The sequence below is a fragment of the Carcharodon carcharias genome, chromosome 10 (genome assembly GCF_017639515.1).
Source record: "Carcharodon carcharias isolate sCarCar2 chromosome 10, sCarCar2.pri, whole genome shotgun sequence".
Lineage (NCBI taxonomy): Eukaryota > Metazoa > Chordata > Chondrichthyes > Lamniformes > Lamnidae > Carcharodon > Carcharodon carcharias.
In genome coordinates this window covers 111,258,486-111,330,574 of record NC_054476.1, presented here as the reverse complement: position 1 = coordinate 111,330,574, position 72,089 = coordinate 111,258,486, and positions in this window count along the sequence as shown.

Genomic DNA, 72,089 nt, shown 5'->3' with positions numbered 1-72,089 from the left:
TGGAGGTAGTGGTGAGGGTGATGGAGAAAGAGGTGGGGGTGATGGAGGTAGTGATGAGGGTGATGGAGGTAGTGTTGAGGGTGATGGAGGTAGTGGTTAGGGTGATGGAGTTGGCAGTGAGGGTGATGGAGGTAGAGGTGGGGGCGATGGAGGTGGTGGTGAGGGTGATGGAGGTAGTGGTGAAGGTGATGGAGGTAGAGACGGGGTGATGGAGGTAGTGATGAGGGTGACGGAGGTGGTGGTGAGGCTGATGAAGGTAGTGGTGAGGGTGATGGAGGTGGTGGTGAGGCTGATGGAGGTAGTGGTGAGGGTGATGGAGGTAGAGGCAGGGTGACGGAGGTAGTAGTGAGGGTGATGGAGGTAGTGTTGAGGGTGATGAAGGTAGTGGTGAGGGTGATGGAGGTGGTGGTGAGGCTGATGGAGGTAGTGGTGAGGGTGATGGAGGTGGTGGTGAGGCTGATGGAGGTAGTGGTGAGGGTGATGGAGGTAGAGGCAGGGTGATGGAGGTAGTGGTGAGGGTGATGGAGGTAGTGGTGAGGGTGATGGAGGTAGAGGTAGGGTGATGGAGGTAGTGGTGAGGGTGATGGAGGTAGTGCTTAGGGTGATGGAGTTGGTGGTGAGGGTGATGGAGGTAGTGGTGAGGGTGATGGAGGTAGAGGCCGGGTGATGGAGGTAGTGTTGAGGGTGATAGAGGTGGTGATGAGGGTGATGGAGGTGGTGATGAGGGTGATGGAGGTAATGTTGAGGGTGATGGAGGTAGAGCCGAGGGTGATGGAGGTGGTGGTGAGGGTGATGGAGGTAGTGGTGAGGGTGATGGAGGTAGTGTTGAGGCTGATGGAGGTAGTGGTGAGGGTGATGGAGAAAGAGGTGGGGGTGATGGAGGTAGTGATGAGGGTGATGGAGGTAGTGTTGAGGGTGATGGAGGTAGTGGTTAGGGTGATGGAGTTGGCAGTGAGGGTGATGGAGGTAGAGGTGGGGGCGATGGAGGTGGTGGTGAGGGTGATGGAGGTAGTGGTGAAGGTGATGGAGGTAGAGACGGGGTGATGGAGGTAGTGATGAGGGTGATGGAGGTGGTGGTGAGGCTGATGAAGGTAGTGGTGAGGGTGATGGAGGTGGTGCTGAGGCTGATGGAGGTAGTGGTGAGGGTGATGGAGGTGGTGGTGAGGCTGATGGAGGTAGTGGTGAGGGTGATGGAGGTAGAGGCAGGGTGATGGAGGTAGTGGTGAGGGTGATAGAGGTGGTGGTGAGGGTGATGGAGGTAGTAGTGAGCGTGATGGAGGTAGTGGTGAGGGTAATGGAGGTAGAGGCAGGGTTGATGGAGTTAGTGGTGAGGGTGATGTAGGTGGCGGTGAGGGTGATGGAGGTAGAGGCAGGGTGATGGAGGTAGTGGTGAGGGTGATGAAGGTAGTGGTGAGGGTGATGGAGGTAGAGACGGGGTGATGGAGGTAGTGATGAGGGTGATGGAGGTGGTGGTGAGGCTGATGAAGGTAGTGGTGAGGGTGATGGAGGTGGTGCTGAGGCTGATGGAGGTAGTGGTGAGGGTGATGGAGGTGGTGGTGAGGCTGATGGAGGTAGTGGTGAGGGTGATGGAGGTAGAGGCAGGGTGATGGAGGTAGTGGTGAGGGTGATAGAGGTGGTGGTGAGGGTGATGGAGGTAGTAGTGAGCGTGATGGAGGTAGTGGTGAGGGTAATGGAGGTAGAGGCAGGGTTGATGGAGTTAGTGGTGAGGGTGATGTAGGTGGCGGTGAGGGTGATGGAGGTAGAGGCAGGGTGATGGAGGTAGAGGCAGGGTGATGGAGGTAGTGGTGAGGGTGATGAAGGTAGTGGTGAGGGTGATGGAGGTGGTGGTGAGGCTGATGGAGGTAGTGGTGAGGGTGATGGAGGTGGTGGTGAGGCTGATGGAGATAGTGGTGAGGGTGATGGAGGTAGAGGCAGGGTGATGGAGGTAGTGGTGAGGGTGATAGAGGTAGTGGTGAGGGTGATGGAGGTAGTAGTGAGCGTGATGGAGGTAGTGGTGAGGGTAATGGAGGTAGAGGCAGGGTTGATGGAGTTAGTGGTGAGGGTGATGTAGGTGGCGGTGAGGGTGATGGAGGTAGAGGCAGGGTGATGGAGGTAGAGGCAGGGTGATGGAGGTAGTGGTGAGGGTGATGGAAGTAGTGGTGAGGGTGATGGAGTTAGTGGTGGGAGAGCAGGAGCAGTGAGGGTTGGGGTAACAGTTGGGGAGGGGAAATGTTGGAGGTGCAGGTGTAGCTGTAGGGGAGCGTTAGCATAAAGGAAGGGGTAACAATGGAGGAGGGGATTTATTGGGGACATAACAGAGAGAGGAGACGGTACAGTGGGAGAATGGGAGTGGGCATCAGGCGACTGAAATGCATTCTTTTAATGTGGGTTTGGGAGGAAGGAGCCCCCCACCCTGCTCCATGATCAGGTGAATATATCTTAAATCCTTACCCTGCTGATTGTGACCAGTAGCGGTTACTGCCTGTGGGCCAGCTTTTTATAAATGTTAACAGCCCATCTGTGACAATTTCACTTTAAATTGACTGCCCTCCTTTAAATGTAACATCACTCCTAGCGAGCCCTGAAAAGACTGATGCTCACAAAAGGTTAGTATGCAGGTACAGCAAGTAACTAGGAAATCTAATAGAATGCTATTGTTTATTGTGAGTGGAATTGAATACAAAAGTAAGGAGGTTATGCTTCAGTTGTTCAGCGCACTGGTGAGACCACATCTGGAGTACTGTGTACAGTACTGGTCTCCTTATTTAAGGAAAGATGTAAATGTGTTGGAAACAGTTCAGAGAAGGTTTACCAGACTAATACCAGGAATGGGTGGGTTGTCTTATGAGGAAAGGTTGGACCTGCTAGGCTTGTATCTTGATTGAAACATATAAGATCCTGAGGGGTCTTAACAGGGTAGATGTGGTGAGCACTTTTCCTCTTGTGGGAGAATCTAGAACTAGGGGGTCGCTGTTTAAGAATAAGGGGTCACTCATTTAAAACAGAGATGAGGAGAAATTTTTTCTCTCAGAGGGTTGTGAGTCTTTGGAATGCTCTCCCTCAAAAGATGGTGGAAGCAGAGCCTCTGAATATTTTTTGAGGCAGAGCTAGGTAGATTCTTGATTAACAAGGGGACGAAAGGTTATCAGGGGTAGGCAGTAATGGGGGGTTGAAGTTACATTCAGATCAGTCATGATCTTATTGAATGGTGGAGCAGACTCAAAGGACCGAGTGGCCTCCTGCTCCATGTTCCATCTCGTATCAGTTATGGAATTAAGTTGGTTAAAGAGGTAATTACTCTTTATAAACTGTTGAGTCTGTGGATTGGATTGAACCTGCAGTAACTACTCCCAATCCCTCACTCCAGTGCCTAGGACTCTGTTACCCTCTGTTGTTGTCAAGCTGATCAGTGGGAGATTGGTGGGTAGCCCATCACTGGAAGCCACTACTTGCTTCCTGTAATGTCTGTGAGAGATTCACAAAAGTACTAAAATTCAGCATGAATCTTCATGGTTACTCCAGACAAAAGGAGTTCTTAATCTCAGCAGATCACCAAATGGAGATAAGGCTGTAGACATTTCTACAGAATTTCCCCCGATCACTTGTAAATTCACCTGGTGTTTGGCTGAAAGTTCAGAGAAAGGAAGAAAAGGCCGTTTACTAAATTTGTCTGGTTTTTTGCTGAAGTAATGGTGGAAAATTGGAAGAAATTTCAGGCTCAGTGGATAAGACTCTGGTTCATGGGCAGGGTTTTTACCTTGTCAGGTGGGCATGGTGGGCGGGTCAGGGAGCGGCCACAAAACCAACCAGCACACACGATCGGGCCCCGACCACGATCTCACACCGGCTGGCCAATTATCGAGCAGCCAGCGTGAATCGCGTGCTGAAACGCTCAGCGCTGCCTGGGTTAGGGGCGGAGGCGGGAGAAGGGCGAGCGCAGAAGTCAGCTCATGTGCGCGGGTGCGCTCAGTGAAAGCCCCCGAAGACACAGAGCTGCCTCAGGAAGCTGAAGATTGTTAACTTTACAAATAAAGACGCTAAACTTAAGGAAAACATATCTCCTCATGTGACTCTGTCACATCAACAGGGACATGTTAACAATGAGTCCTGCCCAGGGATGAGGGTTTGCAAAAAGCGCAAAGGCTGCTCTGCCTATTCGCTTGCCTGCCTACTGTAAGGTTGGATGGGCAGCAAAAAACTAAATTGAATTAATTGATTAAGGGCCTTAATAGGCCTCTTAATTGTCAGTGGGCGCACTGATGCTTGTCTCACACAACTGCCAACCGAAATATTGCGCCTTTAGAGGAAGCAAGTGCACAATGATGTGGAACGCTTGCCCGACGTTATTCCGCATTATTTTTCCCCTGTCGGGTCGGGCACGCACCCGCCCAACAAGGAAAAAATTCTGCCCTATGGGTTCAAGTCCCATTCAGAGATTTTTGTGCATAATCTAGGCTGAACTCCAGTGCAGCACTGAGGGAGTGCTGCACTAACAGACTTGCCATCTTTAAGATGTTAAACAGAGGCCTCTCAGGTGGACATAAAAGATCCTTTAGCTCTGTTTCAGAAAAGAGCAGAGGAGCTCTCACAGGGCAGAATTTTCTGCCTGTCGGGCGGGCGGAGCTAGATCGGGTCTGCGCCACCATTTTACACGGGCGGGCCAGTTAAGGCCTACCCAGCGCATTTCCAAAGCCCGTGAACAGTGGGAGTGTGCAGGCGGCAGCGGGCATGCACAGACCGCCAGGTCCAATGGCGACCCGGCTGTCTGTTTAAAGGAAGGCCTGGCAGCCTCCTGTAGGCTTCTCACAATGGCCACATCCAGGCCACATCGCATGGGGTCTGCTGAGCAGGGCATGCTGGAGGGAAGGGCAGAGGAGCAGGGCAGGCTGCAGAGTCTGCCACAGGAGCAAAGCAGGTTAGGCCAGCGGGGGGGCCAATCTGCCCCTCGCTTTTCTGATGACTGCCTTGTTTCCCTCCTCGAGGAGTTGGCAGCACGGCAGGAGGTTCTGGTCCCCCAGGATGAGAGGAGGAGGCCCCCCTCACATGACCAAATGTGCCTGGGAGCAAGTGGTGGAGGTGGTGAGCTCCCACGACGTGGTGCAGCGCACTTGGATCCAGTGCCGTAAGCGCTTCAACGATTTGTTGCATTCTGGAAGGGTGGGTATCATGTTGGCATTGGGCATTTAACCCAGCAGACTGGCTTGCCTTTGAGGCCCCGCAACCCCATGTCTTACTCTCGTGACTACATTGAATCATGTTGGGCATTTCCCGTACGCTGGCTGGGCAAGCAGAGAGTGCCCATGCTTAGATCAGCCTGAGTGGTTCATGAGGAGATGAGTTCTTCCCCACACCATGTGTTGCTCTTAGTCGCACATGACTAGTCTGGAGGCAACCTGCAGGAGATGCAGCTATGCAGATACTCAGAACTCCAACACATGTCCTATTCGCGGTGATGAGATTGTGGAAGGGGGACCTCAAGGTCTCATGGCCAAGAGCCATCTGCTGCCCTCGACACTGCACGTAGTTATGCCTCCTTGCTATGGGAGCTAAGACCATGTGTTTCCTAAAGTGATGGATGCAGAACGTGTCCAAGGTGGCTGTTGGGGGAGTTGGGAGCAGGCGTACTATCTTTGTGTGACTGAGCAGCAGTAGCAGGGAAAGGAGGTACTGGAGGCCTGAGATGGGCCACTGTGGTTGGGGGTGCAGCGTGCATGTGCAGAGTCCATGTGCGATTAGCCGCAATCTATGGTCTTCTCTGTTTTTCAGGAGAAGAATGCTCACAATGCCTGTGAGCATTCATGGACTGGAGGCAGCCAGGTCCAGCTGTTGATGTTAAGCTGCTTCGAGCAGGAGGCCCTGGAGTTTGAGAGGTGCCATGCGCCCAGGTCCACTGGTGTCAGTGAGGCTGGGGTGGAACAGCTGGGTATTTGAGGTCAACAGTGACATCCGCTCTGTCCTCCCACCATCCAAAGCACTGATGATTGTTTGATTTGTTATTGTTGCAACATTGCTCGGTCACAGACTGATAGAGTCAGAGGTGTGGGTCATAGAGAAAGGTCCCTCAGCCCTTCAAAGATGCGCATGTCATCCACCTTCCAAAGTTGCCTTATCCCATTTCCCAGCACTATCTCCATGGCCTTGTATGCCATGGCATCGCAACTGCACATCCAAATACTTATGTATATTGTGTTTAATTATATGTAGGGTGTGGGCATTAACTGGGGATTCATGAGTCCCTATAAATAGACATAGACTGAAACTGGTGGGTGGGGTTAATAGGTGCTTGTAATGTGTAACTGTACATAAATGATTATAAGTAGTGTGTAAAGATTGGCTACAGTTACATCTTTCATTAGTTGGCTTTCTGAAATGTGACACCCATAATTCCTTAATTTACTTAGCTCCCAAAAATCTATCAACCTCTGTTTTGAACATACTCAGGGATTGAGCATCAGGGTAGAGAATTCCAAAGATTGGGGCTAGAAATAGGAAGATAGTACAACTGAACACGTGGCTGAACAGATGATGTAGGAGGGAGGGTTGCCGATATCTGGATCAGTGGGATCTCTTCCGGGTCAGGTGGGACCTGTACAAGAAGGACAGGTTGCATCTAAACTGGAGGGGCACCAATATCCTGGCTGCGAGGTTTGCTAGTGTCACTTGGGAGGGTTTAAACTAGTATGGCAGGGGGTGGGAACCAGAGCAATAGGTCAGCAGGTGAAATAAACGATTGGGAACCAGAATATGGCCAGTAGGACGAAGAGGAAGGGCAGGCAAGGAGAAATTACTGAACACGGTGGGACTGGGGGTCTGAAATGCATTTGTTTCAATGCAAGAAGTATAACAGGCAAGGCAGATGAGCTTAGAGCTTGGATTAGTGCTTGGGACAATGATGTTATTGCTATTACAGAGACTTGGTTGAAGGATGGACAGGATTGGCAGATAAACGTTCCAGGATTTAGATGTTTCAGGCAGGATAGAGAGGGATGTAGAAGAAGTGGGGGAGATGCACTGCTGGTTAAGGGGAATATCACAGCTGTACGACAAGAGGACACCTCGGTGGGCTCATGCAGTGAGGCAATATGGGTAGAACTCCGGAATGGGAAGGTGCAGTCACAATGTTGGGGGTTTACTATAGGCCTCCCAATTGCCGGTGGGAGATTGAGGAACAGTTATGTAGGCAGATTTTGGAAAGATGTAAAAGCAATAGCGTTGCTGTGGGTGATTTTAACTTTCCCTATATTGACTGGGAATCACTTAGTGTTAAGGGTTTGGATGGTGCAGAATTTGTAAGGTGCATCCAAGAGGGCTTCCTGAGACAATATGTAGATAGTCCAACCAGGGAAGGGGCAATACTGGACCTGGTATTAGGGAATGAACCCAGCCAGGTGGTCGAATTTTCAGTAGGGGAGCATTTTGGGAAAAGTGACCATAATTCAGTAAGTTTCAAGGTACTGGTGGATAAGGATAACAGGAGTCCTCGGGTTAAGGTGCTTAATTGGGGGAAGGCTAATTATAACAATATTAGGCAGGAACTGAGGAATTTAGACTGGAGGCAGATGTTTGAGGGCAAATCAACAACTGACATCTGGGGGGCTTTCAAACATCAGTTGATAAGAATTCAGGACCAGCATGTCTCTGCTAGGATGAAGGATAAGCATGGCAAGTTTCAGGAACCTTGGATAACGAAGGATATTGTGAGATTAGTCAAAAAGAAAAGGGAAGCATTCATAAGGGCTAGAAGGCTGGGGAATGAAGCCTGTGGAGAATATAAAGAAAGTAGGAAGAAACTTAAGCAAGGAGTCAGGAGGGCTAAAAGGTGTCATGAAAAGTCACTGCAACCAATGGAGAGCTGTGACTAGTGGAGTTCCACAGGGATCAGTGCTGGGACCTTTCTTGTTTGTAGTATACATAAATGATTTGGAGGAAAATGTGACTGGGCTAATTATTAAGTTTGCAGATGACACTAAGATTGAAGGAGTCACAGATAGTGAAGAGGATTGTCAAAGGATACAATGGGATATAGATCGGTTGGAGACTTGGGGGGAGAAATGGCAGATGGAGTTTAATCCGGACAAATGAGAGGTAATGCATTTTGGAAGGTCTAATACAGGTAGGAATTATACAGTAAATGGCAGAACCCTTAAGTGCATCGACGGGCAGAGGGATCTGGGTGTACAGGTCCACAGGTCACTGAAAGTGGCAACACAGGTGGATAAGGTAGTCAGGAAGGCATATGACATGCTTGCCTTCATCGGCAGGGGTATTGAGTATAAAAGCTGGGAAGTCATGCTGCAGCTGTATAGAATCTTGGTTAGGCCACACTTAGAATATTGCGTGCAATTCTGTTTGCCACATTACCAGAAGGATATGGAGGCATTGGAGAGGGTGCAGAGGAGGTTTACCAGGATGCTGCCTGATCTGGAGGTTATTAGCTATGAGGAGAGGTTGGAGAAACTCGGATTGTTCTCACTAGAGCGACGGAGATTGAGGGGCAACTTGATAGAAGTTTACAAAATTATGTGTGGCATGGACAGAGTAAATAGTCAGAAGCTTTTTCCCAGGGTGGAAGAGTCAATTCCTAGGGGACATAGATTTAAGGTGAGAGGAAAAAACTTTAGAGGAGATGTGCGGGGCAAGTCTTTTTACGCAGAGGGTAGTGAGTGTCTGGAATTTGCTGCCAGAGGAGGTGGTGGAAGCGGGTACAATAGTGATGTTTAAGAGGCAGCTTGACGAATACATGAATAGGAGGGGAATAGAGGGATATGGACCCCGGAAGTGCAAAATGTTTTAGTTGACGGGCAATATGATCGGCACAGGCTTGGAGGGCCAAAGGGCCTGATCCTGTGCTGTACTTTTCTTTGTTCTTTGTTAGTACATGTTAGGAAGGTTTCTGCGTCCATCACCCTTTCAGGCAGTGCATTCCATTCCCAACACACTCTGTGTGCAAAAGTTGCTCATCACATCCCCTGTCAACCTCATGCCCCTTACCTTAAATCTATGCCCCCTGGTTACTGACCCCTCCGCCAAGGGGAAAAGTTCCTTTCTGTTGACCCTATCTATGCCCCTCATAAGTTTAAAAACCTCAGTCATGGGCCCCCTCAATCTCCAGTGCTCCAGGGGAAATAACCCTAGTCTATCCAATCTCTCCTCATAAGTCAAGCTCTCCAGCCCAGGCAGCGTTCTGGTAAATCTCCTCTGCACTCTCTCCACTCCAATCACATCCCTCCCGTGGAGCACATTTCAGAACTGCACGCAGAACTATTGCTGTGGCCTTGACAGCGTTCTCTGCACTTGCAACATGACCTCCCTCTTCCTATATTCTATTCCTCGGCTAATAAAGGCAAGTATGGCATTTACCTTTTTAAACACCTTATATACCTGTCCCGTTACCTTAAGGGACCAGTCGACTTGCATAGCAAGGTCCCTCTGATCCTCCCTACTTCCCAGGGTCCTACCATTCCTCGTGTATTCCCGTGCCTTGTTTGTCCTGCCCGAGTGCTTCACCTCACATTTATCCACATAACATTCCATTTGGCATTCATGAGCCCATCTGACCAGCCCGTCTATATCCACCTGTTTGCCACCCCACCAATGTTTGTGTCCATTGGTTTTGGAAGGTTGAGCTCATAATGAGTCAGGGGGACAGGGATGAAGCGTGTCAGTGTGCGCACGCTAACTGATCCACTTGTTGTTCATTTCAGCATCAGCAGAGCATGGCAGCCAGGAGGAATTTCAGATGCCCCCTCTCACACATGAGGGCCCTCAACTGTCACCTGCATCACACCATTTCTGCGAGGCAGGCACCAGCGCAGATACTAGCACTTTGGTGAGCATTGGAACATCAGCTTGTATCCCGGGGCACAGTGGAGAGGGCACTTCACAATCGCTGGAGGAGCTGGCAGCCCTCACAGCACCAGTGGCCACAGCTGGTCAGTGCTGGTGTGGGAGGTGGTGTGGGCTTCAAACTTCCCAGCCCGGTGCCCATCCATCGACGGTGAGCAGGGAGGTCCAGGACGACCTCATGTCAGTGCAGCAGCTGCCTGTTGTTTCTACAGACTCCTCTTAGGTTAGGGTGCTCCGGATGAGGGCATCAGCTCCTCTGCCCCTCTCCCAGTGACCGTATCATCCGGTGAGGCTACAATGACTGGGGAGATGCAGCTGTAGACCTGACAGCTCCCTCCCAGGCGGGGCCAGCACAGGGTCCACAGGCCAGAGGACGACCACCAAGGTCATCAAGGCCAACAGGACAGCAGATTCAGCAGGCTGTCTCAGATGCCACTCCGAGTGATGGGGCAGCACCAAGACGTAGCACCCGGAAACAAAAGCATAAGGCAGCTTAGGCACATCACAGGTTTATCACTGGTGCTTTTGTGTTGGCCCAAGATGAGGTACTTATATTTTTTTTCTGCTTGCTTAATGTTTTGTTTTGGATTTGTGAGAACTTCTGATGGTTAAAATAAAAATCAGATGTGTTACCATGGCTGAGGGTGGCTCCTTTGTTCTGCATTTGTCTGTTTAAAATTAATGTCATGAGTGTTTGTTTGGACATTCAATTTTATGTCCAAAGCCCTTAGTTGTAGCTGATGAAGTGGCAGATTTTGCACTTAGGTGCCGTGTATGGATGCACCAGGCAAGGCTGGTGCTCCTGATCCATTTGTATGGAGCTAGCTGAAGGTTCATTGGATTGAAATCTCCCGGGTGTCCCTGCCTCCTTGGTGTAGTCCCGGATCAGCGTCTAGCCCCTCATCATTCCCCTGTGCTTCCTCATCCTCAGAATCAGTGCTGGACTCATCGTGTGCAGCCACAGCCACTGTGTCAACGTCTTCATCGTCCACTGCATTCCCCTTTCCAGCGCAAGATTGTGGAGAGCGCAGCATGCAACCACTATCACTGAGACACGATCTTGGGGGGTATTGGAGTGCGCCCCCTGAGTGGTCCGGGCATTGGAAGCGCATCTTGGGAAGACCGATGGCTCTCTCCATGACAGACTTGATTGACAACCCTACTGAGCCCTCTTAACCCACCTGTGGATGAGGTTCATTAAAACATTAAGAGGCAGCTTGACAAATACATGAATAGGATGGGAATAGAGGGATACGGACCCCGGAAGTGTAAAATGTTTTAGTTTGACAGGCAATATGATCGGCGCAGGCTTGGAGGGCCAAAGGGCCTGTTCCTGTGCTGTACTTTTCTTTGTTCTTTGTCCTTTGTCTCTTACCCGCCTGCCCACACACCAACCAGAAGACCGCTCGGGCGCCTGAAAATCGCTGTCGATTGATGAATTAAGGACCTTAACTAGCCCGTTAATTAACGGGTGCATGTCAAACTTCATCTCGCGCCCGCCCAACGAAATATCGTGTTGGTGCGCAGTGACGCCGGGACACTCGGCTGACATCACCACGCGTCATTTTACGTGCTGACCTACCCCCCCACCCCCGCATGTGGAGTTCTGGCCAATATTGACCCCTTAAGTAACACCAGGAAGAACTGACCACATAGTCATTCTCTCAATAAAGTCCCCACCACTTACAGTGGGTACATTTGTGCATACACAATTTTCTCACGAAAGATGATGGAGGTAATAACATGGTAGCATTAATAGTTGAGCGGCTGCTGAGCAGAATTTGTATTTTGCAGTTTTATAGATTGCCATAGAGAGAGACAGTTAACATTCACACTGCAGCATGTGCTAAAGATAACTAAATCCTCAAATACAAGAGCAAAATACTGTAGATGCTGGAAATCTGAACTAAAATCAGATAATTTCAGAAATGCACAGCAGGTCTGGCAGCATCTGTGGAAGGAGAGGAACAAAGTTAACGTTTCAGGGCAATGTTCCTTAGTCAGAACTGAGAGCACTTTGAGAAATGACAGTTTCTAAGCTAGGCAGGGAAAAGGGGGACTGTGGGGCAAGGGCGCAAAGAGCAAGAGGGACTGTCTGTAACAAGGTTGCAGCAGGAGAGATTAAATGACAGACCAGATGATTGTGCAAGGCAAAAGGAGGTGTAAGTGAGACAAGTAAAGAAACAAAAGCTGGGTCTAGAGGAGATGTTAATAAGAATAGCAGAATCACCATCAACTGACGCCATCCAAAATCTAAAATATAAGGGCAGAGATTATGATGTCACAGTGTTGAGCTCAGATGGCTGTAAAGTGCCCAGTGGGAAGATAAGTTGTTGTTGCTCCAGTTTGGGTTGAGCTTCATTGGGACACTGTAGCAGGCCGAGGACAGAGAGGTCAGAGTGGGAGCAAGGTGGAGAATTAAAATGGCTGATGACCGCAGCTTAGGGTCAGGATTGTGGACTTAATGGAGATGCTACGTAAAGCAGTCACCCAAACCTGAGCTTGGTCTCCGTAATATAAAGCAAAGCCACATTGTGAGCAGCGAGTTGAGTACATTAAATTGAAAGAAGTGCAAGCAAATTGCTGTTTTACCTGGAAGGGGCATTTGGGGCCTTGAATAGTGGTAAAAGAGCAGATGTTGCAACTCCTGCACTTGCATGGAAAGGTGCCGAGGGAATGGGAGGGGGCTTTGGGGGTGACTAAGGATGTGATGGAGTTCAGAAGGCTGAAAGGGGAACATGGGAACGTAAGAACATAAGAAATAGGAACAGGAGCAGATCTGTCAGCTCCTTGAGCCTGCTCTGCCATTCAATACAATCATGGCTGATCTTCTCCCTGAGCCCCAATTTCCTGCCCACTTCCCAGGTCCCTTCACTCACCGAGAGATCAAAAATCTATCGATCGCAGTTTTGAATATAGTCAATAATGGGACAGCCTCAACTCTCTAGGGTAGACAATTCCCAAGATTAACAATCCTTTGAGCAAAGAAATTTCTCCTCATCTCAGCCCTAAATGATCAACCCCTTATCTTGCCCCTGTGTTCTAGATTCCCCAGCCAGGGGGAAACAAACTCCCAGTATCTACTCTGTCAGGTCCCTTCAGCATCTTGCATATAACAATCAGATCATCTTTTAAACTCCAGAGAGCTTTTAGTCATCTGGCTTAACATCTCCTAATGTGGTTGAGTGTCATATCTTGTTTTATAATGCTCCTGTGAAGAACCTTGGGACGTTTTATTACATTGAAAGTGTTACATAAATTTAAGTTGTTGTTGTTGAGTATAGGCCTAATAGCCTCTCATCATAGGATAACCCTCACCTCCTAGGGACCAACCTAGTGAACCTTCACTGTGCTGCCTCCAAGGTAAGTGTATACTTCCTTAGATATGGAGACCAAAACTGCGCAGTGTTCCAGGTGTGGTCTCACCAACAGCTGTAGCAAGACTTCCTTATTCTTATACTCCAATCCCCTTGCAATTAAGGCCAACATGCCAGGAGGGGAGGACAGGATGTGGTTGGTGATGGCATCAGACTGGAGGTGACAGAAATAGTGGAGGATAATCCGTTGTCTATGGAGGCTGGTGGGGCAGATGGTGAGGACAAGAAGGACACTATTGTGGTTCTAGGAGGGTGGAGAAAGGGTGAAAGCTGAAATGCAGAATGTGTAACGGACATGGATGAGGGTCCTGTCAGTCACAGTGGTTGAGGAAAAGGAAGACATATCTGAAGTGCTGCTATGGAAGGTTGCTTAGCCAGAACAGATGCAATGGAGACTAAGAAACCGAGGGCGGAATTTTCCATGCCCACTGGCATTGGGCATCATGGCGGGTGTGAGTGAACAATATGGCAGGAAGGCCAAAAATTGATTTTCACGCTGTTGTGAAAGCGTTTTGCAACTGTCCACTCCGCCTGTCAATGGTGGGCTGTGTTTCCCGCCACTGGGCACTGGGAACTTCATTGTAATGCATGTGCATATCATTATAAGCCCAGCCTGCCGGAATCATCCCCCCGACGCTGAATCATCCGAGCACATCGACTACAACAGCATTTATAAGGTGTATACCTGGTGAGCTGCCCTTAGAGGGGAACTCGGAAGTGATGCACAGTAGTGTTGTGCAGTGCTCGTCCGGGTCGCCTATTGTACCTCAAGGTTGAGGCACCGTGCATTCAGGCGAGGGCACAGGCAAGTCGCTCTTGCCCGGCTGGCTGACAGTATGGGGTAAGGGCTGCTCTGCGGTTGAGGTGAGTTGGGGGGGGGGCGCAAGGGCTGCTCTGCGGTTGATGGTAGTGCACATGCACTTGCTGGTGGGGGTCAGGCGAGGGAAGTGGCCACACATTAGGGAAACCTTGTATAAAGCTGATTCAGTTCAGGCACAGCCATATTGATCTGATTAGAGTCGCATTTCTAGCTTCTCTGCCCACTCAAGCAACACAGAGGCATCAAAGTGGCACCAAATGCTCCAGAGCTTTTCACCCCTCAGGCACAGACTGCAAACGAATAAGCATTTTAGTGGACTGCAGAACAATTGACACATGAGCACGTTGTACAATCTCCTTGCTAAAGCTGGCCATGCAGCTCAACATTCCTGGTTACAGGATTTTCAGACAAGATGGAAAGAGGGGGACAATAAAACAGGGAGAGAGTCATGATATTTGTTAAAGAAACAATCAACAACAGCTGGAGAGTGCGATTAGGCTGAAAAACCCTTCCTTGGCCAGCATGGACACGATAGGCCCAATAGCCTCCCTCTGTGCCATACAATTCTAGGACTTTGTGAATATAACAGAGACCACACTTCAAAGGTAATTCATTGACTATAAAGCACTTCAAGATATCCTGAGTCTGTGAAAGGCACTATATGAATGCAAATTTGTTTGGTGATTCTCAGGGAGAGAGAAGGTAGCATTAGGGAGAAAGGCAAAACAGGTTTCTCCTATGTACAAAGCAATAAAGAGCAAGGCCTGAAACTTCTGGTCGGCATGTGAGGGTAGGCCCCGCTCACCAGCACATAAAACGATGTGCGTATCGACGTCACCGCGCGTCATTCCGACCTTCAGTTCGGTGGGTTCGCACCAGAGTCGGCTATGCGCCCACCAAACTGTCAAAGCCCTAATAAGGCCATTTAACAGCTTGTTAAACTAATTGTCAGGACTGCCCGTCCAACCTTAAGGTTGGCAGGCAGGCGGCCTTCGCATTGATCAGGGAATCTCATCCATCGGCAGGATGAGGTTTCATGAAGGGTTTATAAATCAAATAAAATTTTTTATTAAAACTCTGACACTGTCGCATGAGGGGACATGTCCAAATAATTTTTTTAAATCCTTCTTTCAGATTTTCAGTGACATTAAATTCCCTGAGGCAGCCCCATGCCTCAGGGAGATTTCTGCTCTCTTCCGTGCACATGCGTGAAAGAGCTCAGGCCCCGACTCTTCCTCCTCTCCCCTCCCACACAGGGAGCGCTGAGCGCTTCCAGGTGCACGTCACTCTGGGCGGGCCTTAATTAGCCCGTCCACGTAAAATGGCGGCATGCAGCCAATCGTGGGCGCCGATCAGCAGCACGCCTGCCCGTGCCCACTCCCGCTCCCGCTCCCGCTCAGCCCCCCTGATGCAGAGAAAATTCTCCCCCAAGAGCTTTACAGTCAGTCAATCCCTATGTTCTTGGTCAGCAAGATATTTCTGGGAAGGTTAAAGGAACAGAAAAGGATAATAGAAATAACTCTTATCCATGGTCCCAATAAAGATTCTAAGCTTCAGCTGTCCTCCATTAAAACCAATTACAAACTACCATCCATTCTTAATTAGCACATTCATTTAGATAATATCACCACCTTCAACACCTCTGTGTTCTTTTGTTCTTTTGTTCTTTTGTCTGTGACATCCTTTGATTATCCGCTCCCATCACTGCTTGCTTGTCCCTACAACCACACCTCCCCCCCAACTTCTCTCCCCCCACCCCCACCTTAAACCAGCTTATATTTCACCCCTTTCCTAAGATTCACTCAGTTCTTTTGAAGGGTCATGAGGATTCGAAAAATCAACTCTTTTCTTCTCCACCGATGCTGCCAAACCTTCTGAGTTTTTCCAGGTAATTCTGTTTTCGTTTTGGTTTTCTAGCATCCGCAGTTTTTTGTTTTTATCTCTTTGTTTAATTGACTGCCACTCCTCTTCAAGGAATGCCTACCTTGAAGAAGTTCTGTTCCTCTCTGTGACAAGATTTCCGTATCTCTCTTTTGCCTTGTTCACCTTCATTGCTTTCCATTTCTCTCCTGGTGTTTGACAAGGTGTTTACTAAAACCTGCTTTCACAGCCATATCTCCTTTCTCAGTGACTGTCTCCGTCTCCGACTTACCCCATGTGGATTTCAACTGAAATTCCATCCCTCTTGTTTCGAACCCACCCAGGATTACAGGTATCTCTGGGACATAAAACGTTTCTCAGAATGCTGTTCCCGTCACATCCTGAGATCCACACTCAGTGCCATGCGCCGCCATATGAACACACTCGACCTCTCCCTCCAGCAGCACCGCCGCACCCTTTCTCAAAGCTGCGCGTGCCCCCAGTTTCATTTTATTCTTCGTCTCATCAGATGCCTCAACAAGAAACTTTTTCTCTTTCTCTCAAGTGCTAAGGAACGCAAGTTCCAACAACTCATCAACACCAACACCCATCTAGGACCCTCCACCCCTGCCTGTCCCTCCGTCCCCACCCCATCTTCCAATCCCAACCCCAGCCGTGTATTCACTATACCCCCTGACCTTCCTCTCTCCGACGCTGAACGTTCAGTGCTCAGCAAAGGACTTAGTTTCATACCCTTACTCCCTCATCTCAATGAATTTTGGGCTCGGCATGATGCTGAACTCTTCTTCCGCCGTCTTCGTCTCTGGGCTCACTTCTTTGGGCAGGAGTCCTCTCCCCGTTCAGTGGATCCTTTTACCCACCTCCAATATTCTCCCTCCACCTGGACCCCTCCCTCTGGATTCTTACCTTCTCTTGATCTTTTCATTGAGAATTGTCAGTGCGACATTAGTCATCTCAATTTCTCTGCTCCTCTAACCCATTCTAATCTGTCTCTCTCTGAACTTACTACACTCCGTTCTCTCAGGTCTAACCCCAACATTGTCATCAAACCCGCTGACAAGGGTGGTACTGTTGTTGTCTGGCGCACTGACCTCTACCTCGCGGAGGCTGAGCGTCAACTCGCAGACACTTCCTCCTACCTCTCCCTGGACCATGACCCCACCACTGAACATCAAGCCATTGTTTCCAGGACTGTCACTGACCTCATCTTGTCTGGAGATCTTCCTTCCACAGCTTCCAACCTGACAGTCACCCAACCTCGGACGGCCCACTTCTACCTCCTACCCAAAATACACAAACAGAACTGTCCCGGTAGACCGATCGTGTCAGCTTGCTCCTGCCCCACGGAACTCATTTCTCGTTATCTTGACTCCCTTCTCTCTCCCCTTGTCCAGTCCCTTCCCACCTACATCCGTGATTCTTCTGACACCTTACGTCACATCAACAATTTCCAGTTCCCTGGCCCCAACCGCTTCCTCTTCACCATGGACGTCCAATCCCTCTACACCTCCATCCCCCACCAGGATGGTCTGAGGGCCCTTAGCTTCTTCCTCGAACAGAGGCCCAAACAATCCCCATCCACCACAACTCTCCTCCGTCTGGCTGAACTTGTTCTCACACTGAACAATTTCTCCTTCAACTCCTCTCACTTCCTCCAAATAAAAGGTGTAGCTATGGGTACCCGCATGGGTCCCAGCTATGCCTGTCTCTTTATGGGGTATGTGGAACATTCCTTGTTCCAGTCCTACTCCGACCCCCTTCCACAACTCTTTCTCCGGTACATCGATGATTACTTTGGTACTGCTTCATGCTCTCATCGTGACTTGGAAAAATGTATTAATTTTGCTTCCAATCTCCATCCCTCCATCATTTTCACATTGTCCATCTCTGACACTTCCCTTCCCTTCCTTGACCTCTCTGTCTCAATCTCTGGTGATAGACTGTCCACCAATATCCACTACAAGCCTACCGACTCCCACAGCTACCTTAAATACAGCTCCTCACACCCCGCTTCCTGTAAGGACTCCATCCCATTCTCTCAGTTCCTTCGCCTCCGTCGCATCTGTTCCGATGATGCTACCTTCAAAAACAGTTCCTCTGACATGTCGTCCTTCTTCCTTAACCGAGGTTTTCCACCCACGGTCGTTGACAGGGCCCTCAACCGTGTCCAGCCCATCTCCCGTGCATCCACCCTCACATCTCCTCCTCCCTCCCAGAAACATGATAGGGTCCCCCTTGTCCTCACTTATCACCCAACCAGCCTCCGCATTCAAAGGATCATCCTCCGCCATTTCCGCCAACTCCAGCATGATGCCACCACCAAACACGTTTCCCTTCACCACCACCCCCCCCCCCCCCCCCCCCCCCCCCCCCGGCGGCATTCCATAGGGATTGTTCCCTCCGGGATACCCTGGTCCACTCCTCCATCATCCCCTACTCCTGAACCCCCACCTATGGCACCTCCCCACGCCCACGTAAAAGATGCAACACCTGCCCCTTCACTTCCTCTCTCCTCACCGTCCAAGGACCCAAACACTCCTTTCAAGTGAAGCAGCATTTCACTTGCATTTCCCCCAACTTAGTCTACTGCATTCGTTGCTCCCAATGTGGTCTCCTCTACATTGGAGAGACCAAACGTAAACTGGGCAACCGCTTTGCAGAACACCTGCGGTCTGTCCGCAAGAATGACCCAAACCTCCCTGTCGCTTGCCATTTTAACACTCCACCCTGCTCTCTTGCCCACATGTCTGTCCTTGGCTTGCTGCATTGTTCCAGTGAAGCCCAACGCAAACTGGAGGAACAACACCTCATCTTCCGACTAGGCACTTTACAGCCTTTCGGACTGAATATTGAATTCAACAACTTTAGGTCTTGAATTCCCTTCTCCATCCCCACCCCCTTTCTGTTTCTTCCCCCTTCCTTTTGTTTTTTCCAATAATTTATATAGATTTTTCTTTTCCCATTATTTTAATATCTTTTATGCCCTGCTAGCCTTTCCACCCCACCCCTACTAGAGCTGTACCTTGAGTGCCCTGCCATCCATTCTTAATTAGCACATTAGTTTAGATAATATCACCAACTTCAACACCTCTGTGTTCTTTTGTTCTTTTGTCTGTGACATCCTTTGATTATCTGCTCCCATCACTGCTTGCTTGTCCCTACAACCACACCTCCCCCCCCACTTCTCTGCCCCACCCCCACCTTAAACCAGCTTTTATTTCACCCCTTTCCTAAGATTCACTCAGTTCTGTTGAAGGGTCATGAGGATTCGAAACATCAACTCTTTTCTTCTCCGCTGATGCTGCCAGACCTGCTGAGGTTTTCCAGGTAATTCTGTTTTTGTTTTGGATTTCCAGCATCCGCAGTTTTTTGTTTTTATACAGTTTATGACTGGAATATAACACTGCTGTTTAATGCTACCATTTCTTTCTGCTTTTCAGAAAGTTAAAACTCGCCTCTGCTTGATAGAAAAAGATTTTTGTTTTCATTTTAAACGAAGTGTATCATGAAATCTTTATTTGGCCAGGATTTATGGTCTCTCCTATGTACACCTTTATGGCACTTGGCTAAATCAGATTGTTTGTAAACTGTATATAAATCACCACTAGATATTCAAACTAAACTAGATTGAGATAATACAAACCTGGCACTCTTGAACAAATATCGTTAATGGGTCTTTATTCAACACAAGAGATTCTTCTGTAATAGAAATTGGAGAGGATTCAGAGGGAGTACATCTGGTTGTAAGTGTAAGAGAAATGGTCTGTGGGGAGAGGTCAGCAAAGCTCAGTCTCTGGTGGATGAGGAGGAACCTCACCAGAATATATAAACTATTAATGGTACTTTAAATTAGACAGAATACAGGAGCAAATGATTTTCACCTGAATTAACAGTAAACCTGTAAATATCGAGTAGCTCACAGTGAGTCCAGAACAAGGGAGCATAGCTATCAGATAGTTGCTAACAGATCAAATCGAGAAGCAATTCCTCTACACAAAGGCTGGTGAGAATGTGGAACTCACTTGAGTCATTGAAGCAGATAGCATTGATGGGTTTAAGGGAATGGTTGATGCATACACAATAAAGTGTCATTCCATTGTTAGCATGACTTCTCCTTTGTTCCCTTCTTACATTGCTGTCATCTCCCACCTGACAGTTTCAATCTGGATGGTAGCCTGGATCACTAAAGATAGTAAAATAGAAAAGATAGCAAATATTTTACGGGTAGAATTTAGCCCATGTCGGGTGGGCTACCCAGCGTGAATACCCAGCTTGAAAATCGAGCAGCAGCGCTCAGCGCTGCCTGTGTGGGGGAGGGGGGGAGGAGGAGGGCGAGCGAGGCGAACATTAACTTGGCGCATGCACGCGAGTGAGCACTTGAAAATCTCCCCGGGGCACAGAGCTGCCTCAGGGAGATGAAGCGTTTTTTAAAAAAAATAAGGTTTTGAAAAATGTAACAAAACATGTCCCCTCATGAGACTCTGTCACGTGAGCAGGGACATGTTACTAATTAAATTTTAAACTTTTATTTTACTTTTATTTGCTTTTAGAAACCTCATCCCGCCCGTAGATGAGGTTTCCAAAAAAATTCAAAGGCTGCCTGGCCTTTTCGCCTGCCCACAGACCGTAAGGTTGGAGGAGCACCAAAAAATTTAAGTAATTGATTCTTTAATGGCCTTAACAGGCCTTTTATTTGTTGGCGGGCACGCTGTCAACTCCAGCACATGCCCACCGGCCGAATTATTGCGTGAGTGCACATTGCCGGCGGCATATTCATCCGGCGTCAACGCAAGTCATTTCACGCTCGAGCGGGTTGGGCACACGCCCACCTGCCAAGCTAAACATTTTGCCCTATGAATCTTTTCAGCCTCCTTATAACAGACACCCATATAAACCTCTTTCCTGGGGGCCCCTAACTACCAGGTATGAATTGGGAATTAAATATAAATCTGTTCCCAGTAAGTTTTTTTCAATTCTTTCATGGGATGTGGGCATTGCTGGTAAAGCCTACCTTTGTTGCCCATCCCTAATTACCCTTGAACTGAATATTTCAGAGGGTTGTTAAGCATTAGCCACATTGCTGGCATCTGGAGTCACATGGAGGACGGAAGATTTCTTCTCTAAAGGACACTAGTGAACCAGATGGGTTTTTACAACAATTAATGATAGTATCATGGTCACCATTACTGAGACTAGCTTTATATTCCAGATTGATTAACTGAATTCAATTTGGTGGAATTTGAATCCATGTCCCTAGAATGTTAGCCTAGGCCCCTGGATTGTTATGAAAGCAACAAAATGCTGTAGATGCTGGAAATCTGCAATAAAAATAACCTGAAATAAATAGCCCTCTAGATAATTAGTCTAGTGAAATTACCTTTGCACCACCACTATCTCCCCCTAAAGTGACTGTGAAACAGTCAGATTGACATAAAAAGCCAAGTGATTTGAAAGAGTAAAGGAAGGAATTACATTTATAGCCTTTCACCTCAGAATGTGCCAAAGCACTTTCCAGACAATTAAGCACTTCTGAAGTGCAGTCACTGATTTACTGAATCACTTGAAGGAAGCATTTCCGGGGGGTGGTGTAGAGTGAGGTGCGAGAGAATGATTTGGGAGATTGAGTGGGAGCACTGTCTTGTGCCCTCTCTCTCTCGTGCTCTCGCTCTCTCTCTCGCACTTTTTCTTTCTCATGTACTCTACCTCTCATGCTCTCTTGCTCTTGCTTGTTCTCTCTATGGCCTCTACTTCTCACTTCTCTCTCTCTCTCTCGCTCCCTGAATCCCAATTATCATCCCCTCTTCACCCACACCATGGCTCGGTGACATCATCTAACCATCACCACAGAAGCTGGGACCATTTGGCAAATATGCCAATCATGTTAATCAGACCATTTTCCTTAACAAAAGATTGCTGCTTGTCCTTTATGCTTCTCAAACAGAGAATTAATTTTGTCCTTGACACTGATATTTGATTGACTAGTCTGCCATTACCAGGTGTATTCCTCCCCCTTCACTTTTGTACAGAGGTGTAGCATTTCTAATTCTCCAGTCCTCTGACACCACCCGCAGTGCCAAGGAAGAGTGAAAGATTGTGGTCAGCACATTTGCTATCTCCACTCTGGCTTCCTTAGCAACCGAGGATGCCTCAAACCTGGACTAGGTAGCTGTTAACTTTGAAAGATGCCACCTATTAAGAGCTTCCTTTCTGTCTTACTTCATTGCATCCAGTATCTCTACTTCCTCACCTGCTTTCTCTATAACTTCATCCTCTTCTTTTGTGAAGACAATGCAAAGCCCTCATTCAGTACCTCAATCACACCTGTCACCTCCACAAAATTCCTTTATCTCCCCCTAATCAGTCCCATCATTCCTTTAACTATCTCTTACTTATATTTATAAAGGGCAGAATTTTCCATTCTGGAAGCTAAGTCCGGTAACAGAAGTGAAAGTTGGAGTGATTTCTGCTGGAGGGCGGGGCGGCTGAACACACAAGATCTTGCATTGTTCAGTTCATTAATTAGGCAGCCGCAAGGAGCACATCGAATCTTGTGGCAGGAGGGCAGGAAGTGGCCTATTCCGCGTCACCTCATCGGCTCCAACATCTGGGTGTCATATTTGAACAGCACTCGGATGCCGTTCATTCTTTCGCTCGGCTCCTTGACTCCTCCCGTGATGCTGACTCGGTCACAGCCCCCCTCCCCCACGCCATGCCCAGCCTTGGTGCAGTGCCTGTTACAGGCAGCTGATATCTCTCCGTGATGGTGTGAAAGGAAGGTGAAAGCAACGTCGACTGACCTCAAAGGCCAGGAAGAAGTGAAACAGAATCTTTTAAATTCCGGCTGATGGGGCACTAAATTCGGAGGAAGGGGGACAAAATTCTGGTAAGTTGGGCTTTTAATGAGCATTCATGAAATGCAAATGAGATTCCCAACATAGATCAGTGGGACACTCGAGCCACCTTTAAGCCCCCATGAAAGTCAGGAGAACAAGACTCCAAACTAATTTCCTGACACCAGGGAACAGGTTCCCCCCCCACCCAAACCTCCTCCCCCACCCGCCATGATCCCCCCTGCTGGCAGGAGTGGAAAATTCCTCCCAAAGACCTTTGGGTTCTGTTTCACATTGCATGCTAGTCTTTTCTTATACGTGCTCTTTTATTTCCTTTTTTAAAATTTCTCCTGTACTCTGCACTCTGCCTGGTTAGTAGCTGTATTCTGTACCTGACATTTGTCAGCAAACTTCTTTTATAGTTTTAATTTAATCCATTTCCTAGCATCCAGGGGACTCATGCTTTGGGTGCCGCAGCTTCCCTCCTAATGGTTTGTACTCGAAACACCTCAGCCTTTAATTTTGACCATTTCTCATTGGCTATTTCCCTGACCAATCTTTCTTTCCACTCCATCTGTTCTCATCCTTGCACAAATCATTGAAATTGGTTCTCTTCCAGTTGGATATTTTCACATTTGATTTTTCCTTGTCCTTTTTCAAAATGACTTTAAACCTTCCTGCCAGCCATGATCTTATTGAATGGCGGAGCAGGCTTGGGGGGCCGAATAGCCTACTCCTGCTCCTATTTCATATGTTTGTCATTATATCATGATCGCTGTTAGTTAAATGATCTCCCACAGCAACAGACTCCACTTCATTCCCCTGATCTAAACCCAGCTCTGCTTCCTACACTTTGTTGGTTCAGAGATACACTGAATATGGAAATTTCCCTGTTCCCATTTTAAAAATTCTCCACCTTCCTTACCCTATATTCTGTTTTTCTCTCAGTCTATATTAGGGTAATTGAAGCCCCCTCCTGTTACTGCTTGCTTATTTTCACATTTCTCTGAAATTTGTATGTGAATTTGCCCCCCTTTCTCTTATCCACTATTTGGGGATTTATAGAACATACCCAGTAATGTAACAGCTCTTTTTCTGTCTCTTAACTCAAAAAGATTCAGTCTGAATATCCAATGCTTCATCCCTCTGTAGAATTGTAATATTATCCTTTCTCTCTTCCCCATCCCTCATAGGTATATTGTAGCCAGAATGTTTAATTCCCATAGCTACCTATGTTTGGGCCAGCTCTCTGTTATAATGACTATCAAATTCCAGTGTAGCAACTTGCCTGCAACTTGTCAACCTTATTTTAACACACCTTGCAGTCTCTCTCTCACACACACACACACACACACACACACAGACACACACATACATTCCAACAGCGCGCTAGTCAGCTTTGTTTACTTCCTTCTCCATCTAATTGCTGTTCTTTGTCCTGTTGTTCTTTGACCCTCTAGTTTTCTATGCACTCTGTCTCTCCTCTCTATTGCTGTCTCCTTTTGCCCCTCCATAATTTTCCTTTCTGATAGATTATTTTCTTCTGCTGGTTTTCCGTCTGTCTCGCACCCATCCCCCTGCCCTCCCCAACCACCGCCCCCCCCCCACCATCACCAGCCCCCACCATCACCACCTGTCTTTTTGTAGTCACAAGAGAATCTGAAGCAAAGAGGAAGAGAGAGACAGTGAATGCTTGTGTGTGTGACAGAGTGCACTCAGAGTGAGCAGCTAAAAGGATGTCTGTTGCTTGATGAATGGCAGTGTGAGGGTGCAGAGGTTTGAGCAGCCTCTGGTGGCAGCAAAAGCCTACTGCACCTGGTATTCCCAGGCGGTCTCCCATCCAAGTACTAACCAGGCCTGAGTCTGCTTAACTTACGGATCATTTTATTTATTCTTTCACGGGATGTGGGCATCACTGGCATGACCAGCATTTGTTGCCCATCTCTAATTGCCCTTGTTGGTGGTGGTGATCTGCCTTCTTGAACCGCTGCAGTCCATTTTGTGCAGCTACACCCTGGAGAGGATTTTGACCCAGTGACAGTGAAGGAACGGTGATATAGTTCCAAATCAGGATGGTATATGGCGTGGAGGGGAACTTTCAGGTGGTGGTGTTCCCATGCCCTTGTCCTTCTAGATGGTAGCTGGCAAGGGTTTGGAAGGTGCTGTCGAAGGAGCCTTGTAGATGGTACACACTGCTGCTACTGTGCATCAGTGTTAGAGGTAGTGAATGTGTAAGTTGGATGGGGTGACAATAAAGAGAGCTGATTTGTCCTGGATAGTGTTGAGCTTCTTGAGTGTTGTGGGGGCTGCACTCATCCAGGCAAGTGGGGAGTATTCTATCCCACTTCTGACGTATGCCTTGCAAATGGTGGACAGTTTTTGAGCAGTCAGGAGGTAAGTTACTCTCCACAGGATTCCCAGCCTCTGACCTGCTCTTGTGGCCACAGTATTTATATGGCTGGTCCAGTTATGGTTCTGGTCAATGGTAACCCCCCGGGAAGTTGATAGTGGGGGATTCAGTGATGGTAACGCCTTTGAATGTCAAGGTTCGGTGTTAAATTGACTCTTGCTGGAGATGGTCATTGCCTACCACTTGTGTGGCACAAATGTTACTTTCCACTTGTCAACCTGGATATTGTCCAGGTCTTGCTGCATTTGGACACGGACTGCTTCAGTATCTGAGGAGCTGTGAATGGTGCTGAACATTGTGCAATCATCAGCGAACATCCCCATTTCTGACCTTATGATAGGGGAAAGTTCAGTGATGAAACAGCTGAAGATGATTGGGCCAAGGATGCAAAGCTCAGGTGCTTTAAAAAAAACTGGATTTACTTAATAATTTAATATTGAAAACATTTACAACATTGTGAACAGTCTATTTTACCACTCAATCCACCCAACCATATGTGAAAATGAAAAATAGTCATGACTGCAACATAAACAACCTCACCACCATTCCACCACAATGTAAACTGTCAGCCATATATATATAAATTTATTGCACTTTAAAAACTGGGCAAAAATGCCATCCTTAATATCCTTTCTGGATAATTGCCAAGCCTGTTTCCTAGGCAGGACTTTCGTTAGGGACAGTGACTTGCTTGCTCACCCATTCATGCACATCACTAATTAGATGACGAGGCATTTGGAACTTTTAAGAACATTCCTAAATGAATACTCTTTCCAAGCATTTATGTGGCTCGTCCACAAGGTCAAGTGCAGCAGACTGTCGTAGCCAAGGTGGGTGGAGTGGGAGTGGTGCGGGCGGGGAGGGGAGGTGCTGGGGTTAACTGGGGAATCTACAATAAAATGAGGAAGGAGGGCTATGATTTTGGTGTGTCAAATGAATTGGGGCCTCAAAATATCATCAAGTGTCAGAATTCACCCACATACAGGGATGAAACCACAGCTATGAATTGTTCAGTTCTTTCACAGTATTTATCATTTATCTACATCATCATCTGATGTTTGTAACTTATTAATTTGATCTTAAAACAATTAAACTACTCACATTTCTACTTAAGAAGTAACTCTAAAGATGCTATTAACAGCTGAACATTTGTTTACCATAATTACAATTCTACTAACTTCTCCCAAAACAAGAGTCCATGGCAACCTGTAGAATTTCCCATGTTGGCAGAAGCAGTAGGCTTGAGGACAGGTTGGCAAAAGCTTTGTTTCTTTTCATTGGAAGGAATTTTATAAAGGTGCTTTTGTTGATCCACTTACCCCTTGCTCTGATTACAAATCCAAATAATTCAATGGTTGTTCTTCCTGTCAAACGCTTGACTGCAGGTTCGAGTTCTTTTTTTGTTACACTTGCATTTTGACCCACACCTCCTCCAGGGACTTTCTGTTATCCTAATTTCTTACTGTTACATCGACTATAGCGAGGTTTTCTTTGTTTTGAGAAATTATATCTGGTTTTCATACATGGAACTTAGTTCAATGTAGAACGTCCAACAACATTCACTTAACTTGATTTTTCCAGTATCTCATTGTGTCTCCATCCTTAATTGTCTTCTTGTGTATGGACATACATGAGGACACGCAAAATTTTATCGATCTGATCCTTCCGAGTGAGAGTGTATAAAGGTTTGACTGCATGAGTAGGTGTTTACATAATGAGATTGTTTCTTAAATTGAATTACAAAAGTAGGGAGGTCATGTTGGAGTTGTATAGAACCTTGGTGAGGCCACAGCTGAAGTACTGTGTGCAGTTCTGGTCGCCACATTATAGGAAGGATGTAATTGCACTGGAGGGGGTGCAGAGGAGATTCACCAGGATGTTGCCTGGGATGAAATATTTAAGCTATGAAGAGAGGTTGGATAGACTTGGGTTGTTTTTGTTGGAGCAGAGAAGACTGAGGTGGGGTGTGGAGGGAAGGGTAAAACTCCAAGAAGTATGACTAATGGGAAACAAAGCAGCAGGTTAGCGTTTGGGAGGGATGGATTCAACTTCATGGAAAATTAGGAAAAAATTGAAAAGAAAGGAGAGCACAGGAGAGGTTATTAAAGTCTCCAGAACACAAAATAGGACAGAGTGTTTGGAAAAGGCTAGGAATCTAACTTCAAGCACATCAGATAAAGGGACTACAATGAGTAAGGGGACAGGAAATACAGGACTGAAGGTGTTGTATCTGAATGCACGCAGTATACGAAATAAGGTAAATGAGCTTGTGACATAGATTGAAATTGGCAGGTATCATGTGGTGGGCATTACAGAGACATGGCTGCAAGGGGATCAGGACTGGGAGCTAAATATCCAAGGATATACATCCTATCGAAAAGATAGGCAGATTGGCAGAGGGGGTGGGGTTGCTTTGTTAATAAGAAATGAAATTAAATCGTTAGCAAGAAATGATGTAGGGTCAGATGATGTAGAATCTGTGTGGATAGAGTTGAGTAACCGCAAAGGTAAAAATACCATAATGGGAGTTATGTACAGACCTCTGAACAGTAGTCAGGATGTGGGGCACAAGATACACCAGGAGTTAGAAAAGGTGTGTAAGAAAGGCAAAGTTACAGTGATCATGGGGGATTTCAATATGCAGGTAGACTGGGAAAATCAGGTTGGTAGTGGATCCCAAGCAAAGGAATTTGTGGAATGTCTACGAGATGGCTTTTTGGAGCAGCTTGGGGTGGAACCCACTAGGGAACAGGCAATTCTAGATTTAGTGATGTGTAATGAGGCAGATTTGATAAGGGAGCTTAAGGTGAAGGAACCCTTAGGAGGAAGTGACCATAATATGATAGAATTTACCCTGCAATTTGAGAGGAAAAAGCTGGAATTGGTACTACAGTTGAATAAAGGCAATTACAGAGGCATGAGGGAGGAGCTGGCCAGAATTGATTGGGAGATGAGCCTAGCAGGAAAGACAGTGGAACAGCAATGGTAGGAGTTTCTGGGAGTAATTTGGGAGACACAGCAAAAATTCATCCCTAGGAAGAAGAAGCATACTAAAGGGAGGATGAGGCAACCATGGCTGACAAGGGAAGTCAGGGACAGCATAAAAGCTAAAGAGAAAGCATACAATGCGGCGAAGAGCAGTGGGAAACCAGGGGATTGGGAAGCCTACAAAGACCAACAGAGGACAACTCAAAAAGAAATAAGGAGGGAGAAGATTAAATATGAGGGTAAACTAGCCAGTAATATAAAAGAAGATTGCAAGAGTTTTTTTAAATATATAAAGGGTAAGAGAGAGGCAAAAGTGGACATTGGGCCGCTTGAAAATGACGTTGGAGAAGCAGTAGTGGGGAACAAAGAAATGGCAGAGGAACTGAATAGGTAGTTTGCGTCAGTCTTCACAGTGGAAGACACGAGTGACATCCCCAAAGTTCAAGAGAGTCGGGGGGCAGAGGTGAGAATAGTGGCCATTATCAAGGAGAAGGTGCTAGGAAAACTGAAAGGTCTGAAGGTGGATAAATCACCTGGACCAGATGGATTACACCCCAGAGTTCTGAAGGAGATAGCTGAAGAGATAGTGGAGGCGTTAGTGGTGATCTTTCAGGAATCACTGGAGTCAGGGAGGGTCCCAGAGGACTGGAAAATCGCTAATGTAACCCCCCTGTTTAAGAAGGGAGTGAGGCAAAAGACGGGAAATTACAGGCCAATTAGCCTGACCTCGGTCATTGGTAAGATTTTAGAGTCCATTATTAAGGATGAGATTTCAGAATACTTGGAAGTGCATGGTAAAATCGGGCAAAGTCAGCATGGTTTCATCAAGGGGAGGGCATGCCTGACAAATCTGTTACAATTCTTTGAGGAGGTAATGAGTAGGTTAGACAAAGGAGATCCAATGGATGTTATCCACTTGGACTTCCAGAAGGCCTTTGACAAGGTGCCGCACAGGATGTTGCTCAGTAAGATAAGAGCCCATGGTGTTAGAGGCAAGGTACTAGCATGGATAGAAGATTGGCTGTCTGGCAGGAAGCAGAGAGTGGGGATAAGGGGGTCCTTCTCAGGATGGCGGTCGGTGACTAGTTCCGCAGGGGTCAGTGTTGGGACCACAACCTTTCACTTTATACATTAATGATCTAGATGAAGGAATTGAGGGCATCCTGGCTAAATTTGCAGATGATACAAAGATAGGTGGAGGGACAGGTAGTATTGAGGAGGTGGGGAGGCTGCAGAAGGATTTGGACAGGTTAGGAGAATGGGCAAAGAAGTGGCAGATGGAATACAACGTGGGCAAGTGTGAAGTCATGCACTTTGTTAGGAAGAATAGAGGCATAGACTATTTTCTAAATGGGGAGAAAATTCAGAAATCTGGAGTGCAAAGGGACTTGGGAGTCCTTGTCCAGGATTCTCTTAAGGTTAACTTGCAGATTGAGTCGGTAGTTAGGAAGGCAAATGCAATGTTGGCATTTATTTCGAGAGGACTAGAATATAAAAGCAGGGATGTGCTGCTGAGGCTTTATAAGGCTCTGGTCAGACCACATTTAGAATATTGCGAGCAAATTTAGGCCCCATATCTCAGGAAGGATGTGCTGGTCCTGGAGAGGGTCCAAAGGAGGTTCACAACAATGATCCCAGGAATGAAAGGCTTAACATATGAGGAACATTTGAGGACTCTGGGTCTATACTCGATGGAGTTTAGAAGGATGAGGGGGGATCTGATTGAAACTTACAGAATACTGAAAGGCCTGGATAGAGTGGACATGGAGAAGATGTTTCCATTAGTAGGAGAGACTAGGACGTGAGGGCACAGCCTCAGAATAAAGGGAAGACCTTTTAGGACAGAGATGAGGAGAAACGTCTTTAGCCAGAGAGTGATAAATCAATGGAATTCATTGCCACAGAAGGCTGTGGAGGCCAGGTTATTGAGTGTATTTAAGACCGAGATAGATAGGTTCTTGATTGGTAAGGGGATCAAAGGCTATGGGGAGAAGGGGAGAATGGGATTGAGAAACTTATCAGCCATGATTGAATGGCGGAGCAGACTCGCTGGGCCGAATGGCCTAATTTCTGCTCCTATGTCTTTTCGTCTTATGGAGGTGTACAAGATTATGAGGGGCATGGACAGTGTGGATAGGGAGCAGCTGTTCCCCTTAGTTGAAGGGTCAGTCACAAGGGGACATAAGTTCAAGGTGAGGGGCAGGAGGTTTAGGGAGGATGTGAGGAAAAACTTTTTTACCCAGAGGGTGGTGACGGTCTGGAATGAACTGTCCGGGAGGGTGGTGGAGGCGGGTTGCCTCACATCCTTTAAAAAGTACCTGAGTGAGCATTTGGCACATCACAACATTCAAGGCTATGGGCCAAGTGCTGGTAAATGGGATTAGGTAAGTAGGTCAGGTGTTTCTCATGTGTCGGTGCAGAATTGATGGGCCGAAGGGCCTCTTCTGCACTGCATGATTCTGTGATTCTGTGAATTGTTTGATGTTCTGTCATTGTGATAGGAAGCTAGTCTTACATTTTGGTACTGGAGTTCTGTCCATTTATTGAACTCTAAACTTCTCCGTTTAGGTATTCATTCATTGTTTTCTCTTTTTTTGTGGATCCTTTGGTATCTTGGGTGCAATTCTACAGCCCCGTCGAGCAGGGGCAGGGCCGTAAAATGCGACGGGCTATTCAAAACCCCATTGACTTCAGCAGGAACAGAAGGTCCCGCAAGCGAGAGGGGCCGTAAAATCCCACCCTATGTTTGTAGTTGTTCTTCAATAGCAGGTCCTAAATTTTCTATTTCTCCGTCGTTGTTATCGGTGGATTTTTTTTTCCCAACTAATTCCTCATTTTCTTTTTTCTACTTGAGGTATGTTTGAGCTTTGTATTCAAATGTTGCTCTTATTATTTGCTCATTTGAATACTCCAAGAATGCAAGCTTTCTTACTGTTGCCAATGGTACTTGGACTTGTAATATGGGTCAGCTCAGCCCCCATCTCTGTTTCTTGAATAAAGTATTTTGTTTGAAATATCAATGGGGAGGTGGAGAATTTCCATTACTGCTTATTTAAATATCTCAAACATCTGTGTGGGTTTGAGTTCTGCTTCTTTGCAATATGTATAAGTTGTAGAGTGTTGGTTACACTTCAGTAGGTTGAAGAAGTCTTTACAGTCATACATAGGTTAACTGTAAGTATTGACTATTAGAACTATTTACAAAAATACATTAAAAGGTACAAACTAGGAGCGGTCTCCATGCTGGCTGGTACACACAGCTCTGTCTAACACTAGAATGACTCCTGGGTGCAGGTCATGTGCTCTCTTACATCACTGTGTGGGTGATACTGTAATCAATCCCACATTAATCCTATATGTTCCAGCCCCTTATACTCCAGTATACATTTTGATTACTGCTCTGACCACTTAGCTTGGTAACTCTAGCCCATGGATCAATTCGGGCACCGAGTTAGCTCTCTATATTTTCTGGGATCATGTATTTCAATGCTTTGACATTCATGGTTGATTTCCTTCCTTGGTTAAAATAGAAAGGTCTTTGACCTTCTTAGTTGACATATGGAACACATCAGTCTTTTTAAAATTAATTTCTAGCCCCATTTTTTTATAGAATGACTCTAATATAGATAGTCCTATATCATTCCAGCATAAGAATCACGATTGCAATGTAGTCTGCAAACCCTAATGCTGTGAATTTTATGTAAATATTATTTTATTACTCCCTTGAGACTTAATGCAGCTGTACTCCCTCTGACATGATTGTTTTATTGTATTATGTGTCCCTATTCTGCTAACATTATGATCACAGTTCCCCAAATGCTCCAACCGTCATTGCCCCTGAAGATTCAGCAACATTCTCCTGTCCACTGACCATAAGACATAGGAGCAGAAATTAGGCCATTCAGCCCAGCGAGTCTGCTCCACCATTCAATCATGGCTGATAAGTTTCTCAACCCCGTTCTCCCGCCTTCTCCCTGTAACCTTTGATCCCCTTACCAATCAAGAACCTATCAAGAAACAATTTCCAGTTCCCTGGCCCCAACCGCTTCCTCTTCACCATGGACGTCCAATCCCTCTCCACCTCTATCCCCCACCAGGATGGTCTGAGGGTCCTTAGTTTCTTCCTCGAACAGAAACCTGAACAATCCCCATCCACCACTACTCTCCTCTGTCTGGCTGAACTTGTTCTCACACTGAACAATTTCTCCTTCAACTCCTCTCACTTCCTCCAAATAAAAGGTGTGGCTATGGGTACCCGCATGGGCCCCAGCTATGCCTGTCTCTTTATGGGGTATGTGGAACATTCCTTGTTCCAGTCCTACTCCGACCCCCTTCCACAACTCTTTCTCCGGTACATCGATGATTACGTCGGTGCTGCTTCATGCTCTTGTCGGGACTTGGAAAAATTTATTAATTTTGCTTCCAATCTCCACCCCTCCATCATTTTCACGTGGTCCATCTCTGACACTTCCCTTCCCTTCCTTGACCTCGCTGTCTCAATCTCTGGTGATAGACTGTCCACCAATATCCATTACAAGCCTACCAACTCCCACAGCTACCTTGACTACAGCTCCTCACACCCCGCTTCCTGTAAGGACTCCATCCCATTCTCTCAGTTCCTTCACCTCTGTCGCATCTGTTCCGATGATGCTACCTTCAAAAACAGTTCCTCTGACATGTCCTCCTTCTTCCTTAACCAAGGTTTTCCAACCACGGTCATTGACAGTGCCCTCGACCGTGTCCGGCCCATCTCCCGCGCATCTGCCCTCACGCCTTCTCCTCCCTCCCAGAAACATGATAACGTCCCCCTTGTCCTCACTTATCACCCCACCCCTCCGCATTCAAAGGATCATCCTCCGCTATTTCCGCCAACTCCAGCATGATGCCACTACCAAACACATCTTCCCTTCACCCCTCCCTGTGTTGGCATTCCGTAGGGATCATTCCTTCCGGGACACCCTGGTCCACTCCTCCATCGCCCCCTACTCCTCAACCCCCACCTATGGCACCACCCCATGCCCACGCAAAAGATGTAACACCTGCCCCTTCTCTTCCTCTCTCCTCACTGTCCAAGGGCCCAAACACTCCTTTCAAGTGAAGCAACATTTCACTTGCATTTCCCCCAACTTAGTCTACTGTATTCGTTGCTCCCAATGCGGTCTCCTCTACATTGGAGAGACCAAACGTAAACTGGGCTTTGCAGAACACCTGTGGTCTGTCCGCAAGAATGACCCAAACCTCCCTGTTGCTTGCCATTTCAACACTCCACCCTGCTCTCTTGCCCACATGTCTGTCCTTGGCTTGCTGCATTGTTCCAGTGAAGCCCAACGCAAACTGGAGGAACAACACCTCATCTTCCGACTAGGCACTTTACAGCCTTCCGGACTGAATATTGAATTCAACAACTTTAGGTTCTGAACTCCCTCCTCCATCCCCACCCCCTTTCTGTTTCTTCCCCCTTCCTTTTGTTTTTTTCCAATAAATTATATAGATTTTTCTTTTCCCACCTATTTCCATTATTTTTAAATATTTTTAAAACTTTTATGCACCCCCCACCCCCACTAGAGCTATACCTTGAGTGCCCTACCATCCATTCTTAATTAGCACATTCGTTTGGATATATATCACCAACTTCAACACCTATGTGTTCTTTTGTTCTGTTGTCTGTGACATCTTTTGATGATCTGCTTCTATCACTGCTTGCTTGTCCCTACAACCACACCCCCCCTCCACTTCTCTCCCCCCACCCAACCCAACCCCCCCCACCCCACCACACACACACACACACACACACACACACACCTTAAACCAGCTTATATTTCATCCCTTTCCTATTTCTACTTAGTTCTGTCGAAGGGTCATGAGGACTCGAAACGTCAACTCTTTTCTTCTTCGCCGATGCTGCCAGACCTGCTGAGTTTTTCCAGGTAATTCTGTTTTTGTTAAGAACCTATCTATATCTGTCTTAAATACACTCAATGACCTGGCCTCCACAGACCTTCTGTGGCAATGAATTCCATAGATTCACCACTCTCTGGCTAAAGAAGCTTCTCCTCATCTCTGTTCTAAAATGTCTTCCCTTTACTCTGAGGCTGTGCCCTCGGGTCCTAGTCTCTCCTACTAATGGAAACATCTTCCCCACGTCCACTCTATCCAGGCCTTTCAGTATTCTGTAAGTTTCAATCAGATCCCCCCTCATCCTTCTAAACTCCATCGAGTATAGACCCAGAGTCCTCAAACGTTCCTCATATGTTAAGCCTTTCCTGGGATCATTCTCGTGAACCTCCTCTGGACCCTCTCCAGGGCCAGCACATCCTTCCTGAGGTACAGGGCCCAAAATTGCTCACAATATTCTAAACATGGTCTGACCTTGTGTACATTTTGTGTACATGTTATTCATCCGTTTAATGAATTGTTTACTCAGTTTTAACCTTGCCGGTTAAACATAAGAACATAAGATCATGAGAAATAGGAGCAGGAGTAGGCCATTCAGCTGCTCGAGCCTGCTCCGCCATTCAATAAAATCATGGCTGATCTGATGTGGCCTTAGCTCCACAGGTCCATGAGAATCACAGCAAGTTTTTTCTGTTACTCTTTTCCCCATTGACATTTTGGAGAAAAGTTATATTTTCATTGCAGCCTGGTTTTCTAGGGTTTAAACTAACCACCTTGGGGCTAGTCTCTCTGTTATTATCTTAGTAAAGGACGGAGCAACATTGGACCAATTGTCCAATTGACCAAGCCTCCAATTATCTGTATTTTTAAGGAGTTTGATATCTTGTTTTTGGAATGAATGGAATGGGCCTTTTTTTTCAAGGTACCTGGTATTGTTAATGTTTTTAGCCATAAGGAGAAGAGCCTAGGTGATAAGAGTGGATTTGCTTCCACCCAGTTCCTTCATATCTTCTAGGAATGTGCCTGACCATTGTTTATCTACTTTTTTCTTGAATTTTATTGACCAGCAAATAGAAGAGAGACTTGCATTTATATAGGGATTTTCACAGTCATCAGACATCTCAAAGTGCTTTACAGCCAAAGAAATACTTCTGAAGTATAGTCACTGTTGTAATGTAGGAAACGCAGCAGCTAATTTGTGCACAGCAAGCTTCCACAAACAGCAATGTGATAATGACCAGATAACCTGTTTGTTGTGATGTTGATTGAGAGATAAATCTTGGCTAGGGCACCAAGGATAATTCCCCTTCTCTACTTCAAATTAGTGCAATAGGAACACTTGTGTGCAACTGGGAAGGAAGGTGGGGCGTTGGCTTAATGTCCATCTGACAGATAGCATCTCCAGCAATGCAGCGCTCCTCAGTACTGCACTGGAGTGTCAGCCTAGATTTTTCTCGAAACGTCAACTCTTTTCTTCTCCGCCGATGCTGCCAGACCTGCTGAGTTTTTCCAGGTAATTCTGTTTTTGTTTTGGATTTCCAGCATCCGCAGTATTTTGTTTTTTGTTTTTAGATTTTTATGTTCAGGTCCTGGAATAAGATTTGCATTCGGATTCTTGTCACTCAGAGGTGAGAGCACTACTCATTGAGCCACAACTAACACACCCACAACCTTGGAATTGGGGCCTTTTATCTTATGCTTTCTTCATAGTGATCTTTTTAATGAGTCCAAGTTGTTTGAGAATTTTATTGTTTGATTTTTCCCAGAATTCTGTTATATTTATGTTTTTTTTTAATTTGTTGTCTGTTAGTATTTCCATTATGGATTCAATGGGTCCTGTAGCTATTTCTCTGCTTTCTTCATTGGTTTGGTCTTGTGTTAATTGTTCTGCTTACGTGAACAAGTTAAATACTTCCCTTTTCTCTTTATTACTGCTTGACATGTTTTTTCCTTGCTAGTTGCTTACTGTTAAGTTTGGTTTTGAGAGTTCATTATTCATCTTCTTGGCCTGAATGTTCCATTGTTTCAGAAAGAATTATGGGGTTACTTGTTGCACCCTCTTCCTCATAGCTATAACCTCAACTGATCTTCTTTACCCTGAATTGGTTGCTTGGTTATGATTTCATTTTGTTGAAAAATTTTGACATTAATATTGCAGGAACTGTTGTATTTTATCTCTACCTCCAGCAGAAAGCAAACTTCCTCCTCACAACATGTTGATTTCCTGCCTGTTTTGTTTCTGAGAAACAGTATGTTTAATTCTCTTCTCATTCCTCAGTTCTGCATGTTGGCATTTTTCATGTTGCCCTAACCCTCTTGTGTGCTAAATGCTCTATTACAAATTGTGCAATTGACTTCGTCTTTGGTGTCAGACAGTCTTCTGCCTTTGCACTTGGCATTGTAGCAGCCAATAGTGTGGTGGTCACCTTTTAATTGCATTTGTTATAGATCATTTACTTTTGTGATTTGTAAACCTCTTTATCATTGTAAAGAACTCTTTACAATGAATACGAACATACGAATTAGGAGCAGAAGTAGGCCACTCGGACCCTCGAGCCTGCTCCACCATTCAATAAGATCATGGCTGATCTGAATGTAACCTCAACCCCACATTCCTGCCTACCCCCAATAACCTTTCACCCCCTTGTTAATCAATAATCTATCTAGCTCTGCCTTAAAAATATTTAAAGACCCTGCTTCCACCATCTTTTGAGGAAGAGAGTTCCAAAGACTCACAAGCTTCTGGGAGATAAAATTTCTCCTCATCTCTGTTTTAAATGAGCAATCCCTTTTTTTAAACTGTGACCCCTAGTTCTAGATCCTCTCACAAGAGGAAACATCCTTTCCACATCCACCCTGTCAAGACCCCTCAGGATCTTAATCAAGTCGCCTCTTACTCTTCTAAATTCCAGTGGATACATGCGTAGCCTGTCCAGCCTTTCCTCATAAGACAACCCACCCATTCCTGGTATTAGTCTAGTGAACTTTCCCTGAACTGCTTCTAACACAATTACATCCTTCCTTAAACAAGGAATAATGCATAATAAAAACAAAATTACCTGGAAAAACTCAGCAAGTCTGACAGCATCTGCCTAGAGGAACACAGTTAATGTTTCAAGTCCATATGACTCTTCAACAGAATTCTGTTGATAAGTCATATGGACTTGAAACATTAACTGTGTTCCTCTCCGCAGGTGCTGTCAGACCTGCTGAGTTTTTCCAGGTATTTTTGTCTTTGTTTTGGATTTCCAGCATCTGCAGTTTTTTGCTTTTATAATAATGCATAATAGTTATTTCTGTTGGATAGACTGTACAGATCTTGCTCTACTTGCTAGTCATTTTTAGATTCTATTCATACATCTTTGCAGTAATCATTCTCTGTTGGTCAATTAATTCTTCAATGTTAATATTGTCTGTATTTTTATTTAAATTGCCCTCATCTGGTGGAATCTCGCGGTCTGTGTTGTAAAACATCAGACTCTACATGACTTTAATTTTCTTCTGAATATTATTTTCACTGGGTTGTTCATCATCTTTAACTTTATTGGCTTCACCATATTGTATGATCTCCTCTTGGTCATTGATGGCTGGACACTTGGAAACGTTTAATTATAAAGCTTTCCTTCATGGATCTGTGAGTGAAATCTTATCAGACCCATGGGAGCAGAGTTGGAGGCAGGATCGGGGGCAAAATTTGAAATTAGCGAATCGGGTTACCACCTCAGAGAGATTTTGCTGGAGTTAGGCCAATTAAGGGACTAAACAGGGGCAAACTACTGATGCCCCAGATCTTCCCTCATTTGCTGGGTTCCTCACTGAAGCCAGAGCCCGGCAGGTACCTGGAGGCAGCCTCCTGCCTCCTCTCAATCCCTGCATCAGGGAGCCACTATGTTGAGATGGTCACAGTCATGGCCAGAGGCCATTCTGTGGAGTGATTCCCCTAACACAATGACAGTTGTGGTCATTCTTTATTTTTAATTTTCTGAAGGCTTCAGAGTGTCTCCATTTTGATCTGCCCTCACTGTTCTCCACTCTCCCAGTGGGGCAGCCAGGCATCCACAGCTTTGAGCCCTCTGAATGGGTTTCCCTCCCCACCTGCCATCCTTAATTGGATGGCAAACGTGGATATGGCCTCTTAATTGCCTGCTTTCCCGTAAGATTTCAACGCTATGTAACCAGTGGACACCATCAGGGTCAGGGCAGCAGAAACATTTCAAATTTCAAAAATCTCAGATTTCAAACCCCTTGTTTAACAAAGTCCCCATATGCTAAGCTCCCCCCAGCACCCCGATGGCTGCCCTCCAAATGACCACAGCTCCCTGCAACATTGGTCAAGTGGAGTGGAGGGGAGGGGCAGTGTGTGTGGTATTCTGTAGCAGGAAAGTCATATCTCTGATATCCTGGGATGTGGGTTGTGAGATATCATGGCCAGAATTTTCCTGTTGGCATGTGGGGGCGGGACTCACAAGCCGACGCAAAAAATGACGCATGGTGACGTCGGGTGAACGATCACTGCACGCCATCATGATATTTCATTGGGCGGGTGCGCTGATGCGTGCCCGCCATTAATTATCGGGCCACTTAAGGCCCTTGACGCTCCAATCAACAGCGATTTTCCAGCGCATGGGCGCAACAGGCAGGCGGGTAGGACACATTTGTATAAACCTAATCCATGGACGGGCTAAGAGGGCTCAGTGGGGTCACGAGTGAGCTCTGTCAAATGTTGATGTTTCAAGTTTTCTAATACTTGCCTGTGTGATCTGCAATACTTCAAACCGCATACCAGCTGCTTGGACAGGACTCATAACCTTCAGGTCAGCACTCTGCAGTGAGGAATCTTTTTTAGACCTGAAGCTTTCAGGAAGCCTTCCCTTAACCTGGGAATGGGAGCTGAACTCTCCACTGGAGGCACCTCCACTGAGGAGGAAGGGAGGGCTAGAAGGGGGAGCAGGCCAGGGGAGCCACCTTTGGAAGGTCAGGCGCAGGCACGAGGGACGCAGGGCCAAGAGGTTGTCCAAGGCGGAAGGGGCCACAGAAGACACCACTATCCTGCTGCCTGGGTATACAGGTGGCGAAGCGGCTACCTCAATATGACTGAGGTGCAGTGCCGAAGGAGGCTCCGTCTCTCAAGGGAGACAGTCAACTCTATCTATCAGATGACTGGGCCTGAGATCTCCACTAACTATGCGGGTGGACACCCCATGCCAGCGGCTCTGAAGGTCACAGCTGCCCTCAACTTCTATGCCTCTGGCTCCTTCCAGGGGTCTGTGGGTGATCGTTGCGGTGTCTCCCAATCAGCTGTCCACACTTGTGTCAAGCAGGGCACAGATGCTCTGTTCAGGTGTGCATTGACCATCATCCACTACTGTTGGGACCAGGCAAGCCAGACAGAGCGAGCCATTGCTGGCTTCCCCCATGTCCAGGGTGCAATAGACTGTACACATGTGGCTATCAAAGCGCCAGCAGGTGAGCCCGGTACCTTCATCAACAGGAAGGGCTTCCACTCCATGAACGTGCAGATAGCGTGTGACCACAGAATGCTAATTCTACAAGTCTGTGCAAGGTACCCTGGCAGCTCCCAGGATGCCTACATCCTCAGACACTCTCAGATGCCGGGTCTCTTCAGTGCTCCAGCCCGGCTGGATGGATGGATGCTGGGTGACAAGGGCTATCCCCTCAGAAGATGGCTCATGACGCCTCTCCACCATCCAAGAACAGAAGCTGAGCAGCGCTACAATAGGAGCCACGCCTCCACAAGGGCTGTGTTGGAGAGAGTCATCGGTCTTCTCAAGATGCGCTTCTGATGCCTGGACCGATCAGGGAGCGCGCTCCAGTACCCCCCAGATCGTGTCTCGGTGATTACGGTTGCATGCTGCATTCTGCACAACCTGCCGCTGGAAAGGGGGGACATAGTGGACGATGAAGACATCGACACAGTGGCTGCGGCTGCACACGATGAGTCCAGCAGTGAGTCTGAGGATGAGCAGGCACAGGGAAATGCTGAGGGGGTAGATGCTGAACCCGGCATACTCCAGGGAGGCAAGGACATGCAGGAGGCTTTAATCCAATGAACCTTCAGCTAACACAACACAGATAGACCTCCAGGACAAGCCTGGGCTGTGGGCTCGATACTCGACTTAAGTGCAAAATCTGCCAGATTAGGAACAGTCACTAACGGCCTTGTTAATAAAGCTGAATGTCCCACAAAGCACTCATAACATTATTGGAAACCATCCACCTGCAGAACAAAAGAGGCAAACTCAGCCATGGTGACATGTCTGAATTTAATATAACAACCAAAGGAACTTAATGAAACAAAATGACAAAAATATTAAAAATCACACCAACTCACAAAGACCTCATTGCAGGCCAACACAAAAGCACCTGTGATAGACCCATGGTGTGCCTAAAGTGCCTTATGTTTACATGTCTGGGTGCTACGTCTTGGTGCTAGCCCATTGCTGGGACTGGCATCTGAGACAGCCTGCTCACTCTGCTGTCCTGTTGGCCTCGATGACCTTGGCGGTCATCCTCTGGCCTGTGGAGCCTGTGCTGGTCCTGCCTGGGAGGGAGCTGCCAGGTCCACAGCTGCATCTCCCCAGTTGTTGCAGCCTCACTGGTTGCTACGGTCATTGGCAGAGGGGCTGAGGAGCTGCCACCCTCATCCGGAGTGCCCTGAGAGGTGCCCACAGAAATGACAGGCAGCTGCTGCGCTGATGTGAGGTCGCTTCGGATCTCCCTGCTCACCGTAGATGGATGGGCACCGAGCTGGGTGCCCAGACCATCTCCTACACTGGCACTGACCAGCTGAGGTCAATGCCGATGTGAGGGCTTGCTGGTCAGAGCGCATCCCCAGGAAGCCCTGATTGTTCTCCTGGATGAGCCCCTCCATGAGAGTCGCCACTCTCCATGGAGGATGCATGGCGATCGGACATGAGGCTTATTATATTGGTGATTGTCCGCATAGACTCCTCCACCACAAACACCTAGCCAAGCATAGCTTCACGTATCTCCCCCAGATGCTCCTGCACACCCAGCCGCATTTCCTGCATTTGCTGCGTCATGGACGATTCCAGAGGCACACCATCAGCCACCGACTGAGCATGCGCCTGGTCCCCTGCAGTCCCCTGGCTGCTGGTGCCATGGGCACTCTCTGTCTCTGCCAGCTCCTCCAGTGACTGTGAAGTGCCCTCAACACTGTGTCCCAGGGACGCTAGCCGATGTTCTAATTCCCACCGAGGTGCTGGTATCTGCGCTGGTGCCTGCCTGGCAGAGATGGTGTGATGCTGAAGACAATGTCAATGTGCTTCCCTGTCCCCCGGATTGTTATTCGCTCATCTTTCCACAAGCAATGGTCAAGCCATGTTGCAAACTTCACTTGCTGAACATTCGACACTGCCATGGCTGTTGGGAGAACAATGGTGACTTCACTGCTGGGCAAACATACCCGCCCATGCCACCCCAGCCTCATCAACACTGGTGGGCCTGGACACATAGCGCCTCTACAAATCTAGGGCCTCCTGCTTGAAGCATCTGAGAATCGCCAACAGTGCCGGTCCTCTGCCAGCCCTAACCCACTCGACGGCATTATCTGCATTCTTCACCTGAGAATGAGAGACGAGCGTTGATTAGTGCAAATTGCACATGGACTCTGTTCATGCACAGCCCACTCCAACCAGAGTGGGACATTGCAGGACTCCAGTGCCTCCTCACCCCACTGCTGCTGAACACCCACACAAAGATGCTGAGCCTGTCACAACCACGCCACCCCCCCCCCCCCCCCCCCCCCCCCCCCCCCACACCACCGCCTTGGCCAAGTGCTGCCTACATCACACGGTCTAATCTCCCATAGCAAGGAGGCGCAAGCACATAGAGCGCAGAGGGCAGCAGATCGATCGGTGCCGCGCCACCTTGAAGCTCCCTTCCCAGCATCTCATCACCCTGACTTGGACACGTCCTGGAGTTCCAGCTCTGCCCCTAGTGCAGCTCCTCCAGGTTGCCCCCAAAACAGTCATGTGGGTCTCAGTGTACCACATGCTGTGGGTGCAGAACCCATCTAATCAATACCCTCTCAGGGTGACCTTGGTCTGGGCACTATCTGCTGGCCCACCCAGCGAAGGACACATGCCGTCAGTGATTCAATGCAGTCACTACACTCAGACTTGGGTGGGGGTGGGGGGGGGCACGAGGGGGGGCCACTAAGGGGCGACACAAAGGTGGGAGCACGAGTAGGGGAAGTCTACCTGCTGGGTTAAGTGCCCAGTGCCAACATAGTGCTCACCCTTCCTGGGAGCAACAAGTCGTTGAAGCACTTGCGACACTGGATCCAGGTGTGCTGCACCACATCGTGGGAGCTCACCACCTCCACCACCTCCCCCCAGGCACATTTGGTCACGTGGGTGGCCTCCTCCTCCCATCCTGGGGGACCAGCACCTCCCGCCATGCTGACACCTCCTTGAGGAGGACAGCAAGACAGTCATCGGAAAAACGAGGGGCACGGTGGCCCCCTGCCCTCCAGCCTGGCCTGCTCACCAGCAGCGCTCTGGGGACCCCTTCCACTGGCCATGATTCGCAGCCTTTGAAAGGCTGCAGCAGCTTTTTAAAACAGGCCGCTGTGTCGCCATTGGGCCCGACAGTCATTGCAATCCGGCCACCGCCCGCCCACTCCCGCTGTCCTCAGGAGCCGCAATTCACACCGGGCAGGCCTTAATTGGCCCATCTGCGCAAAATGGCGGCGCGGGCCTGATTGCAGGCAGCGGTCAGATCCACTCCTGCTCTACCCGCCCGACAGGCAGAAAATCCTGCCCCATGAGCGAGAATAGGAGTGACAGCAAAAGTCATTTTTAATACTAAAAACCACTCAAAGTGAATTTTACCTGATTTTATTTCAATAAATTACAAAAGCTGTCAGTGTATTCCACATTCGGAGGAGAGGGTTAAGTTTTAAGTTTCAAAAATGTTTCCCTCTCTTCTAGCAATATCAATTAGTCTTTACAATAACAAGAGTATTTGTGATCTTACATCATCTTGAGAGTCTAAAAGCTACGGATATCATAGATAGAAGTCCTCACAAAAACTTTAAGATCATTTCACTCTTTCTATGCCTAATCCCTGATCTTGTTATAGGTGATAGAGGAGAGCAAGAGAGAGAGCAAACTCAAAATGAAGCCAGTGACAATGTGCAGAACAACAAGCAGCCTGCACTAACAAAGCAGACTCTCATCCAATCCCTAACCAGGCCTGTTCTGCTTTGTCCCAGAGGTCAGACTGGATGGAATACTTCCAGAGTACTGTGTTATTTGGAAATAGCCTGGCTTGACTTTACTTAAAAAAATGTGCCGCTTTAGATGGAATCTCATTGCTCTGTTCAGTCCATTGAGTAAGAGCCAGCTTTTTGAAAGAGTGTCCAATTTAGTCCCAGATTCCAGCATTTCTCTCGTAACCTGTAAATTAATTCTCTTCAAATACATGTCCAGTTGTTTCCAGAAAGCCCTTATAGAATCTGATTTCACTACCTTTTCGGGTGGTGTGTTCTAAATCTTTCCAACCCTGTGTGTGAAAGTCCCTTCATTTTCCCTCTAGTTCTATTTTCCATCACCAATCCACTTTTCAGAGGAAAAGGTTTCTCCCTAATTGCTTTATCAAAACTCCTCAAATTTTGAATACATCTGTTAGGTCTCTGCTTAATCTTCTCTGTTCTAAGGGGAACATCCCAGTTTTTCCAATCTATCTACATAATTGAGGCCCCTCATCCCTGGCATAATCCTGGTAAACCTCATCTATACCCGCCCCAAAATCCTCCAAGGCCTTAAGATCCCTTAAAGTGTGATGCTCAGAATTGTGTACAATACTCCAGGTGAGGGCCTAACCAGTGACTTATAGTTGTTTCACATGGGCTTCCTTGTTTGTGTATTCAAAGCCTTTACAAAGTCAAGTATCTCATGTGCTTTCTTAACTGCAAAACAAATGTTCTTCTTTAAACCCATAAACTTGCCCTGCCATCCTCAAGAATTTGTGAATATGATCCCCCCAGGTCCCTCTGCCCCTGCACCCCCTCCACACCCCCAACCCCACCCCTCCTCCCTCAAAATACACAGCAACATTTCAGAAATCTATTGTTTAAAAACACCAGATGTCCGGGAATATTTTGAGCAGGGCCAAACAATTCATGAACTCACCAATTAACTGTTCAGACACTGTAACAAATCGAGAAAACATGATCTCCGCAAAGATGACGAACATTGAATTCTTTCTCACTCTGGAGCACAGTATTTTTGGATGTGCAGTTTTGGAGCAAGTAGAGTATATATAGTATAAATTACAGCATTAAAATGTTACACATAGTTCAAAAGTTGTGTTCATACAATGAAAGGTTTGTAATCCATAGTAGTTAGTAGCCCTAAGCTACTAAAGGTTTTCTTAGACTGCTATGTTTTAAACATCAGAGGTTCTGTAGCTTATTCATTTTTACCAGATTAAGATCAATGTAACTGTACATGTTTGCACTGATCTCTACCGTGGGTAAAACTGATGCAATTTATTAATTAATGCAACCAATTTTTGGCTGCATTCCTTCTGTTTTGGAAGGGCATGAAGGAAAATGCATTACTTTTGTATGGGAGGTTAAATAAAGTGGGGCTGAGTCTGTGATAAGTATGGAATCACGAGCTTCATGAGCTGAGTGGCTTTTCTTAGTCCATACACTGTAACCTTGCGTTGTGTTTCCTCTCGCTAACCTCTCCACTGTGTACACCCATCACCTAGCATTTCCTACCCTCAGTTCATCTGCAGTGGTGCTTTACAGAAGACCCAAGCATTCCCAAGGTAGAGTTTGGTTTTCTTCAACTCTCACCATAGAATCTAAGAAAAGTGCTGCAAAACATAAGCTTTTGACACAATATCAGAAAAGATGGAAATCATAAAAAAACTTGATGAGGGTGCTTCATTGAAAAATTCATATGAGATGTATGATGTGCCTGCTTCAATAGTTTACGACATCAAAAAGTAGAGTGTAAAACTATTTAAATTCCATGCAGAAAGTGACACAGTTAAAGGAAATATTGAAAGTGAAACACTGCACTGTTCAACTAGACCTAGGTGGTTTGATTTTAGTTTAACTTGATCATTTTTTAGATTGTATCCACTGTAATAACTAACAAGGTCAAGGAAGCCAGTTCGATACTAACACATGGCTAAAGAAGTCATTTTACATTCTGTATTAACCACATGTATCAATCAAATTAATATATTAAGGTAATAACCAGAAACAGATGATCGTACAAGTAATGATCCTTGAATGAGTTATAATTAATGAATGAATAATTATATTAAATTGGCACCCCTTCCACAAACATTCACTTGCTCCACCATTGATGAACATTAGTAGCAGTGCGTACCACCTACAAGATGCACTGCAGGAATTCACCAAGGCTCCTTCGACAGCACCTTCTAAACCCATGACCACTACAATCTAGAAGGACAAGGGCGGCAGATGCATGGGAACACCACCACCTGGAAGCTCCCCCAAGTTACTCACCATCCTGACTTAGAAGTATATCACCGTTTCTTCACTGTCACTAGGACAAAATCCTGGAACTCCCTTCCTAATAGCACTATGGATGTACTTACACCACATGGACAGTAACGGTTCAAGAAGGCAGCTCACCACCACCTTCTCAAGGGCAACTAGGGATGGGCAATAAATGCTGGCCCAGCCAGCAATGTCCTCATCCTGTGAATGAATAAAAAAAGGTGAAGCTTGTTAAGTTCAATTATTGTAAGTCTCTGTGTTTGTGTGAGCAAGTGCAGTTTCAGACAAACTGTTCCAGCAATAAAGCTTTTTAGATCCTGGATAAAGGTCCCTGGGAAAGGTATATCATAACTTTGCAGAGTCTGGCCCAGTGAATAGAATCAGCACTTTAAAATAAAAGTGTGAAACAATTCCATTTTCGTCTGAGATACTGAAGCTAGGTGGCCACTGTGACCAAGATCCAATCAAATTAACCAGCTAGAGCCAATTATTAAATTATAAAAAGCCTGACTCCTAATGTAGGGTGATGGTCACTCAGGGGTTAAAAGTCAGGCTCTGTAATGTTTCACTGGAAGCCAAGTACTGAAGACTCTCAAGGCAAGAACTACGTGTCCAACTCCGCATGTGTGATCGTGCCCAAAACGGAGTCTTGAGAGGGACTCGCTTTAACTGACTGATCACCTGGATGACATTGTAAAAGTCATTGTCCTGAGCTGTTAAATATACCTTTTTCCTTCAATAAACTTTCCAACATTACAGCTCAAAGAGTCCTGACTTATCTTAATTGCTCTAGTCTTGTTCAAAGTAAATTTATTCAGTCATTTATATATTGTTGGCAAACTGCAGTCGTTGAAATCAATTGTGTTACAGATAACAGATCAAACAGTGAAATCAGATGATAATAAGCAGCAGCGTTAAAAAACTGCTTAAATTCTACGCAGAAATTGAGCATAGAACACTACATAGTGCTAAGACCATGATAATGTACTGTATGAATGATTCCAACAATGTCGCAGTGAGGGGGTCCCTATTTCAGCTGCTTATGGATAAACAATTTCATACTGATTTGAGAATTAGTTCTTTGTGTGAGTACTCTCAGAGTTGCTTGCAAAAGTTTAAACATAAGCGTGGGATTCGCCATTTAAAGGCTACAGATGAACAAACTTCTGCTGCTAAAGAGGCTGCTGAATTTTATGTAATTGATTTTGCAAAGGTTAATGATGGATGAGGTTCTTAGCCTTGAACAGATATGTAATGCAGACAAGGCTTTTGTTTTCTGGAGTTGTTTGCCACAACTCATGCTTGCTGGTGCAGAACACAGGGTTGTGTGTGGTTGCAAAGAGTCAAAAGAAAGGCTCACTGTGCCCACATGTGCAAATGCAGCTGGAACACATAAGCATAAACTGTTGGGCCAGAATCTTTAGCTTAGAGTGCAGGCATGTGCCCGACACACCCGAGCGTTAAATAAAGCGCGTTGACATCAGCCGAGCATGCCGATGTCAACACGCACTCTCACGATATTTCACTAGGTGGGCACGCGATGAAGGCAGAGGCACATCCGCCATTAATTAAGGGGCCAGTTAAGGCCCTTGAGACACTGATTGTCTCTGACTTTACATAGCCCGTGTGATTTTTAGGCCGTCGCATGGGCAAAACAGGCAGGTGGGTAGGTCACAGTTATCTAAACCTCATCCATGGGCGGGATAAGAGGGGTCAGTGGCCTTGTCAAAGAGATTAGTGAGGAGTGCAGGATATCACTTGCTGCTGGTTGCTTCTGTGAACAGGACAGTTTCATCTCACTTCAGAACTACATTCAGAGAATTTCAAGGCTTCATTTCAGGGTTCAGTGTTGTTTGCCCGGCCCCTGGAGGATTCACACCGTGTGGGGCCTTCCAGGTATCAGACAGCCTTCCCTTACCCTGGGAATGGGGATTGTGGTCTCTGCTGGAGGCACCTCCTCTGAGGAGGAAGAGAAGGCCAGAAGGGAGAGGAGGCCAGGTCCCTATTCAGCCTCCAGGGGAGCGACCTGTGGGAGGAGAGGCGCAGGCACAAGGGGGCAGGGCCAGCAGGTAGTCCAAGGCAGAAGGGGCCACAGAAAATGCCCCTATCCCGCTGCCAGGGTTTACAGGTGGCAATGCAGCTACCTCAATATATCTGAGGTGCAGTGCCGAAGGAGGCTCCGTCTCTCCAGGGAGACAGTAACCTCCATCTATCAGATGATTGGCCCTGAGATCAGCTCTGACACCCCATGCCAGTGGTTCTGAAGGTCACTGTTGCCCTCAACTGTTATGCCTCCAGCTCCTTCTAGGGGGAGATCTAGTGGGGGATCTGTGTGGAGTCTCCCAATCAGCTGTCCACACTTGTTTCAAGCTGGTGACAGACACTCTGTTCAGGCGTAGGTTGACTTTCATTCATTATCGTAGAGACAAGGCCATCCAGGCATAGCAAGCCAGAGGCTTTGTGGCCACTGCTGGCTTCCCCCGTGACCAGGGTGCTATAGACTGTACACATGTGGCCATCAAGGTGCCAGCAGGTGAGCCCGGTGCCTTTGTCAACAGGAAGGGCTTCCACTCCATGAACATGCAGATAGTGTGTGATCACAGGATGCTGATTCTTTTGGAAAATAGTTCTGCTCAGGAACCCGACTCCCCTCCGCCCCCGACCCCCCTCTACCCCACGGCTCCCCTCTACCCCCCCAACTCCCCTCTACCCCCTCGAATCCCCTCCACCCCCGACTCCCCTCCACCCCCGACTCTCCTCCACTCCCCAAACTCCCCTGTGCCCCCCGACCCCCCTCCGCCCCCCGACCCCCCCTCCACCACCCGACTCCCCTCCGCCCCCGAACCCCCTCAACAAACATTCCACAGTGCCATGTGTCCTGCTCACACTCTCTCCATCTGTTTCCATGCAGGAGAAGCTGGCTCACATCAACAGGGAGAGGCCCCAGACCTCTAATGCATCCCATTAGACCCCTTCATTCACTTTGAGGAGCGTGCCATCGCACTTACTGGTGAGGATGTGGACCGTGCTTGTGGTGATGGTGAGGTCAGTAGTGAACACCCACCTGAGGATCCTGCACCACATCATCCCTCTCTCAATGCAACTGTGAGTGCTCCCTCTCCTTCTTTTGACTCTGCTGCCATGCACTAATTATCTCTATTTTGGTTCACAGGGAGCTCTGCCAAGTGACCAACACCCTCAGCCAGCCAGTCCCTCAGCTCCATCCAGGTCCTCACCTCCAGCCAAGAGGGCACCTCCTCCAGTGAAGAGTTGGAAATAAGCAGCCTGAAAGACCCGTCACAGCGCTTACCCACACCCTGCACCAGCACAGAGACACACACCTCGGTGGGACCTAGATCTAGAGCAGGCTCGGGTTCACAATCTGGTGGTCACTACATGGACATGTGTACACAGCAGGTGAAGGCAGGTTCATGCAAACTCCAAGACACACAGAGGACTACTGGGGAAGAGTCATCTGTGAGGTTCAAGTCAGATGATGGGTCTCTGGATTCAGCCTTCCACCTCATCCTGGAGAGTCAAAGAAGGAGAGGGAACATCACGCAGAGCTGTTTGAAGCCCCCAGCAGACTGGCGGCTGGACACTACTCAAGAATCTCGGAGGCTGTCCTTTCCCTCCAGACCCTCGTGTAAGCACTCTCCAACGCACATGGATCCTATCCCTATCACACTCGTCTCAATGTCATGACCATTTTCAATGCTGCCTGCTGGAATTTGCTTTCAGTTGTCCATCTGAGCTGACCTGCATCTCCTCCCACCCACTGATCTCACTCCCATGCAGCACCTGATCTCACCCACCACGACTCTCGTTTCACTTTCAATTTGGACAGCATGGTCTTGATTCAGTTTGTCGTGCACTCCCCTGTCTTTTTGCCTTCCCCAGTCACCCACTTCCTTTCCCCTATCACTGTGGACACCCCTGGAATCACTTGCCACCTCCCCTTGGTTACCTACCAGCCATGCCCCTTTTCCTTCGGCATGTCCAGGTGAACATGCACGTTCCCTTCCTTCCCGAAAATCCCACCCCCATCCACATTAACCTCCCTGTCCTCCTCCTTCCCACCCCCAGGGTCAGTGTCTGTTTCTGGGTCCCCACCAACCACCCTCACCGTCCCTTCTATTGCTACTGTCAAACCCTCACCCTCCCACCCTACCGCCTCACTCTGTCCTCAGTCATTCTAACCCTTCCTCCATACCACACCCACCCTCAGTTCGCTCCCCAGGAGGCAGTTATGGACCCATCAGAGCCCTCCCTTGCACGTTCACCTGGACATCCCCCCTCTGGACTCCTTCCCCCCCTTGCCGGAATCCTTTCCCCCCCACGGACCCCTTTCCCTCCAAAGCCCCTTCCCCTCTCCCCGGGCCCCTTCCCCCACAGAACCCCTTCCCCCTACTACGATTAACCTTCTTTGTTATTATATCAGATAACGCAATCAAAACCCATGCTAGATGTCCCTCATTAACCTATGCTTCTCCAAGCAGGAATTAATATTGCCTTTGACAATGGTCTCTGGAGATTTCCCACCACTGTTTATCACTCTCTTTTTTGAACAGGGATGTAACATTTACAATCCTCCAGTCCTCTGGCACCACTCCCATACCCAAGGAGGTTTGAAAGATATGTGGTCAGAGTTTCTGAAATCTCCACTCTAGCTCCTCTCAGCAACTGACAATGCATTCCATCTGGACTAAGTGCCTTCTTAACTTTGAGTGATGCAAGCCTATCAAGAAACACTTTCACATCTTACCTCATTGAGTCTAATATTGCTACTTCTCTATCCTCTACTGCAACATTAACTTCATCCTCTTCTGTGAAGACAGATGCAAAGCCCTCTTCATTCAGTACCTCAGCTATGCTACAGTCTCAACAAGATTTCCATTTTTGCCCCTAATGAGCTCCATCATTAGGATGGATGAAGAGGGATTGGGTTGTGATATTTCCAAGTGGGGTGATTTTCTTACTTTAGAGGGTAAAGAGGTGGCCAAGATGAGGTCTTAAACTGAAACACTGGTTTAGCTTGTGTTTAGTGCAAGACACCATCTTGACAAAGGAGTTGAAAACAGTGCTAGGAACGGCTGCCCAGAAGTTTGGGAAACAGTTAATTGACAATTAAAATACTCATGAAAGAGGCTGCATAACATTGTGGTGGCCAGCACTTCAACTAATGGCCTTTCTTATCAGCAACTAACTGTTTTAGAGTAAAAACAATGTTTTTTTGATTTCAAGCACTACCTAAAGGAATGTTCACCATCTTATGGGCATCGGTGCTGGAGTTGTGAACAGGACCTCAGAGATACATCGGGAGACTTTCGGGGACACTTTGTGAAGGCTTGACAAATGCTTCAGCAATATTTATTCTGAAATTTATCTGGAAACCTCACCTAAAAAGGATGCCTGCCACTCCAAATTAATGGACACCTTATGGGAGTCATCAGAGGTAAGGAAGGGCTTGGCCATGGGAGTCTTGCTGGGGTTCCTCCTTGGTCTGAATGAGGAATAGGTGGAGGACACAAGGTCAGACAGAGCAGTACATGCCACTGCAGGAAAGAGGGACAGGAGGGTGAGATAATGACCTTGGAATTGAGGGTTGAGGGAGCTGGGAAGAAGGGATTAAGAAGATGGTAGTGGAGAAGACAAGGCAAGGGTTATCTTTGTATTCCAGAACGATCAGTATTGGCGAAGAAGAGCAGGGCCCAATAGCTTGAGGTGGTGCAGACAGAGCTGGACAGATGTGGCTACACAAGATTTTAGGTTTGTGTACATGGAATTGGGGGGCTGAGGATGCAGAGTTTACCAGGGGAAACAACTCGGTTGGAAAAACTCAAGACAAGATCTTTAGGCCTGAAGTTAGGGAACACAATTTTTTTAACAAAGGGCATTGGGAATCTGGAACTCTTCCCCCCCCCTGTGTGCTGTGGATTCTAGAACAACTAGAGCTTTCAGTATTTTAATAGGTAAGTTATCAAATGGCCCATTTCTGCTTCTCCATCTTATGGTTATGGAGAGAGAGGGAGAGAGCAAACAGGTTTTTCAGCCAATTTCAGTAAAGCATTTGTCCTAATCTTTCACCTGCTTGGCAAACATTCCCTATACATACCCTGCTGGCTTATACAGGAACAAAAGCAGGAAAATGGAATTGAGATACAGATCAACCTCAATCAAAGTGAACAGCAGAGCAAACTCGAGAGGCTGAAAGGGCTCCTCTATTTCCTATGAAAGAAAGTTTATTTGCAGGGGCGTATACAAAAGGAAATGGGAACTGGAAACTGTTCCAGTTGAAACCAACTGGGGTTGACTTAAGTCATAAGACTGCCTGAGTAAATGTGCAAGGCAAAACTATGTCAGTACACATTTTCACATCAAGTTTGCAATGTGTTACAAAAAGTACAATGATATTTATCACCTCACCTCACACTTATGACTGTATTACACAGATACAAGTTTATTAATGCTGTGTATTTAACCATTTCAAGATTTTTCTGATTTTTTTTGAGTACAGCTACACCCAAAGGGTCACATAACAGCAAAACATAAGCTGTCTTATATCGAAAGCTTCCCGGGATAGGGAAAAAAAATCAAAAGGATTTTACTCAAAGAGGAGCATGAAAAAAATCATTATAGGATTAACCATTACCATTGTAAGTATCTTAGTTGCCACGAAAGAGTGGCAGACATAACTCAGTAGTAGCATTCCATACACAAGAACACCCACTTGAAAGTGATTGGGAAATACCTCACGTTGTCTGATAACCCCCGTAAGGAATGGATAATGGCAAAAAAAACCTTCATGGACACCAATTAAGAGAATGAGTTGAAAAAAGTGGCAGATAAAGTTGAAGAAAACTCCAAGAAATGAACATGTAAGCACAAGAAATGAATGGAGAAATGAATGTATAAAAACATAAGAAATGAACATATGAATACAAGAAACAAACATAGAAATGAACATATAAACATGAGAGGGTTAGATACCAACCTTTTCCCCATGGGCTATCCTTGCTGCTCACACCCCCTGCTACTGGTCTAGGGTTGCCAACTCTGACAGAATGTATTCCTGGAGCTTTTATTACATGCCCATCAACTTCAACCACCCTGCCCAGTAATCTTCAATATTTTTCCAATTAGTAAACAAAGATGCTCAAAGGAGGCAAAAAAACACAATTTCTTTTAAAATGGCTCTATGATTTTGTTCATCCAGACTTAAATCAATGTCTGGGAGGTTAATCATTAATTCCTGGAGACTCCAGGGCAATACTGGAGGATTGGCAACTTTATACTAGCTGCCTCCATCATTCCCGTTCCCATTATGGCCACTCCCTCCCTCCATCCCATTCCCACCATGGCCACTCCCTCCCTCCATCCCATTCCCACCATGGCCACTCCCTCCCTCCATCCCATTCCCACCATGGCCACTCCCTCCCTCCATCCCGTTCCCATAATGGCCATTCCCTCCCTCCCTTCCTCCCGTCCCCCCCCTCCCCTCCCAATTATGCCACACCATCCCTCCTATTCCCGTTATGGTCACTCCCTATCCTCCCTCCCTCCCATTCCCCTTATGGTCGCTCCCTCCCTCCCCTCCCAATTATGGCCACTCCCTCCCTCCCATTCCCATTATGGTCACTCCCTCCATCCCTGGTACTTGACACTTCCCTCACGCTGCCTCCTGATCTAGTTCCAAATGCCAAATCCCTTGCTGGGTGGCTCACCATCCTTCCAACAGCATCTCTCCAGAAGCCTTGCTGTGAACGGGCAGCTCATGAGAGGTGCTGCTGGAAGGATGGCCAGTGACCCAACAAGGCATTCAGTGAACAGGACCAGGTCAGGAGGCAGTGGGAGAGAGGTGTCAAGTAGCAGGGAGGGCTGGAGTGGCCACACCAGGGAGTGGGAGGGAGGTGGCCATAATGGCAAGTACCAGGAGGGAGGCAGCGAACACCAAAGTGACCTGGAGGCAGTGGCATCGTCCACAAAGCAGCAACTGAGAGAGAGGCAGCAATATGGCTGCACAGGGGGAGATGAGAGACTGAATCCGGAGAATGTGCCCCCCACTACTCCCTGACTGGCTGCCTTTACTGAAACCCACTTGCTGATTGGCCCCAGGGATTGTCAATCAGCAGTGTGTATCCTGCCCCCTAACATGTTGCATTCTGGATGGAGAAAAAACTTTAAAAAAAATGTTTCTCTATGAGGATGGGACAAAGAAAGGATTTTATTTGGCAGCTTTACTGGAGACAAGCCTGAGGCTATGGAGCTGTTTTAATATCACTGCTTTAAACATTCACATTACACCTTTGCTCTTTCTTCCTGGGTAGACTCCCTTTTTTGCTTAATTCAACAATGCCTGTCTGAGTTTCCCTTAATTAGTTCCTCAATCAAAAGTGCATCTGTCAAATTGTACAGCATCACATCAGTGACTTGATAATAAGCCCCAACATGGTGTGAATGATCCCGTCAAACAGCAGTGGACTACAAGAGGTAGAGAAGAAAGATGATTTTGAGTTTAAGCTCATCCTCATGCTCACAAGTTAATTTCAAAGATATGAGGAAATGTCCTTTTCATCAAAAGGATTTGTGAATCTTATGGCACTTGGAAACCATTTGCCTATAATGCCCCAAACAACAAGACAGGTAAATCTAAAATGTGCCATGAAACGCTGTTAATTTGTTCATGATCCACAGACACCCATGAAGAGATCAGACAGAAGGGTCAGAGCAGCTCCAGGTTCAGGGTGTCCAAGATTGTGGACAGCACTGTCGAGGACAGTGGCAGTGCTGACGATACCTCCCATGCTTGGAAGGACGAGTGTAAGATTTTGCTAATAGTATTATATTTCTAGGGCTTTTGTAGAGGGTAAACTAATGTTTATGATTTTTAAGTTAGCCACTTAAATAGTTCAGTTTGAATTTCTGTTGGACAATTAACAATCAAGGCAATTGGGGAACAGGAAGGCAGGTATTTGTAAGGAATCACACTTAAATGCAGTTTACAACTTTGATGGAGCCTTGGACTTGAATTCAAGGAATCGTCTGCTTTGAAGGAATAGTTAAAAGTGTTGACTTCAATAGTTTGAACTTACGATGACACCTTTATGTTTAAACAAATGATGCATTCCTTTAATGGATCTGTACTAGAAGGAAAACTTTATTTTCTGATATTTTGGTAGGAAGTGTTTTTAACATTTGTTGAAGAGAGATTGAGTTGATTAGGATTATATTCACTGGAGTTCAGAAGAATGAGGGGGGATCTCATAGAAACCTATAAAATTCTAACAGGACTAGAAAGGGTAGATGTAAGAAGGATGTTCCCGATGGTTGGGGAGGCCAGAACCAGGGGTCACAATCTGAGGATATGGGCTAGACCATTTAGGACTGAGATGAGGAGAAATTTCTTCACCCAGAGAGTGGTGAACCTATGGAATTCGTTACCACAGAAAGTAGTTGGAACCAAAACATTGTATGCTTTCAAGAAGGAGTTAGATATAGCCCTTGGGGCGAAAGGGATCAAAGGATATGGGGAGAAAGCAGGGGAAGACTATTGAGTTGGATGATCAGCCATGGTCATAATGAATGGTGGAGCAGGCTCGAAGGACGGAATGGCCTACTCCTGCTCCTAGTTTCTATGTTTCTTGTTTTTAGTATTTGTAGGAATGGGTTAAGGTTTGTTCAGGTGACTGCTTACAATACGTGTACTATTGACAAGAGGATATGACATTGTTTATACATTGGTAATCTATACCTAAAGGATGTAGCATTTGTTCGCAATGAAATGTAAACTTCTGGGGCCTAAGGAAGTAAGAGTCAGAGCTGTGTCTCAGTTTATGACCCATGAAGCAGGGCTGCAAATGTGGGGTGACACCAGATGACCCTCACCTACAGCCAATGAAAAAGAGTCATTCGAACTACTTCCAAAAAAGGGAGGAGGAATAGTGAGAGTGTGAGGGATAAAAGTTGGAAAATTAGTATCTTTTTTGGCACAGTTATACCATCACTTCAATGGTATACTTCTTCTGAGACATAGTTCATCATTACTTCTGAGAGAGAGGAAAACAGACTTCTACTGTGCTGTCAGCATTCGGGAGATCCTAGGCCCTTGGAGGATAAAATTTTTCCAGGCTGTCTTCACTGCTTCATGTTAAGTATATTTTACATTTTACTTAATAAATTCTGCTTAATTCACAAATACTAGTCATTCATACCTTGTTAGATCAAGCACTCAGTTGTGTTTGCTATGGATTAGATGTTTGGAACTTGTGATTTTATTTAAAAGGGTTTTATAGTTTGAAACTCCCAAATATTACACAAAGAGAGCACTCAAGATACAGCCAGGGTAAATATCTTCTCATATCTTCTCAATATTTTCCAATTAAGGCCCACCCAGCATAATGCGCAGCCAGTAGCGCTACCTGTGCAGCCGAGGGAGAGGAGAGACCATGCACGCGAAAGAGTGCAACAATCTCCCTGAGGCACAGAGCTGCCTCAGGGAGATTAAGTTGATAAAAAAATTTTGTCACAAATAAAGTGAAAAATTATTCAAACATATCCCCTGATATGACAGTGTCACATGAGCTGGGACATGTTTGTGAATGTAGCAAAATTTATTAAATTATTTTATAAAACCTTCATGAAACCTCATCCCGCCCGTGGATGAGGTTTCCTGGAAAATGCGAAGGCCACTTGGGCTCTTTGCCTGCCCGCCAACCTTCAGGTTGGACAGGCAGCATTGTTCATAAGCTTAATTACTTTTTTAATGGCCTTAATAGGCCGTTGACAGTGGCAGATGCACAGCCCCCTCTGGCTCGCACCCACCGAATGAAAGATCGAAATGACACACGATGACATCCCGACATCATTTCATGTCATTTTACGTGTTGGCGTGTCGGGCCCTTCCCCTGCACACCAATGGCAATATTCTAGCCATTGATTCCTGTTGCAACTTGAAGCTAGATGATTTGAAAAATGTCTTCTCTCTGCCAGAATTAACAAGTCTGCCTGAACGAAGGCCAGAGAGCAACAATAGCAGAGAGAATGGCTTCATGGAAAATTTGATACAATACAGCATCACAGTCCAAGAAACTGCAGCTGGAGGCTATGAACCTCAAGCTATAGGATAAAATTGTAGAGCTGTGAGATACAATTACTTTAATGTTACATATGTGAGGAGATGTAAGACCACACACTGTATATTTTTATAAAATATAGCTAGGTATCCTCATGGCTATTTTTAAATTTTTAAAAATGGGACAAAGACCTTTAAAAATGGCTGAATCCATGTCTGTTGGTGACACCCAAACAAAAGAAGTTACCTGGCAGTATATGGGAAATTCACTCGTCATTATCTCTGGGGAGCCACTAACAACCCCCTGTGGGCTTTACAGGCTAAAATCCAAAGACCATCTGCATCTCATAACCTAGGCTGACCAACAGGAGTCTGTTCATCTGCTAAGACAAAGGGCCCTGCAACCTTCCTTTCAATTCTTAATGGTTATAGCAATCTCAGAAATCCAGATGAGGGATACACATCCTTTGTCAAAGATAGTGAGAAAAGGTAGGAGCCATGTGACATGGGCCTCTGTCTTATGAAACCAGTAATATTGCCTTGCTGAACTGCAAAGCTCAGTCTGCTGTTTACCACCTGACTGACAGCCTCACAGAAAAGAAGTTCTGCCCAGGTTGAACACCTGACCCCACCTACACTGCTTCTGCTGGAACTTCTATACCATCGTCTACTGATTCATTTCTGCATGCCTATCTCATCATGCGAAGTAAACTCCACTGGAAAAGCGAATTCTAGAACAATGGCTTTCAGCTCACCGAACTCCGTGAGGGAATACCTTATTGGACATTGATTCTGGACTCTGTAACCCACATGAAACAATATTTCTTTCCTCTATGGCCTCTGTACTGTAAATCTTTTCTCTGTACCCCTCTTTACTCTCTGAAGGTGAGGGGGATGTTGCAAACAAACTAAACCTTTGATCTCAAGTTTGCTGTGGGGTTATTAATAGAAAATTGTATTGCACCAAGACCTCAGTTTTGGGAAATATGCCACCACTTATAAAGAGGGAAACAAATCAAAGCACCTTTCTGTTTATGGACAGGTGGTGAGAGGAGAAATTAGTACTGTTTAAATTAACCCCTCTGCTGTCTGGAACACATAGTACACCTCTTTCTGTGACTAATGTGGCTGTGTCTAATCGGAAACAGATGATAGTGAATTGGATTTGTGCGACAGCCTCCCAGCTCTGATACATGAATGGTACAAATTATTTTCCCTCATGTTGCTAGGCGAGGGATGCGGCAAAGGCACCACACGAGGAAAGAGTGTTGGACATGCCTGCAACCACAGCACTACCCAGGCAGAGTCAGCAAATCCTGTATATGGAGCAAGAAGAGGCCAGTGAGCAGTTGTACCTTGCAAATGATGGTAAGGTAATGATTCTGAGAATTAATTTTCAAAATAATTTGATAATCAATGTTGACTTCAGAAAAATTTATGAATCATTATGACAGTAGGCACCATGTTAAACTTGCCTCTATCACTAATGACTTGGCATTCATTGAGACTGAACTGTTGAATACCATCATGTAGAGTCTGTAGTTAATCTGAATCTGTATTATCTTCCAATTTTACATGTAGGATACTGAGTATGTCCCTGATTTTACTTACAGGTAAAACTGCTGGGTAGTATTGAGATACCAGAGGGAATGTGGAATAAGGCACAAAGGGAGACCTTTATATTTTAAGGGATTGTCCTTTGACTGTTTGTCCCATAAGGGATGCCTTCAGTTCCGTATTTGTAGGACAGCCAGTGGGAAACTGATCCTGGGAATCTCCAAGGTGAGTTTGAGTGATTAAAGTGGGATTGCATGTGAGAGAGTCAGTCAGTAGCATAAGCTGTAAGTTTATCTTCCTCAAGATCCATCCTCCCCTCCCCTCTCAACACCTCCCTCATGTTTACTAAACCTTCACCCCTGCTCTTATGGTCAGCAACACACCACCCCACCCACACACCCTGGTCCCACAGTCAAAGTGTTCCTTCTTTTATTTCATAAGAGTCACGGTCACCCGGCATAGGTTGGCCTCGAATGGAACCGGTTGGGCCTGTAAATCCAGCCAGGCTAACTGGCCATATCTACCATCCAGTAGGACAAGGACAGCAGATAGATAGGAACACCACCACTTGCATGTTCCTCTCCAAGTCACTCACCATCCTGACTTGGAAATATATCACCGTTCTTTCAGTGTCACTTGGTTAAATTCCTGGAACTCCCTCCCTAACAGCACTGTGGGTGTACCTACAGCACATGGACTGCAGCAGTTGAAGAAGGCAGCTCACCACTATCTTCTCAAGGACAACTAGGGGTAGGCAATAAATGCTGGACTAGCCAGCGACACCCACATCCCATGAATGAATGAAAAAAAACTGGAAAAAACCTGATGGCTCAACTGGAAACAAGTCAACTGATCAACTGGGGCCAGTTCAAACAGGCCAACGACCAGTTCCAATTTCCTTTGAAAACTGGAACCCATTGCAACTGATTTATACAGTCCATGGAAGACGTGAGGACAGGAGAGGTGGCAAAGTTGAGGGGGTGGCCATGAATGTGGGTATGAGAGATTAAAGGATGAGAGGAGGGCAGTGAAATCAGGAGAGAGAGAGGACAAGGGGAGTTGAGATGGAGATTGAAATGACCGAGGGTGAGGAGTTACTGAGTTCAGAGACTGAAGAAGGAAAGCGGGGAGGATATGAGGGTGAGAGATCGGGACTGGTAAATGCTGTGATATCACTTTAAGGGAAATGCAAATGAGCAAGTAGCCAGGATGTAGAATAGCATGTAACCGTAGCTAGTAGTGTAGTGGTGTGTGTGTGTGAGAATTACAGCTGTGCTGTCCTCGTGAGTAATGGTTGCTGAATCCATAAAGTTAGATCTGTCTGCTGAGTCATCCTGTACTAGGGGCAGAGTCTTCTGCCTGTCGGGTGAGCCGGTCGGGAGTGGGCGCGGAGCCAAATGCCATCCGCGATCTGCTGCGTGCTGCTATTATATGTGGGCGGGCCAATTAAGCTCTGCCCAGCGTGATGGGCACCCAGTAGCACTCAGTGCATGTGCGTGAAAGAGCGCAGATATCTCCCTGAGGCAGCTCTGGGGGTTGGGTGGGGGAGAGAAGTGGGGGGGTGGTGTGGTTGTAGGGGCAAGCAAGCAGTGATAGGACCAGATAATCAAAAGATGTCACAGACAAAAGAACAATAGAACACAGGCGTTGAAGGTGGTGTTATTATCTAAATGAATGTGCTAATTAAGAATGGATGGCAGGGCACTCAAGGTACAGCTCTAGTGGGGGTGGGGTGGAAAGGCTAGCAGGGCATAAAAGATTTAAAAATAATGGAAATAGGTGGGAAAAGAAAAATCTATATAAATTATTGGAAAGAAACAAAAGGAAGGGGGAAGAAACGGAAAGGGGGTGGGGATGGAGGAGGGAGGTCAAGATCTAAAATTGTTGAACTCAATATTCAGTCTGGAAGACTGTAAAGTGCCTAGTCGGAAGATGAGGTGCTGTTCCTCCAGTTTGCGTTGGGCTTCACTGGAACATGCAGCAGGCCAAGGACAGACATGTGGCCAAGAGAGCAGGGTGGAGTGTTAAAATGGCAAGCAACAGGGAGGTTTGGGTCATTCTTGTGGACAGACTTGCCAGTCCTGGTGTGGTGAGTTTGTGTAAAGCAGACACAGAAGCAGAATATGAAGGCAGCGGTGCGAATTTGAAGACCACAGGATGAGCCATGTATAGGATTTGGTATGATACAGAGGATTTATGTACATTGAAACCCCGGGAGGCAGAGTCCCTCTGAAGAAGGTACTTTGCCAAACAGTGAGTACCTGATTAGTGAAATAGCCGGATTGGTAGTTAATGGGAACAGGGAGTTGGTTTTGAATCAGACAGGAAAAGCTGCAGGGTCATTGAAATGTCCTTGGGTGCCATACAACAAGACAAAACTGCGCAAAACAGGAAAAAAAACCTGAACTGCAGCCACAAAGAAAGGGAAACAAAGCACAGCCGCTGCATTGGTGAATCTCTCCAGAGTAGAGAGCTACAAATCCCCATACATCGGGAGCATCCGTAAAAGACTGGGAACATCTGGAAGATGGCCACCAAATTCCTCAGCATGAATGGGAAGGCCACAAACGTCCTATCCAAATTTAGGCTTTTCAAACAAAGGATGGATCTGTGTTTTTTGATTTATCCATCACTGAACTAGATAAACAAGCGGTGGAAATAAAGATAGCCATTGGAAATCAGGATTTGCACAGAGTCACCATTTGGGGCCTATCTGTGGAGGATCAGAAGGACCTTGTTAAGCTATGAAACATGTAAAAGTGAACTTCAGGATTCACCATTTGGAGCTGTTGGCTTACAGATGACAGCTATAACTTTAACTCTAATTGAAGCTTCCCAAAAAGACCTTTTGGAGAAAAATAAAGATCATGATATTGACACGCTGCTAAAAGATGGTGGGAAATGTGAAACCATTGTGGCTGGACAACAACTTCTACAAGCATTAGGTGCAGCTACCAGTGTTGGCACAGTAACCAGGATGGCAAGTGTGGTCTACTGCACATACCTCAAAATTGTCCTGCATTCCAAGATCTTTGCAAGGTATGCAAAGGACATGTGAAAGGACATTGGGCTCACCTATGCAGGAAATCTGCTTCTGGAGATGTGACCAGAGGTTACAACAAGATACAACCAAGCAGAAGTATGTCTAGCATTCTGGCAACAACAACAGGGAGTGCGCTAGACACCCAAGTAAATGCAAGTGCATACACGATGTTGGCAGCCAGACAGACCTGGGTGAAGATTCAGGGTGGAAAAATCTTCAACTGGAGAGTGAATAGGCTTTCCACACTGTGACTGTGATTGTGACACAATGTGTGGATGAAGTCCAAAAGTTTGAAGTTTCTACTACCATCAGCAGCATATGTCTGAAGAAAAGCAAGAAACACACACTCAGAGCCAAAGTCAACACGGGAGTGAGCATTAACATTTTACTAGTCAGGATCCTGAAGGATATGTATCTGGATCATTAGAAGTCAATAATAAAACCTATGGCAGCCAAGCTAACAGTGTACAATGGGTCACTCATTCATTGCATAGGTACATTGAGATTGAAATGCAGCTACGACAAGTCTACATAGAAGCCACAAGTAATCTACCTGGTGGACATGAGTGAACCAGCAATAACAGGGTTACTAGCCTGTACGGAACTCAACATTGTGACCATACACGAGGTCACCAATATACCAGTCGCAGTAGGAAAGGCCAAGGAAATTGCATTGAGTCAATCTATGACTTGCAACAGATATAGCCAGACAGGTTTGATACCACGGGACACTTCAGAGGTAATGCTGTACTACGCCTGAGAAGATGGAAGTCCATCGAGCAGCCCTCCTAGGGTATAGTGTGCACATACAGGAGAAGCTCAAGAATGAGTTGGATGACACAGGGCATAACAGTATCCATCATATGCAAGAGCACACCGACTAGTCCAGTTCCATCACGTGTATACTGAAAAAAGGTGGCACAATTCGGGTATATTTAACCCCAAGACATCTAAATCTTGCCCACGCAAGATTCCAACATCAGAGGAATTGAAACCCAAATTCAAAGGAACAAGGTTTTTCTCCAAATTGGATACCAAACATTGGTCACAAAAACACAAAAATCGGTCAGTTCATTTGGCGGATTAACTTTTTCGGCTCTATTTATTCAAGTTCCAGGATTCGTCCTGACCCAGACAGACTTGAACTTTTACAACACATGCCTACTCCCAAGGACAAAGAGAGATGCCTCAGATTTTTTGACTTCTTAGCACAATACATGCCCAACTTTGTTGATAAAGCATCATCACTAAGATGGATGGATGTTCCATATGTATGGCAGGTCCATTAACCGTGTTCGAGTCACTTAAACAGATACTGTCAGTAGAAACTGATTTCCAGAGGGATTTGATAAAGTGCCACATCAAAGATTTTTGCAGAAAATAAAAGGTCATGATGTAGGGTGGTGACATATTGGCATGGATAGAAGATAGGATGGCTGACAGGAAGCAGAGAGTAAACATAAATGGGTCTGTATCTCAGGTCTGGGCCTTAACCCCATCACCCACTTTAAATCGCCACAAACAGTTGACAGGATTTATATGGGCACATGACTCAGGGCCACATCGCAATTGAGGAGTTATGTAATCTGGTCTCACAATGAAAACCACAGGGCTGGACAAAAATATAGTAAAATAGCACAAACTTGTGCATATGTGTGTGAGAGAACAATGAGGGAGAGCTTAAAGACAGTGTGGTCATCAAATTTTGGAAGATGCCCAAGAGCAGACTGAAAACACTGGAAAGAAACTGTGTTAGCGAGAGAGTAACACTTTATACACAAACCACATGTTCCCTGCAAGAGCTTCGAAAGTATTTACCATGTTTGTTCAGGACCTGTCCCCTGAAGTACTTGAGGACATTTTCAATCAGTTAGTAGAGTGGACCACTTCAACATAAGTTCACAAATGAGAGTGAGCCAATGGCCCCAACCTTAGAGCTTCTGAACTTTACTTGGCAACATTAGGTGTTAGTAATCTAGTACCTGGAAATAATCCTGGGACCCAGATTAGAAGGACTGATGCCAGGCCCTGGACACTTTACACATAATTCTGTCCATTCAGTTATCACATGAAGGCATCAAACTAAATCAAGTAAAGGAGCAGTGAGAGATTCTGAAAGAGTCAGAGAATAATTAGTTAACCCTGGCACTTCTGTCCTCTGTCAAACACACTCTTTGATCACAGAGAGCATTTCTAAGTCTTTTCCAAGTGGCCAGTTGTTCTTCATCATCTTCAAAGCATTGTCCAACCCACAGCCTAGCTGTTCCAGTACAGCCACTGTGTTCATGCAAGTCACCATTAAAAGACACAGCAGTGAACTTTGGGACCAGGTATTGCAGATGCTTGATGTGCTCACAATTCAGTCAGTTCCTTTCGGGGAGGTGAAACATTCAGTATCACCATACTGTCCTCACACAACACAGCAGCAGCTGTATCCTGTCTCCTCACCTGTCCAGTCCTGTTGACCAGGTACATCAGTGAAGTGTGGAGATCACTGGTTGAGGACACAGGCTGTTGCCATGAGTACAATGGGAGAGCTGCTGGCCTAACATACTCATCAAACAGTTACCATTTGGGATATGGAGAACTGTCTGCTCAGTGAAATCGGGACAGTGTGTTTGACTGCCTATGTGGGCTGCGTGAGATCATAATTAAGTCCAAGTCATCTAAGGCAGTGACAACATTATTCCCACAGTTATTCAGTGCCTTGCTCATTCATCTCAACTGCTGTGTTAATGTTTATCTGCTCAATGGTTTCCTTCTGATCGTCTATCACAGCAGAGAGAGGCTCTGAATTCAGGTTCAAACATCTGAAAGCAGCAATGTGTGTGTGTGAACTGTGTGGAGACACTAAAGGACCTGCTAGATTGGGCAAATAATAAAGCAGTGTTTAATAGCATGGTGGAAGTGGAGGACAGGACCAGATGTTGGTCCTCTGCAAGTCTGATAAGCAGGAATACCCTGCTGGTCAGAGCAATGGTGGAATATGTCATCAGGAAACAGCTCACATTCTTACAACCCAAAACTGTCAGTTACCGTGACTTCATTCTTTGGAGAGCTGTTATAAATCTCCACTGGTTTCATTGCTGTGGTTTATTGCGATTTGCTTGCTAGAGTGTCTAAGACGTTTGCACTGCACTTGTCAGTTGCCCCGTTGCTATGTGTCCATAATATTACAATTGGAACACAGCAGAAGATGGTCTCAGAAAGTGTTGGACACAATGATCAGTTTGTCAGGGAGCAAGAATAAACAGAAGGTGATGCTAATATTGAGGTGCTTTCCTGTCTCAAAGCATTAAATTCTGTTGTGAGTGAACAACATCCAAATCTTTATGGACAAAATCCTTGCCAGAATTCAATCACTCTTCGAGGTGGTGTGATAAACTGTGGGCTGAAACGTTGATTGGGCTTAGGAACTTGGTCAAGCATGGAATTGGAGGTTCTAGATCCTCCTCCTGTGGGCAGGTCCATTCCAACCAGCTTCACTTGTTGCAGCACTTAGATGAGGTCACCAGGTGGGAAAGTCACCAAGTCTTGTAATTCAACCCTGTGGTTGGTCAGCGACTTTTGGATCTGCTGGCACTTCCTTGTTGATTGAGGAATATCAGGAGAAGCCCACCATGGACTTCCTAAGAGACTTTTCACAGCAGTTGGTTCAAGATTTCTCCAACTGAATCACCTTATACACCATGGATTGCAAGTTCTTCTTCCAGAACCCCCACGAGTAACTGTGTTCAGGCACATGTTTACTTCGCCAACACTCAGCCTGTATACAAGCCACCCAGAGGGTCGCCTGGTGGAATTGCCATATAATCAACTACTGCTGTTCATCATCAACTGAAAATTAAACACTCAGAGCGCCAACTTTCTCCACCTCTTCTTCATTGTAGCAAACTGACCATCTTTCAACATAATTTGTAAATATATAATTTTATGAACTGTTAGTAAATCCTGTTGAGCCATTGTAACAATTGCTGGATTCTCAAACCGTGCAGGTCCTGCTGCTGTGAGACTGACGGTAAGCTGTCCTGATTCACACTCACACTGTCAAACTCACACCATCACTCACAGTAACACATGCGCTCATTCTCACATCCACCTACACCCACACACTCACATCCCTGATTAGGTGTGATTTTGCCCAGCCTTCCATGCAATTCCTTGCTACTTTATTTATAGGTACAGTTCCCTTTGAGCAGATCTTGAGCTTTGTCAGCCCAGGACAGCAGGTTAGGGCTTTGGGTTTGTAGGAGGAAGGTTAGGTGTGGAGGAGGGAGGGACCCAGAGTCAGAGATTGTTTCTAGGGGGGCTGGGAGATGGATATTTCCCTACAGAGCCATAAGGAAATCAGGAATTGACCAATCATTGTAATCTAATTACCCTATTGGCCTCCCAAGAGCCAGAATGGATTTTCTGTTGTTTTAAGAAATGACTATGGTTTTCAGAACCCAGTCAGAGGTGATGCAGCAGAATTACTCTGACATGAAAGTAGTTTCACAGAGTTTCAGAGCAGCTTTTACTGGAAAGGTGCTGGTGTAAGGGTCAGGTCCAGTAGGTTCAGGATTTAATGTAGACATTGGCAGACATCAAATGTCACAGCCTGGTGACAAGCTGAATTGAAATGGTGTCTCTCAAAGACTCAGCTTAAACCCATTCAGAGACACTCATTATATGAATACGGCAGCGTGTACTCAACGGATAGATGTGACAGGTACCTCCAAAAGTCATAGCAAGCACTTCTGACTCTTGCGAAACCAGCGAGCCTGGGCAGTATTTGTTTCTGAAATTGATCAGGTGGATTAATGTGAGTTACGGTCTAAACTCTTGAAAAGAGAATAGTTACCTGAGGTTTAAGGGTATAATCACAGGGTCCCACCTCGGTGATTCCTGTCCAATAATATGAGTCAAGCAAGGAAGTTCATATTGAAAATAAAATGAAATATTGATAATTCCTGGCATTCCACCAATCTCAGTCTAGCCTAGTTCAGTGTCGAGGAGACTGTTGTATTAACTGTAACTGACACGCCTCATCTTGCAGACTGAGCTGTCCTCTGGAACTGAGATCACCTGGAAAAGATAACATAGAATCAGGAAGAATATAGCCATTCTAAAAGATGTCCAAGAAATATTTAATTTATAAACAATTATTTGAGACATTAAAATGAACCGTGAATACGTTTTTGACATTATGTTCCTCCAGGGCTCATGAATGAGATGAAATTTTAATGTAATGGGTGTGTAAATTGGACATGAGGATGTGACTGAGGGTCTAAGATATAAACAGGGAAATTTCGCGCCAAAATGGGGGTCTGAGATCATCACCCTACATGATTATGTGTGCATTTCAGGATCCAATCCATGGGGTTTGGGAAAGTGTGTGTCAGGGCCCCCATCAGAAGTATAATTCACCAAAAGATGTTAATCTGGTATCAACACACAATCTAGAGAAAGTCAGGTGGTTAAGAATAATTAATTGATAATTTTCTCTTGAGAGGGCTGTGTCTTGAGAGGGATAAGTAAAGCCCTCCAGACACCCCTCTGATCCATTGATCAGATATTCTGCAGGCACAGGAATGTCTGGTGTCTGATGTCACTTGAGGCTTGATTTTGGGATATTTACCCACCTGATTTTTCTAGTCTACATGTAAATTAAAATCCCCCATGATTATTGCCATACCTTTTTGACAAGCTCCCATTATTTCATCCTTTATACCCTGTCCTAACATGTGATTACTGTTAGGGGGACTGTACACAACTCCCACAATGACTTCTTGCCTTTATCATTTTTCATTTCTACCCAAATCACTTCTACATCTTGGTTTCCTGAACTTAGGTCATCCCTCTCTAATGTGCCAATACCATCTTAATTAAGAGAGTAACCCTGCCACCTTTTCCTAGCTTCCTGTCCTTCCAAAATGTCCTTTACTCTTCAATATTCAGAAACCAATCTATGTCATTCTGCAGCTATGTCTCTGTAATGGCTATCAGATTGTACTTATTTATTTCTATTAGCGTTATCAGTTCATTTATTTTGTTATGAATGTAATGTGCATTCAGATACAGAGCCTTTAATTTTGTCCTTTTATTATCTTTGTAACATTTAGCATTATTTGCTGGTGTGCTCTTCAATTTGTACTATCTGTCCCTTCCTGTTATGGCCTGTTTATCATTTCCCATATTAATACCTTTTTCTCTTGCTTTGTCTCTACCCTTTGATTTAACACACCTTCCCAAATTGATCCCTTGCCCCTACTATTTAGTTTAAAGCCCTACTTCCCTAGTTATGTGGCTTGCTAGAACACCAGTCCCAGCACGGTTCAGGTGTACACCGTCCCATTGGTACAACCTCCACTTCCCCAGTATTGCTGCCAGTGCCCAACAAACCAGAACCCACTTTCCCACACCAGTCTTTGAGCGACACATTCATCTCTCTAATTTTATATACCCTATGCCAATTTGCATGTGGCTCAGGTAATAATCCAGAGATTATTATCTTTGAGGTTCTGCTTTTTAATTTAGTGCCTAGCTCCTCATATTGGCTATGTAAAACCTCTTTCCTAGTTCTACCTATGACGTTGGTACCTACAAAGACCACAACGACTGGATACTCCCCCCTCCCATTGCAAATTCCTCTCCATCCCTGAGCAGATGTCCCGAATCCTGGGGCAGGCAACACAGCTGTCTGGACTCTCACTCTTTGCTACAGAGAATAGTGTCAATGCCCCTATCTATACTGTTCCCTACTATTACATTCCTTTTTGCTTCCCCCACTTGAATGGCTTCCTGTACCATGGTGCCATGTTCCGTTTCCTCCTCCACCCTGCAGCCCCTGCTCTCATCCAAACAAGCCGAGAGAACCTCAAACCTGTTGGACAATTGTAGGGGCTCACACTCCTGCACTCCTGCCCTCTGGGTCCCCTTACCTGCCTCCCTCGCAGTCACACCCTCCTGTCACTGACCACTGACCAAATCAGAAGACCCTATCCTAAGTGGTGTGACTGCTTCCTGGTATAAAGTATCCAGGTAACTTTCCCCCTCCCTGATGTGTCGCAGAGTCGGCAGCTCAGCCTCCAGCGCAATGACTCTGAGCCGAAGCTCCTCAAGCTGCAAACACTTACTGCAGACGAGTTTGCCCTGGATCACAATGTTATCCAGAAGCTTTCACATGCTGCAGCCTTGACAAATCACCTGTTTTGCCATCCTTAGCATGCTTTTATTAACTACTTAATTATATTATTCAATTACTTATTTTCCTTTTTTAATATATTTGATTAATAGGCATTCAGTCATGAAAGCAGAGATGGTTTATTTAACCTGCTGGAGGAAAGGCGAATCTGCTCAATTGTTCTCCTCTTTCCATGATAACATGATGGGTAAGGTCAGCTATGATGAAACAACACCCTTTGAGAGTGGCGTCAAACAGGGTTGTGTCCTATTCTTCCCTGTTGTCATATGCATTCAAATTATCTACAAAGGGTGTCTACTTATATATCAGAACTGGCAGAAAGCTGTCCATGCTTGCTCACCTGAGATCTGTGACAAAGGTATGACAAGTCCTCCTCAGAGAGTTGCTCTGCACTGAAGATGCCCCACTAACATTGCATACTGAGTAATACCAGGGATTAGTGATCATTCAGTCATTGTATCTGACCTGCATCTCTTACATAAGAAAATGGCCAAGAGGAAAATCTTTATTAGAAAAAGAGTTGACAAGGAAAGAATAAGAAAACATCTTCAGAATTTTAGTAATTGTTACTTTATTAATTTAATTTTGTTGCCAGTGCAAGAAAAACAGGACAAATTGCAAAATGCTGTGCGAGGAGCCAAGGATAAATATGTACCATTCAAGCTTTCATCCAACAGGAGAAACCACCCATGCTTCTGTAAAGAACACCATAGGCCATGTGGAAAGAAACAATGTCTTTACAATAAGACTAAGAAGTCCAAGGACAAGGAGGGCTGGAAAGCAAAGAAAACTCTCAGAGAAGCAAGAAAAATTATGTTTCTGAGTATCTTACAACCTCAATGAAGAAGAAACCTTAGAGTTTTCATCATTCATTAAGAAAATCAAAAAGGAAGAACTGGGTGTTTCAGATATCAAATAGACAATAGTGTTAAAAATGATCCTACAGAAGCACTAAGTGATCAACTTTCTAGTGTATTTACTGCAAAAGATTTAACACACATACCCAGCTTAGATGATGGCCACTTACCAGACATACTAAACCTCATTACAAGTAAAGAGGGTGTTTTGAAATTATTGCAAGAAATAAATCCAAATAAGGCTCCTAGTCCAAATGAAATCCCTCCCTGGATTTTAAAATAAGCAGCTGTTGCTGGCTCCCATACTGACCAATCTCTTTCAAGAGGCAATCAACACCAGCTACTTACCACACCAGTCAAGTTAACATCTGAGGCATATTCACAAAAGGGAGATAAAAGTCAGTTAGAAATCTACAGACCAATAACTCTTCACCAGCATCATTTGCAGATTGCTTGAACACTTGTTCATTCTCATGTCAGAAAGCATTTTGAAGCTCAGTACATCCTAGCAGATAGTCAGACAAAAAGATCTACTTTTACAGATCACCAATCACATAGCTTCAAGTCTCGAAAGAGATGAAACTACTCACATGGCAACACTGGATTTCTCAAAAGTCTTTGTCAAAGTTCCTCAAGAAAAGCTCTTGTTCAAACTTCACTACAATCAGGGGGACATTATTAAATTGGATCTGTCACTCCCTTACCAACAGAAGACAGAGTGTGGTGTGTGATGGGAATCATTCTCTCCCAGAGATGTCCTCTCCGGAGTGCCCCAGAAACTGTGTTGAGACCTTTATTTTTCTTGACATACATAAACAACATTCCCAACAAGTTAAAAAAACAGGGTGGGCAGAGGGAAAACTCAAGATCATATCTGGAATTGCAAAATTGGCAGGGCCCATTAAGGACCAAGGGGGCAATTGATGGGTGGAGCCAGAGGACATTGGTAGAGTGTTGAATGAATACTTCACATCCGTCTTCACCCAAGAGAATGAGGATGAAGGTATCGAACTCGGGGAGAGAGACTGCGAGGCTCTTGAGCAAATTGATATAGGGAGTGACAAGGTATTGGAGGTGTTGACAGGCTTAAAAGTGGACAAATCTCCAGGTCTGGATGATTTGTGTTCCAGACTGCTGAGAGAGGCAAGGGAGGAGATCACAGGGGCTCTGACCCAAATTTTTAATTTCTCTCTGGCCACGGGGGAGGTGCCAGAGGACTGGAGAACAGCTAATGTGGTTCCGCTATTTAAGAAGGGTTATAGAGATAAGCCAAGGAATGACAGACCAGTGAGTCTCACATCAGTGGTAGGGAAAATATTGGAGAAAATTCTGAAGGAGAGAATCTTTCTCCACTTAGGGAGACAAGGTTTGATCAGGGATAGTCAGCATGGTTTTGTCAGAGGGAAGTCATGCCTAACAAATTTGATTGAATTTTTTGAGGAGGTGACCAGGTGTGTAGATGAGGGTAGAGCAGTTGATGTAGTTTATATGGATTTCAGCAAAGCCTTTGACAAGGTCCCACATGGGAGGCATGTAAAGAAGGCAAATGCACATGGGATACAGGGTAATTTGATAAAGTGGATTCAAAATTGGCTTAGTTGTAGGAGACAGAGGGTGATGACAGAAGGCTGCTTTAGTGACTGGAAGTCAGTGTCCAGTGGTGTACCACAGGGATCTGTGCGGGGTCCCCTATTATTCATCTTTTATATAAGCGACATAGATGACTATGTGGGGGGTAGGATTAGTAAGTTAGCGGATGACACAAAGATTGGCCGGGTTGTTGACAGTGAGGTTAAATGCCTTGGGCTACAGGAAGATATAGACGGGATGATCAAATGGGTAAATAAGTGACAGATGGAATTTAACCGTGAAAAGTGTGAGGTGATACACTTTAGAAGGAGTAATTTGATAAGGAAGTATTCAATGAATGGCATGGCATTAGGAAATTCTGAGGAACAAAGGGACCTTGGTGTGTGTGTCCATAGATCTCTGAAGGTGGAGGGGCATGTTAGTGGGGTGGTGAAAAAGATAAATGGGACACTTGCCTTTATCAATCGAGGCATAGATTACAAAAGTAGGGAGGTCATTTTGGAGTTGTATAGAACCTTGGTGAGACCACAGCTGGAGAACTGTGCGCAGTTCTGGTCGCCACATTATAGGAAGGATGTGATTGCACTGGAGGGGGTGCAGAGGAGATTCACCAGGATGTTGCCTGGGATGAAACATTTAAGTTATGAAGAGAGGTTGGATAGACTTGGGTTGTTTTCATTTGAGCAGAGAAGACTGAGGAGGCGACCTGATGGAGGTATACAAGATTATGAGGGGCATGGACAGGGTGGATAGGGAGCAGCTGTTCCCCTTAGTTGAAGGTTCAGACACGAGGGGACACAAGTTCAAGGTGATGGGCAGGTGGTTTAGGGGGGATGTGAGGAAAAACATTTTTACCCAGAGGGTGCTGATGGTCTGGAATGCGCTGCCCAGGGTGGGTGGTGGAGGCGGGTTGCCTCATATCCTTTAAAAAGCACCTGAATGAGCACTTGGCACATCATAACATGCAAGGCTATGGGCCAAGTGCTGGTAAATGGGATTAGGTAGGTAGGTCAGGTGTTTCTCACATGCTTGGTGCAGACTCGATGGGCCGAAGGGCCTCTTCTGCACTCTGTGATTCTGTGATAATTTCATCAGGCTTAGAATGTTTATGAAAAAAGAGGAGGTACAATTAAGCAAAAAAAAAATTAACGCATGGATGGCTAACATCAGTGAGTTGGAAAGGGATCAGGCAAACTGGAATCAAGATA